This window comes from Ixodes scapularis, unplaced genomic scaffold (assembly GCF_016920785.2).
Source record: "Ixodes scapularis isolate PalLabHiFi unplaced genomic scaffold, ASM1692078v2 PGA_scaffold1__304_contigs__length_218370807, whole genome shotgun sequence".
Lineage (NCBI taxonomy): Eukaryota > Metazoa > Arthropoda > Arachnida > Ixodida > Ixodidae > Ixodes > Ixodes scapularis.
This window is the reverse complement of record NW_024609846.1, coordinates 17,946,844-18,018,932: the sequence shown is the minus strand read 5'-3', so window position 1 is coordinate 18,018,932 and position 72,089 is coordinate 17,946,844. Positions and strand designations below refer to the sequence as shown.

The 72,089-nt window shown below is 44.4% G+C and overlaps 2 protein-coding genes across 2 annotated transcripts; one reads left to right on the top strand and one right to left on the bottom strand.

Moving 5' to 3' along the window:
- Positions 1-3,199: 3,199 nt before the first annotated feature.
- Positions 3,200-4,261, top strand: LOC120849899 (uncharacterized protein K02A2.6-like). The gene has a single exon (XM_040222181.1). It carries the CDS (start codon positions 3,200-3,202, stop codon positions 4,259-4,261), a length of 1,062 nt encoding a protein of 353 aa, XP_040078115.1.
- Positions 4,262-30,458: 26,197 nt separating this feature from the next.
- LOC115329813 (glutathione hydrolase-like YwrD proenzyme) lies at positions 30,459-51,016 on the bottom strand. The gene is made up of 8 exons (XM_040222184.1): positions 50,912-51,016; positions 46,701-46,904; positions 45,604-45,856; positions 42,668-42,833; positions 37,716-37,878; positions 36,050-36,225; positions 35,769-35,861; positions 30,459-30,702 (listed from the first exon to the last, which is right to left on the bottom strand). Exons 1-8 carry the CDS (start codon positions 51,014-51,016, stop codon positions 30,459-30,461), a joined length of 1,404 nt encoding a protein of 467 aa, XP_040078118.1.
- Positions 51,017-72,089: the final 21,073 nt, after the last annotated feature.

Below are 72,089 nucleotides of genomic sequence, written 5' to 3'. Positions count from 1 at the left end.
GACCGCCTCTCAAATAGGGTATTGTTACTTGACCTGTCCTAAGTCGTCCATTATCCTGACTTCTTCTTTGCCCCATCTGTTTGCGCGTGTTATCAATAAAGCGTTTCGGATAATTCCGCTTCATCAACAGGTCAACAATAACAGCATCCTCAGAAGCGCGCAATTGAGGATTAGAAGAAATGCGTTCGGACCGATGTAGTAAGGGTTTTACGACATCCCTTTTATGTTCGACAGAATGGTGCGAGTTGTCGAACATAAAATGTCTGTCGTAGAAACCTTACTACATCGGTCCGAACGCATTTCTTCTAATCCTCAATTGCGCGCTTCTGAGGATGCTGTTATTGTTGACCTGTTGATGAAGCGGAATTATCCGAAACGTTTTATTGATAACACGCGCAAACAGATGGGGCAAAGAAGAAGTCAGTATAATGGACGACTTAGGACAGGGCAAGTAACAATACCCTGTAGCAGCTAGCCAACGATGGCACCACTGGAAGAAGAGAAAGATACGACGGACACGGGGCACGAGAGAATAAAAAGCATTCATTCCGAATCGCCATTCTGGCTGATGCGTGCTGCTTCGTACATGGTGGCAGCGGCTAAACTTATCGTGAGCGAGGCACGTAAGTCACCAGCCTATGCAGGAAGCCAGAACTGACAACAGTGGCAACGCGACCTAGGACCGCGAAGGGCGCCCACGAGAGCAGACAGCGAGCATCATGACCTGTCTGTTGCCCCCGCCGAAGCAGCTAGACCTAACCGGCGAGCCTTGGAATACATGGAAAACGTGGATCACGGAATTTGAACTCTTTGCGGTGGCAACGCACCTGAAGGACCAGCCAAGCAATGTTCAAGCCGCAACGCTCCTCGTCTGCATCGGAGAGGAAGGTAGGCGGATTTACAGCACCTTCACATTCGAAAACGATGCCGACAGACAGAACATACAAGTTCTGAAGGACAAGTTTGAGCAGCACATGAAGCCAGCTATAAACCTAACGTACCACGAATTTGTTTTTGGAAAGAGAGATCAAAAAGACGGAGAGAAATTCGATGAGTGGTTGACCGAGCTAAGGATCCTCGTGCGAAACTGCGAGTACGGTGTTGTCGAACAACGCATGTTGAGAAGCCGAATAATACTCGGGACTAAAGACAAGCAGCTACAGCGAAAGCTTATCAACGACAATCCCACTTTTGCGAAAGTACTCGAAATGTGCCGAACAAAAGAACGAACGCAGGAGCAGTTCAACAAAATCCGCAAAGAGTATGACCAAAATGAGGATGACCGAAGTGAGGACCCACCAGGAATACAGGCGCTGCGAAAAGACCAAGCGACATGCCGCTGTTGTGGTTTCGTACACCGCACGAGCGCATGCCCGGCTACAGGAAAGCAATGCCTTAGCTGTGGCAAAGTTGGACATTTTGCAAAATGCTGCAGCAAAGGCCCACAGTCATCTAACAGCCGACAGCAGCGCCAAGGAAAAAGAGGAAGAGAATACGACCACAAAGTCCGCCAAGTTGAGAGCGACGACATTGACGAAAGCGATGAAGACTATCTGCTCTGTCACCTAACAGTTAACAGAATAGACAAAGAAGACCGCTGGAGTGAGACAATACAGTTCGAAAAAGACCGCCTACGCTGCAAGCTCGACACAGGAGCAAATTGCTCCGTAATCCAAAGGAGATTACTCAGCTTGATCTCAAGTAAAAAAGTCCGCAAGTGTGACACTACACTGTCATCGTTCTTTGGCCACAAAGAAAAAGCGTTTGGAAGAGTTACCCTGAAAGTGTCAACTGGAGCCTCAACGACCCAAGAGGAGTTCTTTGTGGTCAAAGATGATGTACCAGTGACACTGGCGGGAGAGCTGAGTGAGTGGCTCGGATTGATCAGACGCATAGCTACAGTCACAGAAGGACCCAACGAGGCGACAAAGGAAACAGCTACAAGCTTGAGCGATCCTACGGGACCATATGCAGATGTCTTCCTTGGACTTGGAAATGTCAGGGGCTTTACATACAACATGAAAGTAAACCCTGGTAGAAAAGGTATTGTACGCCCAGCAAGAAAGGTACCGGTGGCTCTCCAGGAGAAGGTCAAGCGCGAGCTACATAGAATAGAGAAAGAAGGGGTAATTATGAAAGTCAAGGAGCCGACCGAATGGTCCAGCTTCAGGGTAGTTGTCCCAAAGAAAGACAAAGAGCGCATCTGCATGGATCCAGTAGAATTGAACAAAGCTCTGAGAAGAGAACACTACCCAATGGCTACAATGGATGACATCGCCACCCGAATTGCCGGAGGGAAAGTGTTTTCGGCTCTGGACGCATCTTCTGGGTTTTGGCAAATAGAACACGACGAAGAGAGTTCGAAGTTGTGCACAATGAGTACTCCCTATGGGAGGTACAGGTCCAAAAGGATGCCCTTTGGGATAAGCACAGCTCCTGAAGTTTCTCAGCGCGTCATGAACGAGATTTTGGAAGACCTCCCCGGAACAGCAGTTGTGATGGACGATATACTAGTCTGGGGTAAAACCCAGCAAGAACACGATGAAAACATTAGGCGCCTGCTGCAACGCTGTCGAAATGTGAACCTACGACTGAACCCGAAAAAGTGTCAATTTGGCAAGACAGAAGTTCGTTATCTCGGGCAAGTACTAACCGGAGACGGCATCACCGTGGATCCAGACAGGATCCAAGACATCCTGGAAGTGAAAGAACCTAGAGATCCCAAGGAACTTCGAACATTCCTTGGAATGATCACATACCTCCCTAACTTCATACCACGACTTTCGGAGCGAGCAGCACCGCTGCGGGAACTGCTAAAGAAGGAGAGCGCGTGGGTATGGACAGAACAACAGCAAAGAAGCTTTGAAGACCTGCGGGATGCCTTGACAAAAGCACCAGTGTTGGCATACTACACACCAGGAAAGCCCATAACGCTCTCAGTCGACGCAAGTCAATACGGCGTGGGAGCCGTTATCACCCAGGAAGGAAAGCCACTAGCGTATTCGTCGAGATCCCTGACAGCAGAGACAAAGTATGCGCAAATCGAGAAGGAGTTGCTTGCTATTGTTCACGGATGTACCAAGTTTCACCATTACATATTCGGACAGCCGTGTGTAACAGTAGAATCGATCACAAGCCGTTGCAAGCTATTTTCACCAAACCACTGCATCAGTGTCCGATGAGACCCCAACGAATGAAGATGGCTCTCCAGAAATACTCGTTGCAAGTGAAGCATATACCGGGGAAAGAACTGCTGCTAGCAGACGCACTTTCACGTTTTCCCGCTAAGGAAACACTGGAAGAAGAGGAAAAGTTCCGAGTAAACGCGCTAGAGCACATACCAGTTCCTCAAGACCGCCTTCAAGAAATCCGAGAGGCAACCGCAAGTGACGCACAACTGCAACTGCTGCGTCAGTATGCGCGGACTGCATGGCCGGAAGAGAAAGACCAAGTGCCGCAACTTGGAAGGCCTTTTTGGTCATACCGGAAGGAAATCTATGAAGAAGATGGACTTGTACTCCGATCGAACAAGCTAGTTATACCTACAGCTATTAGGCAAAAGATCATCAACCTGCTGCACGCAGCACACGCAGGCAAGGAGAAGATGAAAAGAAGAGCTCGAGATATCCTGTTTTGGCCAGGAATCAACGCTGACATCGAGGGCAAGTACGACAACTGCAGCATATGTCAAAAGTACAAGCCCAGAAATGTCAAGATGCCACTCTTGAGTCATGGGGTGCCAGCACTGCCTTGGCAGTATGTTAGTGTGGATTTCTTTACTCATCAAGGACGGGATTTCATAATCATGTTGGACTGCAACTCATTTAACTTCGAGGTCGAAGAAATGAAAACCACCACAGCTTCCAAAGTTAAAGAGTTTTGCTTGAAGGCCTTCGCAACACACGGACTCCCTTCAAAACTTTTAAGTGATAATGGCCCGCCGTTTGGGAGCCACGACTTCAAAAAGTTCCTGAAAAACTTGAAGATCGAGCAAGTAGCTTCAAGCCCTTACCATGCCCGATCAAATGGCATGGCCGAACGAGCCGTGAGGCAGGCGAAACAATTGCTGAGAAAAAGTGCAAACACGGAAGAGTTTTACTATGCACTTCTTGAATGGCGCAACACTCCACGAGACGAGGTCCTCCAATCACCAGTACAAAGATTGATGAGCCGGCATACAAGAACGCTGTTGCCCGCCAGGCTTGAACATTACCTACCTGTTACCGTACCGCCCGAAGCCGTCACACAACGCCTCACATAAATAAGGCAACAACAGAAGGCTAGCTATGACAAGTCCTCTCGAGCACTAGCAGATATTGAAACAGGTTCTCAAACTACCGTCTATAACAGCCTCAAGCATACGTGGTCACCTGCAATAGTAGTGGGCCATTCTACATCAAGATCCTACAACATTCAGACCCCGGAAGGACAAGTGCTTCGGAGGACACGCGAACACTTAATCCCAGTGGCACAATCCCACCAAAAGACGACCTCCGAGGTTACAGAGCCAGTAAACGAGGGCCTAGTTAAGTCTGAGCCGCGCCTGCTGATTCGAAGAGGAACAAGGGATAGAAGACCACCACAACGATATGGAAATGACCACGATATTTAGATTTACACAGATCTCTAAACTCGTTTTTTTTTCTGAGAAAGGAGATGTAGCAGCTAGCCAATGATGGCGCCACTGGAAGAAGAGAAAGATACGACGGACACGGGGCACGAGAGAATAAAAAGCATTCGTTCCGAATCGCCATTCTGGCTGATACGTGCTGCTTCGTACATACCCTATTTGAGAGGCGTTCCTGAGTCCATTCGCAGGGCCCTCGCCCCTTTGAATATCCGCACTGCTTTCAAACCCCACCGTAAACTACGCGACCTCATTTCTAAACCTAAAGATTACACCCCCCCTGAGTCCCTGTGCGGTGTTGTGTATAAAGTGAACTGTCTAAACTGTGACACATCCTACATTGGGGAGACAGGCCGGAAGCGCTGCACTCGCTTAAACGAACACAAAAGGGACGTGGCGAAGGCCACGCATGCGACAAGAGCGAAGACGGAACTCGTAGACCATTGTTGGAATACGGGTCACTGTTTCGACTTTGAGAATGCGTCCACTCTGGCGCGCGAACAAGGGTGGGGTCCACGCAGGTTCGTGGAATCATGGTTCACTCGAAGGGACTCATCAGCTTGCAATTCCAACCGCGGCCCCCTCCCCGATGTGTACACGGACTTGCTTAAGTGGGGACACTGGCTAGAGGTCGAACTTTTGAACTACTCAAGTGATCGGAATGAAATTTGCAGGGGAGATTAAACTTCAGACGTAGGTGTACTGTGCATACGTTCAACTCTCTAGGACAAATTTACATACCTATATAAGTTGATGTGTCACTCTTCGTCAAGAAATCTATGATATGCAAATGGAGCTATTAAGCACCGTTTTGACTGCTTGAATATAAAGTGAGGGATATGGGACTTCGGGCTATCTAGTTTTAATAACTTAAATGTAAATATTTCAGGAAGAGTTATTACCTCAAAATATGAGATGCCTATCTGTCCTATGTCAATTTTTGAAAACCTAGTTTTTTTATCACTGAGGACTTCATCTTTAAACAAAATAAAGTAGATAGCCCAATTCCCTCCTAAATTTCAGTGCAGAAACATGTTGACTGTGGTATCAAAATAATTACACCTTCGAACAAAAGATTCCCTCGTATGAAATTTGCAGCAAAAAGTGGAACTGAGAAAAATGCATTCAAATATTGAACTCCTTTACTTCGTTAGTGCTTCACAATGTGTTGAAGATATTTTATATCAACATAACTATTAGGCATATGGTTATCAAATTTAGTGTAGGGGTATATAATTGATTTCTAAAGCCGAAGACCCCGAAATTGGAAAATGAATTTTTTCAAAAAAATTTAGAATTTAGGCTCATTTCCCCCCTTAAATAGGACTGCTGAAGTTTTTTCCCTCATTCCTGCTTGTAGGTTTCACTGACGATGTTTCCCGCATGAGAGACGAAACGTTTGATTAAATTGTTAATCTTGTTGGTTAAAGTCGGAGCAGTTTTTTTATCATTATGATTCCCGGCTTTTGGAATATTTTTGGATATGATGGAGCATCCCGGTTCACTCTGAATCCCTTATGCGTACACGTTGCACATCACTTTCTTGGTTTGTTGTGAGGACTTTAGGTTTTCAAACATTGTGAAAATCCTTTGGGGTGAAGAAAGGGCGAGCTTACAGATGGTACCGGCGATACGCAATACTGACAATACCCGACGCGCACGAAAAAGACACTATGTTTTTTTCTGCACAGAACTAGGAGACCACCGGTGAACTCAAACCAAGAATCTGCGACAGGGCTACAAAACAAATGCCACACGTTTGGGTCATCATGACTAATATTATGGTTATATTTTGGAAGTAGGGCTAAAATTACAATTTTATATATACTTTTTATGGGTTAAGTTACACCGAACGCATTATTTTCGCTGAACTATATTCAGCTGCGTAGTAAAAGGGCGTGATGGTGGTCTGTAGCTTTGGTTTACTGCATATTTTGAGAGGCTATGGATAGAACGCAAAGTAATGGAGGCCCCACTGGATTGCATAGTTATAGCTAGGACGCGACGGCCCGGCTTAACGTGGAGCAACCGAAGATTGCCGGTGACGTCCCACTTCGCCAATTTCGGCGCCACGCAGGGGGGGGGGGGGGGGGGGTGTTTGGCAAGTGTACCCTTGGGGCTCATGTTAACCACCCCCCCCCCCCCTCCCCCCGTGCGCACCGCTTTGCGGTGAGAGTTTGTGGATGGCTCATAAGAACATATTAACCCACCTCTGCCCACCCGTACACGCGACTCGTGGCGCCCCACCGGCGCCCTTAGTACATCCTAGCCCCGCTCTCCTCCACTGATCCTCGGTTGCTAGGTGTTACCTCACGCCGTCACTCTCCGTAACCAGCCAATCCTGTGTGCCCGCCGTTGCAACGCGTTCTGTCGCCTAGTCCCTCGAAATAATTGGCCGGGGTGCAGGTCCGCGCTTTGGACACCCTCAGAAGCTCCTGCCGAAGGTTTTAGAGCCCTATGGACACACACGGGCTGCAGTTTTGTTCTTCAACCTACCACGCCGTTCTTTACGCGCAGTTACCACGTCACCGGGCCGTAAGAGCACGGCGTCGTCGCCCGTGCATGAACAACATGTATGCACGAGAATGAAATGGCTCAGGCTTTTTACGCGCATGGCGCACATGTCCTTCATGCACACACTAAGTGACCTGGTTTGCTTGCACCAGGGAGAGAACGTGTTTTGGGAATGATCACCCAGCAGCAAAGTGCTCATAATATTAACGTAAACGTCCCGCAAAGGATATATTATACGACCAAGTCATTTTGCAGTATATATAAAGAGCGTGTTTGGGCTCTTCGTGGACATAAAAAAATATTAATGTAACCCAACTAGATCGCCAGTAATTAATTGTCAAAATTTGTCAACAATTGACAGAGGGGGCGTCTTTGACATTTTTTTTAAAAAAAAGAAAACGCTTAAAATTATTTTATGGTATTAGAGCCTTTTAAAGTTGTTCACAGAGCGCTTGAAAAAAGTTAGTATCATGTGGACTGAAAATCTACGGCGGGAGATTGAGCGAGACATCCGACCCTCGACGGATGGGAAAACCACTGCTTTCCGCCGCGACCTCGTTTAAAATTCGTAAGTCTTGTACAAAAATCAGACGAACTTCTGATTTGTGGCTATTGCGTTTTTAGAAACGACGCCATAACATATATTTTTTCAGCGAAATTAAAAATTTGAACCTTTTTGCCTGCACGATTTGAGTTGAAATCACCCACATATATTGATAAATGCACTTCGATGACAGTGTGTTCACAGAATTTCCATTTTTGTTTTCTAAATATGCACAATTGGTGAACTTTTACTGCATCGATGAATGTCGCGGTAAACTACTGATGCAATCGAGGCACCAATAAATATGACCTATATGTAGTAAATGCGAAAATTAAGATAGGACACTTGGTATCCCGCGCAGTTACGGGGTAACTCTCAGAAGCGTGCAAAATTAAAATAAAATAGTGAATTGCGAAGCAAACGGGTTTTTATGAATATCAAAACACCGACTGATACCATAACATTCTAGCATAAAAACACAAATTTATTTGAAAAGAACTCAACTCGGCCAACCACGAAACGACTAAATCCAAAATACTTGAATAGACAAATATTTGAGTGCTGAGCTGAAGGCTACACACTGAAATACATGACACCTTTAGGGGTGTAAATCAGTTTCTCCCGGGGCTGACACGCCAAGGGTGTTTCAACAACACCCGTCAGGATGCTGAGGGACACCCTAAAAATAAGATGGTGGTAATGTTAGCAGCACCCTAGGCATAGACCAACTCATGTTTAAAAACTGGAGCGCACCTAGCTGACGCCACCGGCACCGCGCATGCAAAATGGAGTGTAGGCAAGAAGCTCGCCGTCGCCCGTAAACTAACCATTGAAATGCGATGTTGTTGGCGTCGGTGTGAGTCCCCGTGCTCTTTTTTCGCGTTGGAATTGCTGACTCTACGTCTTCCTGGCAATGTCTGACTGTTGAGCGACCTCAGCGAAATTAGCGATGCTCGTTACACTGCAGAAGTTCACGTGCATATTGTGACATGTGGCGAATCATTCCGCGTGTACGCCACAGAATGGACGCTAAAGCCTGATTCGCACAATGAGACTCCACTCGTAATTTTCAGTCGCGACGTCGCTCGGGATGCAAAAGCGTGAACCGTGGCTGGGATGGTCGACGTTAGTACTGAAATTCGCAGGCAGAATCGGACCAAGTGAATCAGGCAGAACAAGTCGGTGATGGCCGCTGTTAGCAATGATCAACACCTCATTGCGTCTACTGTTTACACCGAGCCTGCTTAACCCAACCAACCTTCAAACTTAAAAGTCTTTTTCGGCCTGCACTTACTTCTTATCGCAATTAACGTGCCAACGTTTGGTCTACGGGCCGGTGTCGTCTGAAAGAGTGGACATCAAGCAGACACGTTTGAAAGAGCAGACGGCAGTTCAAGCGATCAGGCGGCCGTTTGAACTTGAAGACGCACAGAACGTAGTCCGCAGGTGGTCCGTACAACTTGACGGTTTTCCCCTGTTCATGCTGGAACAAGACAAATAAATCTGACGACGGCAAGTATCCGTGAATTCAACCCAAAGTGCTTCCCGCCCAAGCAGTCGTGGTCCGACGGCGTCTGTTTTTCCCTCTTCACGGCACATATCCAGGTTCTCGGACAAACCGGGCACATGAAAACTGACCTTCAAACCTTTCTCAAGTCTTCTGGTATGGACTCAGTCAGGGAGTTTTGACCAAAAGCAGGTTTTTGTCTGGTTTCTTTCAAGAGAACGCAGGAATGCACGTCTCGCATGGGGACTTCCGCCCACAATCCCAAGCGCGGTGGTGGCGCTCTTGGCGCCACCACCGCGCCGTGACGTAAGAGAGTTGAGTTCTTGTATGTTTATACGAGCTTCAAGGTTACGAGCAACAAACAGCACACGCAGTTCTCTCCATCACAAAAGGGCAAATTAAGACTAAATGGACCACGGAAGAGACAGGTATTACCTCTCTGGTGGCTGTTCCACACCGTTTTCCACTCGAGGATTCAAAGACATTCATCTGCAGGAAAACCCCTCCGCAATTATGAAAGTTATACGTACCGTAAGAAACCTGGGGGGCACCCACCTCAGTTTCACAGAAAACTGGGTTGTTCTAGACATGGACGATTGTCCGGTCAAATCGGGCCGCCTATGTTATAAGTTGCAAAATTTCCAAGATCGGAGAAGGGTATAGTGAGCGCTTGAACGAAGGGCGCAATTTTACGGTATATTAAGGTACGGCCCATTCTATATCAGACGTCCCAGAGGTAGCCCTCGAAAATTTCCGGTTATTAAAAGAAAATTCATGGCTTTTAGCCCCTAGGTCCTCAACCTTTTTCTGAACTATTTTCGCCAGAAACCTTTTCGCTGGATTAGCTGGGATTGTTAGCTGAGAGCAAACCCAGCCATTCGGAATTACAAACAGTGCGAAAAAACAAGATCCCCCTTTTTTCGCGCTGCTTTTAATTCCGAAGTGTGTACAAACTCGCCTAAGCCTAAACTTCAGAATCCCACCCAATCCACCGTTGTGCACGCGTCACATCACGCGCTCCCCGCGGGTCGCTGCGCCTTTTTCGAAGTTCACGATACACTAACATGATATTAAACTGACTGCAGCGCCGCGTAGCGTCCGCTGCGGTACATCGTAAGGTGGAACGGTTTTCAAAGGAAAGAACCAACTTTCAGAGAGGGCAGAGAAACGTGTGGTATTGTTCCGAATGACCTTACCACTCACTATTGCGGTCGGGAATCTGCCCAAGAAAGAAGTCTGTTTTTCATTAGAGTACGGTGCAATAACAACAAATTAAGCAAGCCATTCGGCACAGGCCGTTCGTGGGGTGCTCATGAGTGTCAGTAGGACATCCTTAGTATTTATTTTTTTAAAACTTGGATTATAGTTGTCTTGTGTTTACTCGTCCTAATGTTTCACCGGTTCTGTTCAGTTGCAACGATGACAGCCTTTCCGCTGAGTGGAAATTAGTTGCTAAATCCCAGGGGACGAGTGCTTGCAACAATGCAGAGAAACAGTGAAGCGTTTGGTAGCAAGGGCCATTCTTTGGAGACCCTCTCAATATCAAATCATGACGTACTATCAGAAGTTCACTTGGGTTGAAAATATATCATTGGAGGTCTCAGAATTCTTTGGTTTCCAAAATGTGTGGGTTCCCTTATGGAGGTCACTCTACTACGAATACTCGCCGCCCGATCGGTATGCGCTCCGCCCGCCACCCACGAAGTGACATAGCACAACGAGGAGACAGCGAATGGGTTTACTGTACCTCTCAGTTCCCCGTCGTCGAGAGCCGGCAGTCCAGGCATGCCGACCCTTGTCGCCCACCGATCAGAGCTCACAGTCGGAGTCCATGTCCTTGCTCTAAGCTGGTTCGTCCGACGCGGACGGACTGCCCCATTCCGCTTAGAGGTCGCAGCGGGCTTAGAACTGCCCGCCGGAACCGTTCGTCAAGCCGAACAACTGTCAGCCACCCTGAGCACTTGGAAAAACGAATGGGCCCGTCTTCCCTCCTGGTGGGTTTCCTGGGTTGCGCCGTCTATGGCCGTGTTTACAAGAAGCTATTCTGAGCAGAACAACGTGTTAAAACAACACAACGAACAAGTACTCTGCCAAAGACTGTGGCAGTGGCCATAAAGCCTCCACCGCCAAATTGCTTGCCGACGCGTTCGTGTACCATGCGGCTAACTCCCCCAGTCTGCATTCTAGTGTTCGCTCCCGGGTCGCCAGGAACAGGGGTGTTGTGTATGTATAAAGCAATGTAACAAGTTCCCCTTCTCACCACCAGGGTGCGCTGGTTTTTGCCCTGTAAATCGTGTCTTTGCCATATTAAATTTGTTCTTTGTGGGCTGTTCCTCTGAGTGGGAGCTTCTGTTCTTTGGCGCTTCGGCAAGACACAACAATGGCGACAAGCTCGGATAGAAGATCGAACGGACCGAGTAACAACGTGGCAAACAGCACAACGCCGAAGTTCACAGAGTTCAAGCCGGAGGAGTACGACGTCGACGAGTATCTCGAGCACTTCGAGATTTTCCTTCGAGTGAACGCTGTCAAGACGGAAGACAAGGCCGTGACGCTGCGGAACTACATCGGGAATGCGTCATACCAGGTTCTGAAAACCTGGTATGACGCCACTACGCGCCCAAGCGCTTAGTGATTGCAGAGCGCGCGAAGTTCCATTGGACAAATCAAGAGGTTGGCGAGAGCCTAGCAGGCTTCTCCTTGGCTATCAGGAAGCTCGCACAGACATGCGCGTTCAAGGACTACCTCGACCAGGCTATTCGGGACCGGCTGGTGGTGGGGTGTCGCAACCCTAAGGTACAGCGGACACTCATCCAGCTCGACGATGATTACTTCGACGAAGTTCTGAAGGTGGGCCTGGCCGAAGAACCGTCTCTGCGCAAAACGGACGAGATACGACAGCCCGGCGTTCCGGACTCAATGGACGTGCACTGCGTTCAAGGTGATGGTGAAGGACACTCCCGGTGTCCATCTTCCGCCACTGCATCGCCACAGGTCCGGTATCAGCGTACGGTAGGCCCTTGTTTCAGATGCGCTAGTACCGTGCACGCTTCGAAGAAGTGTCCGTTTTTGAAAGCAAAGTGTTTCAAATGCGGGAAGCATGGGCACACTAAGGCGGTGTGTAGGGCCAAGACTAAGCCTACTTCGAACACCAAGCGCGGACCTTGGAGCGTAACCTGTATGCGGAAGAATGAAGCGTCTGCGGCATTCTAGAAGGTATCGGAAATCGAAGGAAAACCGGTGACGATGGAAATCAACACTGGTTCAGCAGTTACGAGTGACATGCGTCTCCAAACGTACACCGGGGCTCTAGTGCCAATCAAGGGTGTAGCGAGCGTTAATGTAAAAAACGGGGAGCTACCAAGCGAAAAGTTACCTTTGATTGTGCTAAAATCCGCGAATGCCCAGCCGCCAGCTCTTCTAGGCAAAGACTGGATCGAGCAGTTAGAAATTCACTGGTCGGGCGTGTGTCGTATCGAAAACGAGACGATGACAAACTCACTAAAATGGTGGTTCCCTAGCGTCTTTGAAGGTCCAGTGGGGCCGATAAAGGGTTTTCAGGCAAGGATTGTACTGAAAGAAAACTCTTAATTTGTGTTTTGTAAACACAGAGTGGTGCCATACGCATTCAGAGAGCAAGTAGAGAGTGAGTTTGAAAAAATGGTGGCACAGTGCATTCTGAGGCCTGTAAAAAGTAGTGTATGGGCAACACTCCTTGTTGTGGTTCCCAAGCCAGGGGGTAAAGTTCGCATTTGTGGTGACTACAGTGTGTCCGTGAATGAGTAGTGATTCACAGGTGACGGCGGATCACTACCCATTACCGAGGGTAGATGAGGTGTTCAACAACCTTCGGGGGTGTGGCATCTTTGCTATTTTGGACCAAAAGACTGCATACTTGCAGTTAGCCCTTGACGAAGCGTCGCGGAATCTGCTCACAGTGACCACTCACCTAGAATTGTTTGAGTTTTTACGCATGTCTTACGGAGTTTCGAGCGCACCAGAATTTTCCAGAGTGTAATGGATAAGATTTTGTTGGGCCTAACCAAGTTAGCGTGCTATCTTGATGATGTGCTGGTTGGTGGCGTAGACCAAAATGACTGCAACCAGAGAGTCTTGGAAGTGTTGAAACGTTTTCAGGAACATGGACTTTGTGTGAATCAGGACAAGTGTCAATTTTTTTGTACGGGAAGTGCGTTACTTTGGATACTTGTTGAGTGACCAGGGATTGAAGCCATGCCCTGAGAAAGTAGAGGCTATGAAAAAGGCACCCGCACCGAGTAACGTGACGAAGGTTAAGGCATTTGTGGGGCTGCTAGCTTTTTATGCTCGTTTCCCCCCAGATTTAGCTGCCACAATGGGACCTTTGTATGACCTCTTCAAGAAAGACAAGAAGTGGCATTGGTCGGAAGAATGCCAACTGGCTGTAGACAGGAGCAAGGATCAACTGTGTAGTGCTGGGGTGATTGTCCTCTACGACCCTAGTATACCACTTCGGGTGACGGCCGACGCATCCAGCTACGGCCTCGGAGCAGTCTTAACACAAGACGTGGGAAACGGGGACTACAGACCAGTGGAGTTTGTGTCTAGGACCCTTACTCTGGCTGAAAAGAACTACGCATAAGTGAAAGAGAGGCCTTGCCACTTATATTTGCGGTCAAGAAATTCCACTGTTATCTCTTTGGGCGTTCGTTCACCCTGGTAACTGACCACTATAGCCGCTAGCGTCGATCCTGGGACCTAAGTATTCTACAACAGCCATAGCTGCTGCGAGGATCCAGAGGTGGCGCTTGTTACTTGCAGAGTACAACATCAAGATCCTGTAATGCAAGGGCGGGGAGCTCGGGGATGCTGATGCCCTATCGAGACTTCCTGTGAAGACAACTGTGGGAGGGGAAAGTATGTTGAAATATTTTTCACCCACAGAGCAACCGCTTCCTTCAAGTTCCGATATGGGGAAAGAGACCCTCAGCGACCCCTTGCTGCAACGAGTCCTTGAACACACCAAGAGAGGTTGGCCAACAACCGTGCAAGATCCAGGGTTGCAACCCTTCTGGCAAAGGAGGGAGACGCTGTCAACGGACCAACATTGCCTACTGTGGGGGATTAGAGCCCTGATTCCACAGGCACTGCAGGCTGCCGTCCTCAACAGCCTGCATGAAGAACATCCAGGAATGGTGCGTATGAAACAACTTGCGAGAGGGCATGTGGGGTGGCCCGGAATCGACGCCATGATAGAGAACAAGGTGCAGTCATGCGAGGTCTGCCAAGCGGTCCAAAACGACGTTCTTCCAGTACCATTCCAGCCATGGAAGATGACCTCGCGGGTATTCGAACGTATTCATTTGGACTTTGCAACCGAGTCGGAAACCAACCTGTTTGTTTTGGTTGACAGTTTCTCTAAATGGATTGAGGTCCTGCCCATGTCTTCCAAAACCGCACCCCAGACAGTCGAGAAACTTATGGCTGTCTTCGCACAGTTTGGACTAACCGAAGAAGTGGTGACTGCTGGAGGCCCCCAGTTTCGAAGTGAGGAGTTCAAGAACTTCTTGAAGGATCAAGGAGTTGTGCACACCATGACGCCACCCTACCACCCGGCTTCGAATGGCGCCGCGGAGTAGGCTGTGCAAACAGTCAAGCGAGCGCTGCTCAAGCAAGTACTTGAAGACGACCTCCGAGGGAAGAGACGGAATAACCAGGAGAAGTTGTCGTGTTTCCTGTTTGCCTACCGGACGACACCCCACACAAGTACTGGAGAGCTGTTCCTGGGACGGCTTCCGCGGACCCGACTGTCTCAGCTCAAGCCAGGTGCAACGTCCCTTCAACGACGAGAGAAGAAAAACAAGAAAAAGGAGCTGGCTGACAAGCGCAGAGGTACAACGAAACTCTTTCAAGTGGGCGACAGAGTTTGGGTCAGAAATGTAAGGGGGGAGAAAGTAAACTGGACTAAAGGAGTTTTAAAGGAAGTAATCAGTCCGGTTACATACTTGGTGCGGGTGGCTAACCAGATTCGTTATGTGCATTCTGATCACTTGCGCTTTCGAAGTGAGGGCTCGTCCCGATCAGCCTCTTCGGAGAGTGAATCGAGTGACAGCGAGAGTGTTGATGAACCGGGCGAATGTGAGGTGCCTATGCCACTGAATGCTGATAGTGGCCTAGCTGCTCACGAAGTTCGACGGTCGAGTAGACTGGTGTACTAGTGTCCCTTTATGTAAGTGTGGAGGAGTGTTGTGTATGTATAAAGCAATGTAACAGGTTCCCATTCTCATCACCAGGGTGCGCCGGTCTTTGCCCTGTAAAATGTGTCTTCGCCATATTAAATTTGTTCTTTGTGTTCTGTTCCTCTGAGAGGGAGCTTCTGTTCTTTGGCGCTTCGGCGCGACACAACAAGGGGATTTCTTGTGTCTTACCGCAACCTCATGTTACACGTCTTCCCCATCGGGACGACGGTAGTATACTTTCAAGTCAGCGATGTGAACCGGGCAAGCATCCTCGTTTGTATCTCGCCGAGTAAGCCTAGAACTAAGACACGACGCTCGCATCTTTATACCCCGGGTGCCCTTGTCACCTTAGAGCAAGCGACGGGGCAAAACCACTAGCTGCGTTGCTCAACGCGTGAGTTTCCTTCAGAACACGTAACGATGGTGTAAACCTAGTCCATATTTTGCGAGAGCGAAGGGATCCAGATCCTGTGGCGGGATGGCCATATACCCTACCCGCGTTCCGCAACGAATACGTGTACCATGTGCTACTCGATGTAAGCGTCAGCATCCCGTTCCGTCCACGTGCATACGAGCTCTAGGGACTGATCGGTCCTCGGAGGGACCGGCAGCTTAGCGTGCAAGCCCACTTCAACTGTTCACGCCTCAAAGCAAGCTGCAAAGCTACAAGCCACCTAAATGTCTACGGCCCCATTCCCGGCCCCGGCACACCTCCCATGTGAGCTGAAATTTCTTGTAGAGCGCAGCTCTTATGGTACGTTTACACCTGAGAAGAAATTCGCTGCCGCGGGAGCGGATCCGCTCTCGGCGGTGGCGGCGACAAGCGGGTTGCGTTTACATCTATTTCCTATTCTCGTAACATCCCGTCAAATGTGACGAGAAGGCGCGGGAGTTCCCACCTCGACAGGCTCGACTGTCTCTCCCGGACGTTGCTGCTCCCGGAAGAACGCCTGCTCATGACGTAGGCAGCGTCGCGCAGAGCAAGAATGTCACTTCCGGTCCGCGAAACGCCTCGTTCGGCGGCAGAAATCGGTCCCGGACCTATACAGCTCGCCGCCGCGTTTTTCGCCCAGCGTTTCGCCCCAGCGGCAAAAGTTGGGCGGATTCGCTGGCGGATCCGCAAGTGTAAACGTACCATTAGGCGGCCGTTTCCGGCTTGAGCGGCGTCGGCGTAACCAAGGTCACCCAAGGTCAAGTGACCCCACAAGGTCGCCCCAAGGTCATGTGACTTCCCGTCATGTGACCCCCCAAGGGCACGTGACCCCTCCCAAGGTCACCCCAAGGTCACATGACCCATCCGTAGGTCACGTGACCCCCCAGGGTCACGGGGCCCCCGAGGTCACGTGACCCCTCCCTAGGTCACCTCAAGGTCACGTGACCCCCAAGGTGACCTCCACGTGACCCCCAAGGTCACCCCAAGGTCACGCGACCGCCCAGGTCACGTGACCCCCAAGGTCACGTGACAATCGAGGTCACGTGGCCCCCTACCCGAGGTCAGGTGACCCCACCCCCCCGGTCACGTGACGCTCCCCCGAGGTCACGCGACGCTCCCCCCCCCCCCCGAGGTCAGGTGACCCCTGGAGCATATTAAAGAATGAGAGGAGGAGGAGGAGAAGGAGGAGGAGGAGGAGGGGTCTACCCTCCTTTCAGTAACCCTTCTCTCCTCCTCCTCAAGATTGCGCTCCAATTCGGCGTTACAGGGAGTTGTAAACGGCTTTCACTTTTTTCATGTGTGCTGCAGGAGTTTCCCCCTTTCGATTAATATTTTTTATTTAACAGTACCGTTCCAATAACTGAATCTTACGTGGTACACACAGCTGGTATAATTTTGTTCCAGGACCGAAATAGTTTATGCAAAATTCTCATTTTCAGAACACCGGTGTTTCTAACCTTTACACATTTATAAAGGAGTGCCTTGCCCTTCTCTTATAGACGTCTGTACAATATTTTATTTCTCAAATTGGGGGCCTGCTCGCTTGTTATTCTGAATATATTGAAGATTAAGATTAAGCCCGTTCTAAGGTGAATTGTTTTCATTGAAACTATCAAGCCTCTGCGGCAGGGCCCATTTCACGTCCGTTTGGAAAGAATATTATGTTCGCCGCTACAGAAGATCATCGACCGTTGCCCCACAGATTGCAAGCCAGCGACTTCCAAATTTAGTTCGCAGCTACAAATCTGTTTTCTACTGTAAGCGTGTTTCTTCCAGGCAATATATAGAGACAAATATAAGACAACTTGACTTATATTGACTGTACTAGAATAGCCCACGTGCATACAACCTACCAACGAGCGACGCAATTATGAAAGCGCCTGTCTTGAGAGCGTGCCATTAACGACAAGAGTTAGAGTTGCACAACCCGACACGTACCCAGTCCAGAAGCCGTCGCCAGTTGCTCTTCAGACACAGCAGCGTTGTTGATACCAAGAATCGAAAACACGCAGGACTTCCGTCGGACGAAGTGCCACAACCTGTTCATAATCGGAGGAACTTCCGTTATAAGCTTAGAGCTTAAACTCGTAAAATCGGAGACGGTGCACAGCGTCCATCGGTATCGGAGCTTGACTTCTGGCCTGTAATACTTGCACAATGTGATGCCACAAGCACAGAGCGTAAACACGTTTTTTTTTTTTCGGTCGTGATATATGAATCCTATTTCTAACGTCTGCTGAAAAAAAGAAAAAAAAAAGCTTTTTAACGATGTTTTTAATGTTGTGGGAACTCAAGAAGTTAACAGCTGCAGGATCGCGATTTCAAATGTGGTTTGATATCTCGCGCTGTGGCGCTACATTCTAGCCACCTAAAAGCAATACGTCATTCTTCATTTAAAACAATAATGTAAATACTTTTATTGTAACATTTCACCCTCGAGTACACACTCCGTTTCAGCGTATGATGGACCGTATATGACGCTTCAAGCCATCCAAGTCAATCAAGTACCGTTCGAGTGTCGCGTGACCTTCGGGGGTGGCACTTCGACGCGCGAAGCACGTATCGATGTCGTCACATGATAAGATCACAGCACTGAGTTGGATGGGATGCCATAGAGTAATATAGTAAACGTAAAGAAAGGACACAGAAACGGATTCGCGGCCCAGATAGTGCGTTTAATGCCCTCCGCTACGTGGCGCTTTTCTGTAATTTGGTTAAAATTAGTTACAGCTCTATCTGTAAGAAGTATTTATTTTTTAAATTGTTATGCTTTAGAATTATGTAAAATACTTAAAACGACTAAATGGTTTGAATCTAATACGTCACAAAAACCTCGTGATGAATGGCGCCTGCCATGGCCTGCCGTGGGCCTTCCCGCCTGCTTGCCTGCACGCCGTCACCTCAGCATCATTCTGCATGGCCTCTGCTCGTCCGTGCGTCGTTCGTCCGTGCCGTGCGTGCCGTCCGTTTGTGCTTTCTGCTGCAGCGTGTTCGGTCGGCTTTGTATCAAACAAGGTGACGCATTACCGCCCGCGTGCTCGCATGCTCGGTGTGAGTTTGTGGAGCCGAGCGGCTTAAGCTTATCGCTCTGTTGTTACCGTCGGGCTCTCGGGCTGCAATCGTGTGTGCACCTCGATTTTCGACGAGATCGTTTTGTAAAAGAACTTGACTTCTGACCCTGCGCACGACATTGTCTCTGGATTTACAGATAACGGTGTTGAACGGTGTTGAAGATAGAGCCTTGGTTGTTGTCCTCTTTGGAATCTCCAGGAGGTGGGTTCAGTTTCATGCATACACTGTTGTGCACACTTCAACGCCGTCTTCTGTTATCCGCAGTCTCCTCATTCCTCTCATTGCGGGAGCTTACGACTGTTGGCTTCAGAGTAAAGGTTGTGCTCTGTGATCAGGGGGCTTCAAACTTGGCCAACCAACTTCGCATGGTCATACCAACCCTGGGGGGGGGGGGGGGGGGGGGCAAGGGGGGCACTTGCCCCCGAGTTCTCAGAGTGAGGTGCGGGGGGGGGGGGGGGGCAAGGCATGTGTCTTCCTCCCCTGAAACAGCCGCCGCTAGGCAGGACAAACACTGGCCGGAGGCGCCCAAGGGATACGAAGGGCACCGGCCCCCGGCCCAGGGGGGGGGGGGGGGGGGGTGAATTGCCCCACACTCAATAACAAGTTGGTACGCCAGTGAAACTTCATGTGTCTGTTGATACGCCATTTTCGAAGTTGACACCAAACATGTTTACTTTAAATGTGATTTTCCGCATCTCATCAAAACAACCAGGAACAATTTCCAAGCGCGCAAATTTTGCATCGAAAATGAGGTCGTTGAGCAGTTCCATATTGTTGAAATTCGTCGTTCTACCCATGAGATGAGGTTGCAATTGGCTTCGCAACTTACTGAGAGACACATTTTTCAAAACCCTTTAAGTAACAGGAAAGTAAAGCGTGCCGCACAGGTACTGAGTGCCTCAGTCTGTCTCGCAGTCCTACCCTGTGTTCATGCCAAGGAGCTTCCTGAGGCAGCCATGGCTACAGCTCATTTCTGCGATGGGATGGACAGACTTTTTGATTGTCTAAATAGCTCATAATTGAAGAAGATAGGGCAGAGTTTCGTTATGCCATTCTGAAATGAGGATCTGAGGTGCTCGATTTCCTTCACGAGCAGCTCGGAGGGATTTCAGCATGGAAGTTCCAAAGCAGGAGGTAGCCACAAACCCTCATAGGGTGGTATGTTACTATAAAGAGTGTCCTCATGCTCTGGAAGGAGATTTCAAGCAGCAATGACTTTAAGTTCTCACTTACACGATGCCTGCAGCAAGACCCACCTAAGAACGTCTTTGAAGCCATATGACAAATGCTGGGCTGCAATACAAACCTAAATGTGTATCAGTTCACTTCAGGACTAAAACACACACGGTTAAAGAAACTGTTCAAATTGTCCAACAATGGAAACGCAGAGTATGACAAGGCTGACCTCCTCAAAGAGTTGCCAATATTTTTGTGCCATGAAAGTTCAATTGCAGACAATATGGATTGTCTCCCAATTGATAACGTCCCGCCACTAGAGGATATTTCAGAGCTGACATCAGACATCAGGTCTAACATAATTGATGACGTTGAGGTCTATTTGATCAATCATTTCATTGAACAGACAACTCACAGTTGTGGCTGTTCTCAGCTGCTGAGGGATGAGTCTGACAACTTCACCAGGCCGCACCAGTACTTTCTTGTGTTGAAAGTGGGAAAACTCTCCGGAAACCTAGTACTACTATCACATGTTGCCTTTAATTTCATTCAGCAACTAGAAAATCTCTTTACTGCCGTAATAGAGAGTGTGGCGCATGTTCGCGTAGTGTGTTGTCTGCCTTGTATCACACAATTTCAGGAATGGGTAGTTTAACTTTGTTTAGAGTGCCACAAATGGTTTTAAAAATGTTTTGCAGAATACGCTTGTGTTGGCATGTTCGATTTCTTAATCGGAACTAGGACAAAATGTGGTTGCACTTTCCAGTGGCTGGCAAGCAACTAGAAAGGTTTAAGTGCTAATAGTGTATCAACGGAGGCTGTTGTTAAATCAAAAAAGAACGTGCTTAGAAACTGAGCGGTGCCCCTCGCACTCCAATTATTTATTTCCCTTATTTCCAATAAATGTGTATCACGGACCCCTCGCAAAAGTATTTATCCAGTTTCTGCAGAATTTCTACAACAAATAATGTATAGAGGCAATAGATTCGAAAAAAAATGCATCCACTTTTGTATCTACTGTCTATAGTTTTTAGCAGCTTTTTTTAGGCCATACTTCCTTTCTGATCAAATGTATTTCGGGGAATGTTTAGGGACGTTGAATCTTGTCAGATTTTGAATAGAGTTCTCATTGTTTCGTAATGGCTCTCCCACAGTTTGTTTCAGGCTATGCCAATTCCTGTGTTTTATAATAGCCGGGAATCGGGAATTTGTACTCTCCGCTCTATGTTTTGCTCTCTTATTATACTCCTATAACTTGTGATAATAGCGATGTCTTATTTATTTCTGCACTTACTTGCTGTGCCTGAGTCGTTGTGAAAGCGAAGGGATCACTCAGCATGTTCCCCGTGGAAAGTTTTTGTTAACTTGGTTCCGCTAAAATTCTATTACGAAATGTACGATATGCCTTTCATAGTCAGTTACTTGTTTGTGAACATATTTTCTTATAAGACATCCAGTGCGCCTGAAGTAAATCCTGTATATACGAATATGGTCCAATAAAATGTTTTCGAATCACTTTCTGTTGTTGACCCCAAAATGCTCCGCCAGTCAGGACTCAATGTGGAGATTGTGTAACCTCAATGTTTAGTAGTAGAAAAAGCAAACAAACAAGATATACACCTCTGTTTTGTTAAGTAAAAATTTTGTTTGACACATTATGCACGTATTCTATCGTAAAAATTAAATAAAAACTGCGTCAACATTAGAAGAAAAAAAAGAAGCGGCTGCTGTAGCCGAGTAGCTCCCGAGAGCCTAGCGAGGAGGGAGGCGAGGAGGAAAGAGAGAGAAAGAAAAGAGAAGGAGAAGGGTACCGGAGAACCGGAGCAGAAATGCCCAAACCGAAACCGAAACTAACTTGACCGGAATCGGAAGCTTAATGCCGCCTGCTAGGAGCGTTAGCTGTCACTGGTCTATCTGGGCCGCTGGGGCCTATGGTAGTGTCCGCTCTTTACCTTGTGTATATTACTCAATGGGGATGCCTTGCACCCTAGGTTGCGATCAGTCGTATGACGGTGCATGCGGGGCGTTTTCATCTCAATTCATGCGAGGTGTCTGGGGTCACATTTTTAATTGTGAGGAAAACAAATGTTTCGGGATCATCGTTGAAATGAAAAAGAGCGCAAGCGGCAAGCTTGGTGAATTCCTTTTTTTTTGCGTTTTTAAGTGTGTCATTACTGAAGTGGCCGGTACAACAACTGACGTTTCTCCCAACGGTTCGGTAAATTGAATGTTTGACAGCTCGTTGTTTTCTCATTTAACCAAACAGATCACGAATACTTTTTGACGCGATAGTGTTTAGGAGGTTGTGTCGCAAAAAAATCCGATGTTGGCGTCGGCGTCTGCGAGAAAAAAAATCCTATAATGCATTGCGCGCAGACACGTTTGACATCAAAGGTTGCTGTGACGCCATGAGCCTATTGACTGGCTAAATATTCCCGACAAATTTAGCGGAAAGTTCTGTCGCCAAATTCGGTGGGAAAATTGCAATGAAAACACGTGACATTCTGTGACGTCACGTAAGACGTGACGCTACCAAGTTGACCACGCACACACGCTTGTACGGCTTGGGAACGAGCGCGGGTTTAGTAAAAGGCTTTGCGAACGGGGCCCGGAAACGCCATCGCCATTCCACTATAACAGGCGAATCATTAGTGTCCTCCAAGTTTTCGTGGCACTCTGGAAGTTGATTTTATTAGGTTTAATAAATTTAGTGGTCTATATTTGGAGTTTGTCCCCTTTGTCGTTCTTCATCTCGGATTAAAATCATGCGTAACGTTAACCAAATCGCCTGTTGATTCCCCTGTTCTTTTAAAAAATGAATGTTTTGGAAAAAAGTTTCGTTTGTTACTATACTGTTGAATTTGTCATATTTGTGATTTTGGCGACGCTTGTTATTCCTCACGTGTTATGAGGCCGCTACCCGAAGCAGTATGGATGATAGAACCGTAAAACAAAAATATTATAAAGGCGATAGGCGTAAAAATATAATTATTCGTCACTAAAAATAAGTCGTGCAAGCCATAACAACGACTACAAAAACGCGTAAAATCGACAAAAAATATAATATAAAAATAAAACCACTAATAAAATGATTATCAAATACGAAAATGTTCAAAGCACGGTTGCGCAACCGTTGATGACAGACTCGACTAACAAGACATTTTTTTATTTTTTTTTTTTTTTATTTAGGGGCGGGGGGTCCATGGTCCGAGTGCTTTACCACCAGCGAGTGCAAATTGCTCCTCCAAATCCACATTTAGGGAGGGCGTCGAGGTATCGAATCTACCGATTGGTGAATGTTGATGCAGACGAACAAGGCGCTTCATCATTCATGTTTAATTTTCAAGATGTCATGACTGTTCGAAATTTCCATTCTTTCAAAATACCCGGATGCAATATAAACATTAATGCTGGACTCTATTCCTAAACTAAAAATATATATTAAGTATTCCTCGCAATGTCTCCTAAAAGTGGGAAATGCTTATACTTTTAGTGTATTATTTTTCACCATGGGAGCACACATCGAGGTGCAATTACGTTGACTTCGGTTCACTCCGCCTTTATATTTCGTATGAGCAATTCATGACTCGGAGCTTAGGTTAAAATGCCCGGAGTTACTAGAATCGCAATGTCCATCGTCTTTTCTCTTACCTTGTTCACGCCAGTATAATGCTGGAAATCGTTTGCACCCTGCAAAACCTCTTTTCCGTCCATGTTTCTGCCTAACGCTAATTACATTTTGTTTTATGACCACTTTTACAAGAATCAAGGAGATTAATCTTTAAAGTAGTTTTTTTAACCGTGTATTTCCCACGACACGATATGTAGTTTAAGTATTAGTGTAGTACAAACAGACACACGAAAACAAAATCACACACCGTCACATGGGTGTATGCCGCCTCCAGCCACAGAGCCCGCGAATTATTTTGACCGCAAGCATAAAGATTACACGGAGATAAAACTAATTGTTTCAATACTTGCTCTCATGCCAGAATCTCACTAGAGCGACAAAAATATACAAACGACAGCGACGAGCCTCAAATACATGCAGCATGCTCCCTCCGTGCCTTTGGAAGGCGTTTAGTCGTTCGGTGCTCATGAAGTAGCACGAGTGATTCGAAGCCTGCCAAAAATACCCGTGCGTGCATGATGCTTCGGTTCCAGCAGAGCCTACTTTATTCTACGAAGCCTGCCAATTCACAAAAGACTCCGGTTTGAGGCTTGTCGCTTTTGTTTATTTTTGTTTGTCGCTCTAGTGGGACTCGGGTATTACCATAAAAAGGACACGGTAGGATAAAATAAAAAATAAAATGTACTTTTCCCCTTTTTTTTTTTTGCACTTATAATCTTCATTTCTTTCTGAAAAAAAAAATTCAGTTTTTTACTTGTATTGCCGTGACATCTCAAAGCTTAAAGTTGGTGATTCCCAAAAAAGGGCTGATTACGATGTCTCCCATCATTTCTACTTTTATTTACATCTGCTGTCTTCGTTCATTGCCACACCAAAGCCATATGGTGATTCGATTGACATAATTAGGGAAGAGTGCATTGGACATCTGCTAATTTAATTGGTGCAAAATTCCGCAGATAAAAAAGGACAGCAAGGGGGAAAAGCTGTAAGACGGAGAAAAGCCTCTCAGGCGGACGGCGACTGACGGATGCGATGATAGACAAGCTTCATATGTCCTATGGCTTGGTTATCAGGAGGAATCTTGGAAGCCTGGAGAATATTCGGAAGGCTGTCTGGGCAACTTACTTTCACGTCTCATCCACATACAGCAATCCAAGTAATGGACTTCGTACAAAGCATGCTGCCACCTGGCGCACCTTCAAAAGAAATGAGGTGAATGATGGAGCCTTCGCCTACAAGGAATCTCTCCCAGCGAATGTTTTTGAGGCCGTAAAACAAATTTATCAGCAGATTTCGAAGCCCAAACCGCTCAAAGATGCTTTAATCGGCGAATCCAAAACCCAAACGAATCATTCAGCAATGTTGTCTGGGAGCGTGCACCAGAAAATACGTTTCTGGGATTAAAGACACTTAGGATTCCCACCTCAGATGCCGTCCTTACATTTAATGATGAGGCCACCGCCCGAGTGAATGTGCACCAGTCATTTGGCTTCTCTCCAAAGCGCTACAGTGTGCAATGACTAAGTGAAGTCGGCCGCCGTCGAATTTACTTTGCGGACAGAGCCTCACGGCAGAGGACAAGACAGGCTCGGAAAGCAAAACGGCAATCGGAAACAAAAGTGACGGGTGATGACTACCTGCCATGTGGCTATTGATAGAGTGACTCTATGATCCTCGGTTTCGGAATAAATTTGTAGTAGAAGCATTTTCTAACTTTGAAGCCGACTATCTAAAAACACAATTGTTTGTTAGATTTGCACAGTTGTCTAAAAAAACTACAATTACTATAAACATTATTCCTGCCCCCCCCCCCCCCAGTGTTAAGTTTATACAATGAAAAGTATCGTGTGCTTGAAGTGAAAATAATGATACGTGGATTTTCATTATACATTTAATATAATGCATAAAACAGCTAATATATTATAGCTTAATGAAATCACTAAAATATATAGCTTTAATAAGTACACATCCGCCGTTCATTATGTTACCTTCCTGACAAAGCAAAAAGGCACCACCATTTATGGTTATCAGGCTATGATAAATGTTTACATAATTACACTTTGAGAAGCCTAGGCGTTTTCAAATTGTATGAAAGTTGTACAAAGCTAATTCTTACCTCGCGTAAAGTCTCTAGCGCACTGAAAATAACATTTTTGTCATAAATTGCTGCGTCTACTAAACATCATTAGGGTAGATTGTTGGGCTAGTCGATTTTGGAACTTGGAAAGCATTTTAGCGCTCAAAAACAAGGACAAAAAGACGAGAATCAGACACCACAGAGCACTGTGGTGTCTGATTCAGGTCTTTTTATCCTTGTTTTTGAGCGCTAAAATGTTTTCCAAGTTCCAATAAACACATATGAATCATACAAGATATAAGAACATATAAGGACGATATAAAATTATATAACGACTATGTAAGATATATAACAACATATAAAAAAGTTGTGAGAAGTTTCTTATAAGTTCCTTATGCGGTTCTTATATGTTCTTTTATATAATATATAGCTCTTATATAGTTCTTATATGGTTCTTGTACGGTTCTTACATGTTATTATATATTTTTTATGATTCATATGTGTTTGTTGCATACAGACATTTCTGATACAAATGAGATTTTCAATAGGGTAATGATTAATCCATAGCAAGTGAACCTGCCAAGCGTTCCTTGAAATCAGGTTGCGATGTTTCGAGCTGAATCAGGACAAAATTGTTTCTCACAAAACTCCCAGTGACAATTATCGCGGTCAATTTGATTCCGGAGAAAATAGTCTCGGAAAAAAATGTCAGAATTGAATTTTACGTCGTTTCCTTGTGAACTAAATATTTATTTTGAAAATCAAGTTAACGAGGGAGAATTTTTTAAATAACGGGTTAATGAAAAGTAACCATTTTAAGGTTTATCGGTCAATGTAATATAATGTTTGCCAGTTGATGAACCAAGCAAAATAGTGAAACATTGGCTGTATGTTTGGTCATTGTGCCAAACGCGTTTAAATGTGGACTTTATAGGGTGGGTGGTACAGTTAGTCGGGACGATGCCTAAAGCAGGGTGACGCTTACACCTTCAGTGCTTGGGGTGGGTGCTGTTTTTATTTCAGGCGGTGCGGAGGACAGGGTTGTGTATGGAAACAGATCACGTCACACGATTTCATCTTTTCAAAGTTACTTGATTATCTCAGTTGAGGACTATTGGGGGAAAGGGGTTTCCGCGCTTAATCCCGCCAGTCCGCCTTCCGTCGTTTCAATAGCAATTTAGATTTTCTTTGCAAAACTGTCTTTTATAGACTACGGTGAAACGTCACGTGCATAATGTGCTTTGAAATATATACGTATCCCCTATACTACGCGAAGTTACCATAAGAGCAGTCACTCCAAAACGGTGGGTCATCTGACGACGGGAGGCGAGCCGTAAAAGGAGGGGGGCGGGGGGGGGGGAGGAGGAGAGGGGGGGGGGCACTGCTCGTACAAGTAGTGCGTATGGAGGACAGTTCCTGTACTGATCTAATTTAGTAGCATTGTCTCTTTGCGACGCTGCGCCCGCTTCCCTTCAGCGCCATACGGATACAAAGCATTTGCGCTGAATTTTCTGGGTTACCGAGAACGAGAGAACGCGCTTTCCTGCCCTTTCAACACCTCCTCGTTCCGGACGCACCAAATGTTTCTGCTTCTCTCTTTCTCGCTCTTTCCTCCCCTCTACGCTCCCCGCGCTTTCTCGTACCACCTGAATTTGCTCCTCCCGTTTCTGCATGCTGGGCCCTTAGCTCAGTCAGCAGCGCACTCGGCTTCCATGTCGGTGACCGGGTTTCGAGCCCTGGCGCCGGTTGCCCTTTGTTTTAAGATTGTTAGGCGGTTACGGACTGACCGACCTACACTTTTCAAGCTTACGCGGCTCCTGGTGTTTCTTGACTATCTAAAGCTCCCGCTCTAATCAGTGCACATCTGTCCGCACTTGTAGCGCTATTAGTGTGAAAATATAAAATATTCTGTAGCGTGATTTCACTACACATTATCAGAAACTTGTAGTGCGTGTCTAATTAAGGTGAAAACCCACTTTTGGATTCTTTGATTCTGAACCAACCAATGGCAATGGATTGCCTTCCAGACCTGTGAACGAACGCAATAAATCGTGTATGTTCACGCTTTGAAACAGTGTGGTATTCCTCTTTCTCCTGAAATCGAGACATCCCTGACCGTTCACTTGTTCCTCGATGCGCGAACTTTTTGTGGAACGCGGCCACGCTGCGCTAGTTCACGTGTAAAGGGATCAGTTGTCTACGCTATGAGCTCGTGTTTCCAGCAAATGTGGTCAAAACAAAACGCGAAAATTGTCCTGAGCTAATAGCGAGGCGCATGCATAAAATAAAACCGACGCGTCGGAAAATTGAGATCGGTGGTGTGCATTTATCATCCCGGGGATCTCGAGCTCTATTGCAGTTATTTCAACGTGGTGAGATAAGTATGACGTTTATGATGTTTTGACGTGCACGTGGTTCGCGCTTTACAGTTTTCCACAAAAGCGTGACGATGTAATACACGTGTGTTTCCAGAATTTTAGCTTGAAGAATTGAATACCTCTATAAGTAAAAAAAAAAGGACAATTTTGTTTCGGTCAGGTGTATCATTTTAGGTAACTGCAATTTTCAATTTTGACCGCGAGTCTTGAAAACACAAGAAATGAGCTTCAGCCGTTGTAAGTTATCAGTTTGACAAACACAAAGTATGACTCTAACAAAATTCCTATGCTTAGAGCATGACAAGAGCAATGCCAATGTTAGAGGGTTACTCACATCATCAAATGACCAAACTTCATTTTAGCACTGAGTGCAGGGACAGCTAAAATGACTGCAACCTATCAATTATTTATATTTTATGAATAACTTTCACAAAGTTTAAGCAATGTAGCAATATTAGTTTGGTGATTTGTGCGGACCAATTACTTGTGTGCAAAATATATGAAAAAATATTCAGGGGGTGGAGTGTGACGTTTGGTCAAATATTGTGTACCTACGCATATCACGCGTGCTGATGAAGACTGGTAAATAGCTACAATTTACACCCTTGAGCGCATCGAAAGCTGAAGCTTGCACCTGCGTTGCTCATGCCTTAATGTTTGCATTTTCATAGTATTTTATTACACTCAGATGTAGTGTGAGCTGTTTTCCTGGTTGCTTGAAATAGAACAATTGAAATCATTCAAACTCTGGTTGCTGAAAAAAATCCACGTTCTGACGGTTGGCAATATACTCGGTGAAGGGCTTACGATAAAACGCGCGCAGACAGCGAACGTTCGCCACGTTGCTATAAAGCGTCGCAATCGCTCTTGCAAGACAGCTACGTTCACCCACGCGAGCGGCCACATGTGAACATTCTGTGTTTTTATTGTGGCACACGGGGCCAGTAGCGTAGGATTGTCTCTATTTGAGCTCAATCGCGCTGTAAACTATAAACAAAATCAATATCGATAAACAAGCGTATGAGGACGCTAAGAGTGGTTGGAATTTCGCACGTGCAGATGGCAAGCCAAGTTTCACCGTAATGCAAGACAAGCGGAAACTAAACATGCGAGCATGCTGCCTCCAAACACTCGTTTGTAGCACAAATGCTAGTGTTCGGCAGTTGTCCATATAATGTCGTCAAAACACGTGTCGTGGACAACATTTCATGGACGCACGCTTCATTTAAATATTTCATGCACATATGTTTCGGCCACACTAGGATGTTTCGTGGAGAAATGTTTCGTGAGCACATGCAACAGCAACTTTTTTTGAGCAACGTATTATTTTTCGCTAAGTGTATTTTATTGAAAAACCGGCCTCATTTAGTTTGCCGTAAGGATACGGGAAGAAAAACGAATTCACTCAGGCGGATCATATATGCAAAATCAAATTCGCTAGTACTAATTACTTGTCTTCCAAACACTCAATACTACTAGCGAAAAGCTTTCACACCACTCGCGGAAACCCATTCATCTCAGGTCCGAGTTTGCAGCAGTCTTTATCGAAACCGCCAAGGGTTCGGCAACAAACACCCATCCGGATACCGGCGACGGAGATAATGTGTGCGGACAAACGCTTTCGACGAAACACAGAAAGTTGTGCTCATGAAACACTCGCGGGAACCTTTCAATAAAACGAACATATCAAACTGTCGTGTAATATGAGACCACACTGAATATAAATTTTGTGGCGATTTCTGTGACCCTGCGAAGAATATATCCAAACATACATCACTTATGAAACAAAGCAGTCAAAATGTGCTGAGCGTTTTATCAACGTTGGCCTCCTGTACGGGTTGCTATGTAAGCCGGATCTGCACCTACTTTTAACAAGCAGAGCAGCTGCGCATAGATTTCAACAACAAAGCGTTGCAAGGGCGTCCTATTCCTCTGCGCACAAACTCTTTTTCAAACAAAATAACGGTGTTGATGCTGCGTTCTTTGTCAACAGCTTTGGTGTATACAAACTATACCAAAAACAATATACACGTTTATTGCATAAAATGTATGTTACGATATCTGAAAAAATAAAGGGAACAATGACTCCCTAAAAGAGATGCAAATTTAAGTATAAAAAATTGAGTGTCTTGTGCGTAAGAATTTCCTATTTTCCCAATTGGTAATCATGTCGAATTACGGCCCATTTCAGTGCCATCACACGAACGACATAAAACGAAACAAAAACCAAAAAAACCGCTTGGTATCATGATGCGGCTCGCTCTGCTAGAAGGCAAGTATTCTAGTAGGTCATAGCAGACGCATCGCAGCGAGGGTCGGTTCCACACCATAATACACTGCACGAGGGTCGAGCTCTATGTGGTTCTTTGTTTCTCCCATTCCGACACTCATCTGTAGTTATCACACTAACGTGACCCCAATATGATCCTCCCGCGCCGCCGAGGCCGTCCCGGAAACGATGGCCCCTGCTTTTGAGGGACTCGATCAACATAGGGTCCATTCCTTCTTCAGCAGCAAGTGGGTCGCTGAAACAAAAATATACGCAGGTTTCCTTTAAATGGCGTGACATGAGCAGTCTCTACCTCTAAACAACGTAATCCGCACTAAACCGTTCCTACACTAGGTACACCAGCACCTTTAATCGCACTTAGGTCTAACCTGAGTCATACATAGCTGCGGTTAAGGTGCTCGTTTAACTCGCGTATCAGCGGTCGACAGGCTACGCTCAGTTTAAACAGAACACAGCAGCTTCACACAAATATGGTTTACATTATCCTTTAAAGCGCAGCTCTCAGACACCCTTTCCGGCTTGAGCGGCGTCGGCGTCGGCGTCGGCGTCGCCTTAGGCGTAGGTGCGCACGTTGCATTATGGGACGTTTTCCCGCTAACTTTAGCCGGAATTTTTTCCGCTAAACTTAGCGGGGAAAGTTTTTCACTAAATATAGCGGTAAAAATGTTCTGCTAAACTTAGCGTGGAATTTATTTCGCTAAATTTAGCAAGAAATTTGTTGCGCTAAATTTAGCAGAATAATTTCGCTGGTAAATTTAGAAAGGAAAATTTCCAGCTAAATTTAGCAGGGAAATTTTTGCTAACTTTAGCGAGAAATTTAGTGAAAATTTCCTGCTAAAATGGAGGGGGAGCGGGAGAAGAGGAGGGGAGGGTACGGAAGGGGAGGGGGCATAACCTCCTCCTCCTCAAGAGGTGAGCTCTAATTCGGCATTATGGAGAATCGTAAACGTCTCATTTTTGTCTTGGAAGGGAAATAATATGTGCCAAGTGCACAGGTTAAAAACTGTGTATTATTATGCTTCACTTTATTTTCATTGTGATTGCAATTTGGTAAAAATAGGTATTCATTTTCGCAAGTCATAAGTCCTTATATTTTTATGAAAGACGCCGGAGTGGGGATCCAATGATGTCGCTCGCCAAGCCCGCGTTCTTCGAATCTGGCGCACCCGTCGACCGGACCAGCTGCTGGCCGAACGTCAGTGCCTACAACCTCATAATCATCAAATTAAACCAACTTGACATAGTCTCCATCATCTTACTCCGCACTCCACCCAACTGTAAGATGATGTCAGATGATCGGTGTAATGAGGTGATTTCAAGTATGATGCACTGGTGGTTAGTCAGCAGCCAGTTGAGGCGGCGAGTGCACAAGATTCGAAGAGCGCTGGCTTGACGAGCGAGATGAGCCGAGCCCCACATCGTCTTCCTTACAAACAATATAATATAATTAGCACAGCTCTGGCATCGCAACTCGTTCAGAAATAGGATATATAATTGAGGTATTTTATTCATGTTTCTATAAAAGGGGTTTTTGCGACAAAAGAGAACCTTTTAAAAATTGAAACTTGAAATAAACGTATAACTATTTGGGGGTTGCGTTGCCGAGATGGCCAGACATCAAGGTACGAATAAGAAGGATATTTAGCAATGTAACTGTGTAATATTCACGGATAAGCTTTTTTGAATATTCGCTTGTTATGGTGCATTTAAAATTAAAAATATCTAAGCTCAAACTCCTGCTCTGTTGTTTGCGCTGTTAAAAGAGAGGACAGTAAATTTGTTTCTTATTTGGCGAAGTTAGTTTGACTAGATTGCACTAATCGTTAAACTAAGGAGTAAAGGCGCCGAACGCTGATCGCCCGAAAAACGACCGCAGTGTAGAGCGTCTTGACAATGATCACATAACTTTTAGATAATGCAGCGCTGTCAAATCGGATTTCAACAACTCTATTACCACGCCCACTGCGGAGCCATGCGTCATTTCCGGGCAAGACTCCCGCCGCCCTCTCTTTAATTACTACAACTACTAGTACTAATAATATCTTTGTTAGGTAAATTTTTGCTATATATTGTATGGGCCCCTCAAAGCCACGGGTCTTCCGAGTCGAAGCCCAGCAGTCGGTGTCTTTATATTATATTGTTTTCCTCTTTTTTTATTTATTACTTATACCTGGTCATGCGGCAAAACACAAAATAACATTGCGAACCAAAGACGAAAGATGCATATGTTCAAAGCCACTTAGGAATCATTAATGATAATAATCTCTGGAGAAGAATAACAAGGGGGACAGAAGACAAACATTCATTTCCAAACACAGCTAGGTGACTGTTTCGCGACTGAAAAGATCCGCCTAGTCCTGGTATCGAACCAGGGACTCCTCCATTTCCAGCGGAGCGCTCTACCAACTCAATTAACCGGGAGTTAGACGCCAGTAGAGCAAACGTGTTCTAACAGCGACCACTAGACTAGCACCAACAAGGGTGAACGGCCTGCATATTAAGGTTATGATGATAGTGCAATCAATGCAAAGCTGCAAGCTAACTGAACAAACTGTAAGGGCGGAAACGAGCTGGCGTACATTGCACATGGTTGAAAAAACCCCGAGACGGCATGTAAATGACACGACACTAAAAATCTCTAACACAGCTGAATTTTTTTATTTTCCGAAACCCGGTTATATAGGCACTTCGAAAAAAAAAGGAGAGGGTAAGAACACCAAAGAATGCTACTTTCCACCAACGTAACCTCAGACTAAACAACAGAGACAACCGACTCTGCGTCATTTACTTCTGTTATCTTTGACCCCTCGCTTCCCGACCGCCAAACACACTGGTAACCCCAAGCCCAGTAACACACATACAAAAAGAAAAGAACGACCCATCATTCTCTCTACCCGAAAACCTACAGACAGAAACTTTGAAGGTCAGAACTTTTCACAGCTTAAGTAAACGGCGAAGTTCGTTGTCCAACCCAAACGACGGCTTATTAACTGCGTTCCCGTGACATAATATTGTTACTGATTGTTTTATCAACCGCTTAAAGTCATCTTTTTCCCGCAACTCTACTGAAGTTAAATGCCACAACGGTACACAGTTCCTACATTCGATCAGATGTTTTGACACTTCGGAGTACGGGTCTTTTTTTTTTATACAAAGTTTGTGTGTAAAAAGACTTTTAGTGTTGGGTCGTTTACCCACAGTCTGTGGGTTTTTTTCAAACAAAAGCTAACTGGTTCGATGCCAGGAGCAGTCGGATTTTTTGCGGACGCGTACCAATCACCTAGCTGAGTCTGGAGATGCATGTAGAATATTTCAAATGCTCATAAAAGACGAAATACTTGAAAGTGGACATTCGAGAGAAGTTAGACCATGAACAAAGCACCGTAGTTGAGCACTGCCACGTCAAGGACAACAGGGTTGGCTTTGCCAACACCAGCATCCTGGCCGTTGAGACCAATCTCAGACATAGACTTTTTATTGAATCCTGGCACTTAAAAACGACGCCAGAAAATATAAATAGATCCCTCTGCACTCTGCCGATTGTCTACGTGAACGGACTTCGCCACCTCACCGAGGCAAAACAATAGGCACTGCCGTAAAAGAAGAAGAAAACGGAATACTGCTACTCAAGGGCCATAGTTGCAGTCAAATCCTGAAGAAGAGACCGAGCAGGTCTCGAAACGTACGGTTCCGCCTTTAAACGAGGATTTGATTGGTGTATATTTTATTGATTATTAAAACAAAATAAGCATCGCGCTTTCCAATTTTGGGTGCCTTCTCCTTATCTGTATCCTCTCAACTTTTTACACTGCCCCAACTTCGTTCCCCTCGCAGCTTACGAGAGGGGAGCGCTAAGAGGATTATCTTCAAGGCAGAAAACGTATGTGGTACGCCGGCCTTTAAGTAGACCGTACTTAATTAATTTTCTGTTGTCGCTCTATATACGTACTCTTACGTCCGCTGACATGGAGTAGGTTATACCGAAGGATTCGTTTGTGTATTTTAAAAATTTCCATTTAAAAAAAGGAATCACTTATTTGTGAAGCACCTTGTATCAGCCTATAAGGACAGAGATAAGGCGACACTATATCGCCACGTGAGAAGGCCAATAATTATATATATAGGTGTATCACGCGCTATACTACGACAAAATGAGGGTATATTGCCAAACCACGACCATAGACGGGCCGTTATAGAGTCTTACATGAAGAGATCAGGCCGTGTAATCAAATAGTGCCGTATTTGACCCTTCTGAGAACGACCTCATTTGATAGGTATGCCTGGATTGTTTTACAGTTTTCGACGCTGCTGCGACGGTTATTCGAACGTTCGTGTCACGTGGGATTTGGTTTACCAGCCAATAGCTCGTGGGCAGCATCTTTTCGTTCTTGTTTAATTTTCCGCCACGGACATTGCCAAAAGCTGGTGACAACTCTAGTAACATTGATTCCACGCAATAGAATGGTTCAAGTTGTAATTTTGAAGCTTGCTGGTTTAGAGTGTAATCCCGGTATGCTCGAAATAACTTTTATTTTTCTGTACTTTTTGAAGGGCGGGTGCTTACTTACATTCCTCAAGGTCTTTTTGGAATTCAGAAAATCACTCAACGAAAAAAGTATTTACTAACGTGCGCCATCCACTTTACTTCAAACGTTCAATGAGTATAACACAGGCAACTAATTTTAATTTATTATAATTTTTTTTCCAACCGCACCTTACCTAGTCAAATTAATTTGTAATATCTTACTCTAAAGGAATGTAGAAACCAATACAGCGATATACTTTGAGAATAAACTTTTTGTTTGAAAATACATATGTCTTCGAAAATCTAATTCAATCATATTGCCAAAAAGGTATTTTCACGGAGCCAACAGTAAAAACAATAATTATCGGCATGCTTAAGTGAATACCGAGGCAGGAAACGTGTAGAATATGAGACGTCTAAGAACAACTGGACACGGATCATTTTCTCTTCATTTGGATTAGCGATTGGTTCATACATAAAATATCATCGCCATATATCTAGATGAACTAAATTTATATGAATAACAAGAACATAAAATCAAAAAGATATCGCAATTGTAACCTTGCGATACCCGTGGAAGTAATAACTTACATCTTTTTTTTTAAACTGCCATACACAGGGAGGATGTACGGAATGCGATATTTAAGAAAACATCTGATTATTTAACATTTGACTTTTATTTTTAAACTTCACACATCTAGAAAACATTCAAACACCGAAGAAAATAAAAAAGTGGAGAGCAATAAAAAGTAATATATTTTAAGTAATTCACTTACTCAGGGTGCGTGGCAAGTTTCAAGGATCCAATTTTTATTCGTAGCTTGGAAACAGCTTCTTGAGGGTCAAGGCCAAGATCGACAATGCTCAAGCTTACCTTCGAAGAAAACGAAAAATGACAAATATCGTGACTTGTGCTCTACTGCCAATTGAGAAGTTCCATGCATGTATTTTACTGTATTAATTTATATGCCATATCAAAATATTTAATTTAGTGTACATAACGTTAAAACCATTTTGGAACTAAAAAAAATATTAATCGTAGCATGCAACCTTTCACATTACCTGCAGCAGAGCTTGCGGGGACATGCTTCCCCCTTGTGATCCCATAACGGCCAGCAGTCTTCCCGAACTGGAATCCGTGACGACAACAGGCATCAGGGTGTGGTACGGCTTCTTGCGTGGACCTACGCAGTTGGGGTGTCCCGGCAAGGTGTTGAATGCCGCACCTCGTGCCTGGAATAAACTTCTATGTAACTTGTAGACAAACACAATGACAAACTGAAAGAAATATTAACAGGTAACAAATCTGCCTCTTTGGGTCAGAAGATTACATCCTATTATTGGTTCGAAGGAGACTGGAACCCTTCCGTCGTCTAATTGGAGACATCAGCCTATATCCAGCGCGCTTCGCTGGAATCAAATGGCCGATGGAAGTGTTTTACATTAAACCACCTTTATTTTAGTGATCCGAGTTTTGGGCCCGTATGCTTTCTTTTGAACCGGGGAGAAGTTTTCAAAAGTTGTTTTCACTAACACACCATACAATTTTCGAATTTTGTATTCCTGCTCAAGGGGACCCTTTGTGTATTTTGTGTTCCAACAAAGTAATGTGTGTCGTTGAAAAAATAACTAACGAAATTAAATGATTTGACAATTTACATGATCCACTGGACAGCCAGAATTTGTTCACAAAAAAACGCATACAAGTCTAGAATGCAACATATCTCTCATCCGCAGGATCTACTACGGCGTGTTGTAATAAAAGAGTGCATAGCTTTTTTATAAATGTTACGTAATACATCCGCGAATTGTCACTCACTCTCGTGCCCTCACATCCGCCACGATTAATAATGCTGATAAGAACGCGTCCATTCTTACTGTCAAGCTACATTAAAAAAATAAGAAAAGGCTCACGTTCAGCTTAAGAGAAACAGCACGCATTTGTGTTACGAAACAACTCTGTAATATTAACAGGTGAGATGAAAGAAACTGATCTAAGAAAGTGAGAAAGTTTAACCACGTAACAGATACCTACATATACTGGCTCACGACTCGACTCGGGGGTTGAATAATTCGGTTAGGTCGTCTCTATGATGACATGGTCAGCAAATGCACTGAAATTGACCATGGGTAACTGCAAGCTAATAAATACCTAAAAGAAAATCGCTCTTTTACACGACGGCGGTCGTCAGCGGACATTATGTGACCATGTCAGGAGGAGAAGCCTTACTTTCCATGCGATGAGGGCGTTTAAATTGTTGGGGCTCTTTATTGTTCAGTTCACTTTATGATTCCTCAAGGGCATTTCTAATGATTTAAAATTCACAACGAAGGATACAGTAAACATGATTAAGCAGTAAGAGTTGCCAAATAGCAGTTTTGTTAATTATGAACAAGTACACATCACGCACAAATAAGGAAACCCATGTAAACATTGAATAAACCGCAAACGGATGCCCTTGAACATTGTGATTAGGAAAAGTAATCATTGATCTGGGCTTTCTAAACAATTCTTGTTCTGTGGATTTCTTTTTACACATTTCTCATATAATCTGCTACCTCAATGTCACTTGTCCATTTGAACTATACTTAACGCTCACTTTGTACATGCGAGAAGCGTTCGATTGTTTAATAATATAGCACGTTATTATTACACAAGTGCGATACAGAAGAATCATTTTGTATTCAAAGGCCTCGTGCTGAATGTGTTGCCACTGACTTACGTGTACTGGAAACCCGTACTCGCTGACAACAGTGCAACCAAACGGTACGCTCGTGCTGCCTATGAGGCAGCAGGCGTTTCCTTGCGTGTCGACCGCTGTCGCTGCAACGGTGCCTGTCTGATACAAGGAAGGAAGTCCCTCCGGAGCAGATGATGTCATTGCCCTGCCAAAAGAACAACTAGAGGTAAGTTCAGTATCCTATGTCGGATAATTTGAAAGATTCGGAATGCAACTAACACGCTACAATGGTGGTCTACAAGGAGTAGAGCAATCGAGACTACAATGCTTTCCTATTTAGAGGCAGCCCCAGACTTATTTTTTTTTTATCTCTTATGTTTATTTATAATGGACGGTTTGGTACGGTTAAAACTAACAATTGAATATGGCTACCTGATAACCTTTCTGCACAAATTAGATGTCCGTCATTCAGTATTGCGCACAGTCGGCAATGTCCATGGGCAAGAAATAACGTGTGCAACAATAGTCTACATAACGAAGAGGGCAAACGGGAAACTTTTTAAAAAATCTAAATAAAATATAAATTAGATGTGTGTCTGCATTTTTAGTTTGTTAAACAAAAAATTGAATAAATAAGACCTAATAAGTTTTTTACAATTCCCTGTAATTCCGGATTAGAGCGCAGCTCTTGAGGAGGAGGATGGAAGGGTACCGAATGATAGGTGATTCCTTGAGTTCACGTGACCTCAGGAAGGGGGGGGGGGTCACGTGACCTCAGGGTGGGGTCACGTGACGTCAGGGTGGGCTCACGTGACATCAGGTGGTCACGTGACCTCGGGGGGGGGGGGGGGGGGGTCACGGGACCTCAGGGTTACGCCGACGGTGAAGGCGACACCGACACCGACGCCGCTCAAGCCGGAAACGGGCGCCTAAGAGCTGCGCTCTAAAAACTTCAAGTTCTATTGCAGCAGCGTTTTTCCAGGATAATGTCATGATATTTCTGACAAGCCTATTAACAGGCCCCTTTTTGCTTCGTTTGTTTTTAATCCGTAAACGTTTTATCATACCTTCAACATAACTTCTTTTTCAAAGCGATCGTTTGACAACTCAATAATTTAAACCTTCATGGAAGGCTCATGGGAGATAAAACGCGCTTGTAACACTGGTATCGCCGTTCATTCAGCCTTTCCCCAAATGCAGCGCTAGCTATCCTGACCAGGTGTCAACGTTTCAGGACTAAAGGCTTGGTTATACTCCGACGTTTAGAGCCGCGAACGTAGCGTCGCGCAGAACCTGGGTCTCTGATTGGTTGGCGAGCAGTAACTCAACATCTGCGGCCAATCAATATTGGCGTCTGCTGCTCTACGTCATGTTTACTAGGTTCGACGTCGGGGTAGAGTCCTTTGCAAAAGTCGCCTTCTGCACGCTGTCATATTTGTTTGCTGGGCTGTGGAACACCTTCTGAGCGTGCGCTGTTCCTCTGGTGTGCGGTATATCAGACCCTGTGCATGCACCCGCAGCTCAGTGACTCAGAACTTTTCGCCCTGGTGATTAGTGATGCAAATGCCTATAAGAGATTCTTAGCTCTTATTTGATTAAAATGAACATATACCGGGTTGTTTTACGAAAGGTGGACAAATTCGATATTCCAAAAACTACGCGTTGCAATCAAAAAGGATTGTGTCCTTTTGGTCCTAGGCCAATGTAGGAAAATCATTGAAGTTTGGGATAATTAAGTTGTTAATTATTTTTGCGCAATTAACTTTTTGATATTGTGTTTAAGGACATTGTTTCAATTATAAAATTGCTGAGCATCATCGAAAAACACGAAATCTATAAATTGCAAAGCAATAAAAGGCACGCACGGCATTTGACGACTTTCTGAAAAACCGCACTACTGCCACGGGTTTTTAAGTTTAAGTTTGCAATCGGAGCACTTCTCGGCACCGACGGCACCGTGCACCGTGGAGAAATCATGCAACCAACCTCTACGGGGCGCGGTGCGTCGGGGCCGAGCAGCGCTCCGATTGGAAACCGAAACTTAAAAACCGGTCGAAGTTCTGTGGGCCCGCGTGCCTTCTATCATTCTGCAATTTAATGGTTTACTGTTTTTCGGTGATGCTCAGCAAGTTTCTAATAGACCTATTGCAATATTACCCAAGCAGCAAGGAGAATGCAGGGATTGGTGTTCCACGCGCCGCAGGTGCTGGCGTCAGCCAGTAGTAGCTTTTCTAAAGCAAATACCTAAAATAAATGGCATCTTGCACGCGCGCGTGTGCACAAAAATGATAATATAAACTAACCTCACTATGTAAGTTCAAATTTATTAGATGATAATCGTAAAATACCTGTAATAAATAATTTAACTTTTGGACGCATATCATTTTTTTTCGAGGCTTCACTTTTGTACGTCGACGCTTCATTTTGGTTATTTACTTCGAATCTGTTATACAAGGAAGGCGTGCGCGTGTGGTGCGTGGAACACCAATCCCTGCATTCTGCTTGATGCTTGGATAATATAGCAATAGTCCTATTGAAACAAAGCCATTAAACTCACTAATAAAAAGTAAATTACGCGAAAACAATTAACAATCTAGTTATCCCGGACTTTAATCATTTTCCTAAATAGGTGCCTAGCCAAACCAACACAAGGTTGTTGTTTGTTTGTTTTTTGTTGCGACGCGTAGTTTTTGCAATATCGAATTTGCCCACCTTTCGTGAAACACCCTGTAAATATATATATATATATATATATTGGAAATGCCTACCATTCGATGAAGATTATCCAGCAGCGCCCAAAGTGCATAGTCAGGGCCCAAGTTTTTTTGTTTTTTTTATTTTATTTTATTTTATTTACATATACTGCAGGCAGCGGCGCTGCCCAAGCAGGGGAGGGTTACAAAAGGAGTTTAGTTAATAGATGTTCGAATTGGTTGACATAGTTCATTCCACAAGCAATGACGGCAAACAGTTCCATTGTTCAATTGTGTTAGGGAAAAATGACTCCTGAAAAAGGTTAGTTCTGGCATAGTATGGGCATATGACCTTGGAGTGATTTAGTCGAGCTGACCTTTGTGGCACAGGGCGAAGATAAGTGTGACTTGATAGACCCGATGAATTGTTATAAAGTAAGTAAAGAAACTTCAGCCTAGAGATTTGTCGGCGAAGGTGGAGCGGTTCGAGGTCAAGCTGCTTTAACAAGTTAGTTACTGATGATGAAGTGCCGTAGTCAGATAGGATGAATCTTGCAGCAAGGCGTTGGATCCGCTCCACTTCCGCAAAGTCTTTCACAATATACGGGTCCCACAAAATAGAGGCGTACTCTAGAACTGGGCGAACCAGAGAACAATAAGCTACAAGTTTCACAGCCGAGTGACACCCTTTGAGTTTTCTTCGAAGAAAGCACAGCTTTCTGTGTTTTGTGGGTTCGCTCTCCTTTTCCTAAAACAATCACGAACGGAAACAAAAGCGCAGGATTGTGGTGCATGCACTGCACGTGATCGGTATAATCAGTGATATCGAACGCACAAAGGCGACGAGGGCTGTGAGCACTGTTTGACTGGCTCCATCAGATACTAGCCTTGGCTGCGCTCGAACTTATGAGGGTGCCTTTCTGGTAGCCTTCGGTGTTCATCTGCATGTACGCACGGGCTTCAATGGCCACATTTTATTCACAGACAGTTTCTGAAGCTTACTTGTAACTTGTGACCTAGATAGCGGTTGACCCTGAAACATTCGCATCCTGTTTCAACTGCTCTCGCTGCGTTTGGGTGAAGAGGAAAGGTACGGCGATGCGTATTTCTTTTTTGCGATGAGATAAATGCGGCATTCGTTCCTCCGAAACAGGCTGCAGTCTACGTATATATATTATATATGTACACTGCAAAAGGAAAACCGAATATATATATATTCGGTTTTCCTTTTTGTAAGGTTCGATGCACCAAGACCATAATGACAAGTATCTGAAAGTTCAGTCCATATTAAATATCTAAAAGTATACAACGTAAACATTTGGTAGTCATTTGTTTTCGTTTTGAATCGATTCAAACAACATCACAACATAATCAGTGGTTAGAAAAACAATACCCTGTCATCTTGTAAACAAATTATCTAGAAAAAAATTAAGATGTCGATGAGATGATATGAGATCTGAACCTTGGTGGGTATATTTTGTGATCCTTAGTGCTGGACAGCATCTCCAAATAAAGTAATAAATAAGTGAAAGTGTTCAGGTTGGTTTGTGGTCTCCAAATTATACTTGCGGTGATGACCTGAACAATTAGCGTAGTATGAAGTACGAAGTGTCCTTTCAGTGTAAGAGCTCTCTCTATTCAAGCGAGAAACAGCAATGAATATTATAAACCGGAAAACGAAACATATCGGCGAAAATTGCGTTTATTTGAAGAAATTTTTGTCTATAACCCCTAGACTTTTTGTCTTTATTTTTAATCAAACTCCCGCTAACCTTCTACATACTCTGCACTGGAGGTGCATGTGTTCAATGAACTTCTTCTTGTAACCAATTCATTTGCTAAGGCGAGGCTTTACTAAGAAGATTGAAAAATAAAAATGCCTCAATCGGTACCGCCTCGAGGGCACACCCGATTTAAAGCCAATTCAAAAAAAAATGAATTGGATCGTTTGATCAAGTGGGAATTTTCAGGAAAAGCCAATTGGAGTTAAGTGGGGATAAATGAAACCAACTATTGTAACAGCCAGTGGAACGGCCCGGGAAAACCAACAGGTACTAAAAGTACCCACGTGCTCGACTCACTGTCCGGCCCTGCTACTAAGACACGAGTGCGTCTCACAGCGGGTCAAACGGTCACTGAATGGCAACCATGAACCACCCAGCCCCCGTCGCAGTGATCACTTTCATATCCCTCGCCTTCCCTGGACACCACCCCCGCAGTCCTGCGGGGTGACCAAGAGGGAGTAAATAAAACAAAGTTTTCGAATTATCTTCAGCGGGTACATTAGAGAACATTATTCACCTTTGGAGGTCGATGAGAGCTCGCCTTTGTCGCGCATGGTCCTTGCTGATCATAATGTCTGTTGACCCATATTCTGGGTCCGCAATGTATGACAGTCCGTCGACAATGGCCAATCTTAGTGCTTCAATCATCATATGATAAATCTCGACTGGCTTTGACTTGTAACCTGCGTCAAGACACCTCAGCACATTTTTCAACGGGAACAGGACAAGCACGTCGATTATAACTTTGATTCTACCGAATATGATACGTCTACATTCACTCAAATCATTTGTAAGAGCCACTCGATTCAATATACAGAGGGAGCATGGCGAAGCGAGAGGCTGAAAGTATGTTTATACCTAAAACACAACTTACGCTGCAGCACCGAGCATGACGTAAGAACCTGAAGCATTACAGCCAAACTCAATACTATCGCAGTATGTCTTGTTTCTTAGGTCTAAATATATTTTCAGCCTTGCTATTTGTTAGGCTATCAGTAGATTCTAGGGACTCGGCGCTGGCGGGAAAACACGCAATGGAATGTTTAGAGTACAGTTTATAGTGGAATAAAATATTCATGTTTCAGGTGTTGTTTTTTTCTTGCCAATAAACCCACCGTTTCCTTCAAATCGTTCCATATCCGTTAATCACACCCCGAAAATACATATAATTTCTCTTGAGTATCTTTACATCTTATTTTAAATTATAAGGTAAAATAAATTCGACGCTCAGCACTCCGTATAGTGTTTGTGTTGGGTGGGGGACAAAGCTTTTTTTTTTTATTGTCTTTGGAAATCATTTTCGCACTTGGAAATAGCGGCACCTGTGTCCACAACCGCATGCGTCGGTTTACTGTCAATATTAACGGGCACTCGGTTGCGGGTGGTACCAAAAGTGAAATGAAGAGAATCTTGGGGCAATCCGTGGGACCCAGCCTCATCCCCTGAGGCTGCATGGTTTAGTTTACCGAGCGCATTGGAGTGAAAGACGTCGTCGAAGAGCGACGAGGAACGGGCGAAAGGGATTGGTGGCGGTGTTGGAGATGCGAGCGATGATTATGCGACGGTTCATGGAATGTTTCGTCTTGAAGATTGCGGCGATTTGAAAAAGAAGGTTACTGACCATCGTATGGGCGACGGTCGGTAGCTGTAAATGAAAGTGGTTGCGCGCTCCAGTTATTGCAGCAGTAGCGAGCGACATAGCCTGCTCTGCTGCAGTTGAAGCAGATAGGACTGTTGTCAAGGGTGCGCAACTCACTAGGGTATCGTCAACGGCGTGGCATAAACACCGGTGCACCAGCTGGTGGACCAAAGCTGTAGCAGGCGGCCGCATGGGAATGTGGCTCAGACGGGTGCGACACCGTTGGCTCCGGACAGAGGCACAAAACCTGTCGAACTCTTTCCTGACGACGCTTTGCACGGCAGAGATACACACAGCGGTCGTCGCCAAGTCCGAAGAAGTCCCAACGGTGTTCGACGGTATCATAACTTCAGGTTCGCGGCGAAGCATATATTTCTATATTTTAGTTGACCTCCTGTCAGTATCCGTGCATGATGATTTCGAAGGGGTGTTAGGCAATCTCTCCAACATGTGCCATTCCACAACATTTTGCCGCCTCGAACCGGCGGCATTCCTTGAGCACATTCTGAACAGTCCCAAAGTCCTTGATGATCAGAAGCTGAAAAGCACCATCCGCTATTCCCTTGAGGATATTTTCAGTCCGGTCAAGCTGGTGCATTTCAAGATTATCTTAGAGGGGGAGGACGTCCTGTATGTAGGTGACATAGTATTCCGTGGGTGTGTGTACTCTTGATGCCAGTTTTTGCTTTTCAGTGAGCTTGCATCCAGTTAGATGACCAAAGAGGTCTTCGCTTGAAGACATTCCACAATTTAAGCACTTTTTTGAGGGCCTGGGACCACGTGAGAGCCGTATATTTCAAATAGAATTGTATGCTTCCTAGCATGATTGTGTTGCCGTAACACTAGCGGGCGCTCTTTCTCGTAGAGATCTTTACATTCTTCTACTTTTCTACCTCTTGCTCACCGGTGCAGGTGAAAGGCCCAGGGTCGCGAGACTTGGCGAGGACCAAAGGTTGCGTCTGCTCTGGGTGTGGGATTGACCCAGAAGATACGTTTTCATGTGGGGTGCCGGACGTATTGGTCATGAAGGGCGCAGACAAGAGTCGTTACTTTCGCAGATCCAGGTCGGCAATCACTATACGCCGCACCTCCACCAAAGAACGTTATGCTGAAAGTGGGGCTTATTTGCAGGTGATTGAGATGGTAGAAAGTCGAGATGACGTTTTCCGTTGCAAGCAAAGAACCAACTAATCCTCTTCTTTTTCTCTCAACCATTGGGTTCTCTCTGCCAGACCACCTCTTCTTTATCCTCGTAATAATATATTCATTAGAGGTTTCCATATCCTGATTACTAAAATAAACTATTTTAGCAGCTTGAACACCTGTACATTCATGTGGGAAAGGCTGAGATGGACTCGTGAGTAGAGTATGCATTTCATTTTTTTTCTCGTATATCTTCAAATCGGCCTCATAAATGCCACAATGTACCAAACATCTCTACATCAGGTAATTCTATCACTGTTGTTGACTGATGACACAGATTGCCATAATAATGAACCATTACAAGAATTTAATTAGGGCGAAAACCGATCTTGCGATTGATTTCGTGGATTCATTGACTTGTCTTTTACAAACTATTTAGTTCAGTGCGATAATGACAAGAGCAAAACTCAAAGACAGGCATGGTGAAAAAAACAAAGCCTATAAAATGCCTAAAGCAGATTGTACAAAAGATCAGTTATTTTTTTCATTTATTTCCGTGTCCAAGGACAGTAGAAGACAGGCACCTCGCCTACAGACGTTTCCTGCCTTGAACCCCCTTCCGAAAACAGATGTCAATTTCATTCCGTGTCCAACACTAAATGAATACGTACTTGAGATGTCGTAGCCTTCCAGAATGTTAAGCGCTTCGAGTAGTATGGCTCCTTGGCTCGGTAGGGGCGTCGTGTGAACTGTAGTTTTACGGTACGCAGTTGACACGGGAGGTAACATTCCTGGCTCCACAGAATTCATGTGAGATTGGAGGTCAGCCAGTGACATTATGCCACCGGCAGTCGTCACGGCGTTTACAATGCCAGAAGCCACGGGGCCCTCATAAAATGCACCGATTCCTTCTGCTGCAATTTTCTGAAATGAAGAAGCATCCGTTACATAGGGGAAATATTCTGATGTCATGTACATGAACAATTTACGTAACAAAATGTTTTCTTCTAGTTATCAACAAAATATATTCGCCAAATTTTAACTTTCTAACTGCGATTATGTATATGCCATGCTAAAGGAGAGTTGTAATTGTGACGACTCGACAATAATATATATATATATATTGCTTTCATTTCGCTGCAGTTTTAGACTTATTCAGACACATGAAATTTAGTCAAACATACTGAAGTTGCTGACCTTAACATCAAGGTTCATATAGCACACTTTTCATTTCATAAAAGCCCGCCAACTTTTGAAAGCCAAGGTACAGTAGAGACAAAAATATCAAAACAATCAAGAACCAAATAAACGCATACATTCATAAAAGAACAAGTAACTTATTCATTCACATAGAAAGTGTCACCAATTGCACTGGCAAATGAAGCGACAGGAGCTGCGATTGTAACATTCTAAGAGCGCAGTAGTTACCTCCAAATATCGGGAACGAACTAAACGGTACGGCGCAATCGGTACTTCCGGAAGATTTCAGCTCGAGTCCCCCCATTCTTAAGCGCTAAACTCAGAATCCTGTTATCCATAGATAAGCAATTTAAGAAAAAACACTAAAGTTAACCACGTGAAGAGAAGGGCGTGTACCCGAATTAGGTTCCCCGAAAACAAATTGTTAGTTAGGAGTGACCTATCCATGAAATGTGCATATTATTTCCATATACGCAAATTAATCACGTTCCACAAAAATTTTTTTAGTTATCAGGCAGTCCTTGACTTGGTAACTTGTAGTACACGACTTGCAGCTATCGGTGCTCACCCTAAGTAAACCCGCCAGTGGAACATTTCTCCACACAGCTCCGTGAGCGGGAACTAATCCGTTTCTATCGAGAAATGTACTTCCTCCGTGCATGTTCTGCAGCTTGGATTGACGAAGCGCCCATTCATTAGCGCTCCATTTACCAACCGGAAAACCCTTCTCGCCGTAGAGAATTGCAGCTTCAAACAAGTTGGTCATATCAAGCTGAAAAAGAAAACAGATATTAAAGAAACACCATCAAACATTGGATGAATATCGTGACATCGACTTCACGAGAACAATAAGCATTAAAAAAGTATTGTTTCTAATTTTTAGCAGCAATAAAAACTTTGTATATTCAACGCCATAGGGTTATAACTAAATATTTCACACTTTCGTAAAATAGAACTCGCGTATATCAGCTCGAAGTAGGTAGAATATTAATAAAAAACGACACTCATCGCCCTTCTTTTCTGCATAAGAACGTTCGATAGAAAATGCAGTCAAATATAACTCATCTATTCAGAACCATGGATAATACATGTGTATGGTATACACGCTTTTAGTTCGAAATATATATATTTTTAGGTAATTCTTAGACACGCGCGTTGTTGTAGCGCCCCGAACACATCCGGTCACCGCTTGTATGGAACGATATAATCGTAGACGATATTGACAGACTAGAAAACAGACTGTGCCTATTCTCGGTAAATATGGAACTACAATTGCTCTATGTCTGTTTATAACATTACATTCAGCGGTCCTTTATTTCTTTGTTGCGTTTCAAACTATTCCGAAGATTAGCACGAAGATTGTAGCAAACGTTAGCATTACAATATTACCGGCATTACGGTATAGTATTTGTTTGTACTGAGCCTAATTAGTGCAGAGACTAAACACCTCTCTTGAAAAAAAAAAAACATATAATAGGTACCACCGTTTTTTACGGGATCAGCGTCTTGAAAAAGAAGAGTTCAAGTTAAGTTTCTTTTGATCTGTTTTGTGGAGAGTAGTCGCATACATTAAGCTGATGGTGACAGGAGTCCCAAAAGACTCTCGACTCGGACAGATCTCAATAGCTGTGAGCGTGGTATTTTGCTTGTCTAATTTAAATGGGCACAAAAAATGTCTGTGACCTGACGGAATTTCCAACGTATATTTGAAACGCTATGAAGAGTGGTTTTCAATTACTTTTGCTATTCATATCCCAAGTTTTGAAAGGCTTTAGGTACCTTTTAACTGGCTTTCAGCGAAGTAGCAGCATTCTATATATATATATATATATATATATATATATATATATATATATATATATATATATATATATATATATATGTTTGTAATCATTGATTTAGACATTATAGGCCAATATCGCTTACTGCTCCATCAAATAAGTTGCTGCAGAATATATTGTATCAAAAACGTTATACAGTTGTCTTAATGATTCAAGAGCGTTTTGCCAACTATGAGGACTAGAGAATCACTATCGATTGTATCATCTTTTTAATGTTTCATGAGTAGAGGGGAAATTACTGCGATCTGTTTAGATCTCGTAAAGGCTTTCGGCTCCGTGCCTCCTGCTCAGCATGCCCAAATATTACCACCATTGAGGGTATTTCAGTGGAATAATATAAATCGATTTCAAGAAGTGTAAGCGTATGTTTGACAGTTCGCCAGAATTCTGTCTTGGGGTTCCTTTTATTATGTTATATGAACTATATATAAGAAATAAGGTCAAGTACTCTTGTTCGCTCTTCCACACATGACCGCTTGCGGTACTCAAATATATCTTGCCATGAAGACCAGGTGCCGTCATTCTCTTCCTTCTAGTTAGTGCAGCAGCGGTGAAGGTAGTTATTAAAATAAAATTAGCGCCGACTTGATAGTGTTGTTTCTAAACACCCACGGAAAAAAACAAGTTACCCTATTAGTGTACGCCTCTGGTAAAAGGCGAGACAGCACAGCGCTCTGTACTGCCTCGCCTTTACTTAATCCATGTGGCGTTCCGCTGTTTTACCCCTAATCATTTACGAACCTTCTAGCCGCAACAAAGCTTGCAGCTATTCAATTTAAAGTATTCAACAAGTTCGTTAATATAAATACCTCGACTTCCCAATATACTCTTGGTTAAACTGGAGCACATATATCAACAACCTTTGCTCCATTGCCAAGACGAAGTTGTTTTTTAACATAACCGTAAATACGCTACCCTCCCTCCCCCTCCCCCCCCCCCTTAAAAAAAAGTATTTGATGACAATAGGTTAGAACGAAAAAACCTGAGGGTATGCCGCCGTCCTATCGAATCGTTTGAGTGTGTGCTGGATAAAGAAACTTCTAAAACTATCGCCGAATTAAACCAGTACGGAATATGCTTACACCGCAGAATATCCTGCTTTTTCTTAATCGCCGAAAAACGCCATGTTTAAGATTCCTCCTTATGCTAAAAAAATGTATGTTTAATATTAAACCATACAGCTATACACGGCTCGCTTACCAAGGCTTCTTAGAAATCCCGTTAAAGCCAGAATCTAATAGATCAGTAAAAAATGATAGTTACAGATAATTATTCTTCCTCAGAACAAGTCCAGATTTAACGCTCTGACAACATAAATAATAGACAACGACGACATTAATGTTTTGAAAAGCGTTCTTAGCAGGTGTACAGTAAACGTTATCTAACCCTCCGATTATGATTAATTTTGCTTACTTATACTTCCGTTCGTCTTGTGAAACACCCAATTTTACACCTGCATTTTCAGGCAAGCAAGGGATTTGTATATTCAGTGTGTTACCCTGACGACGTGTGCTGACCTTGGTCTTCCGTTACCACAGTTGCTTGTTATTTGTTGCTTGTGAGGTGCGCTTGAATGTTACAGATTTTTGTTTTCTATCTATGCGCACATCAATTCAGTCCTGTTACTCCCGCAAAGAGACCAACAGCATAAACAAATTAATAAAAAGATAGGTTTCGTGCCCACTGATCTCTCACTTTACCATCAGATGAACGCTCACATCTTTGATGAAAACAACCCTACCGAAAATACCAGTATAAACTGGAATATGGAACGGAAAGTATGACTGGATTTCTTGCGGAAAACCTGAAATCTATTTTGCAGACAATTTAGGGAAGCAATAGAGTGACCACTACTCGGCGATGGCAGATGTGATTAAGGCTGTAAGGTCAGGTAAATAGACAAATATACACAAACAAGCTGCAACGAATAACCACTTGAAGTGTGAACATGTTAAACGAGTGACCCTACAACGTCTTAAGATATCAGCCTGAAGCAGAAAGGATCATGCGATTTCCAGCCTCAGATACATTTTTGTTCAATCTTTCCTTCAAGGTAAAATAATAAGGAATAATAAGCTGACTATATCTTCATGTGTTCAAACGGAAATCCGGATCAGAGAGCCAATTTAATAACTGTGTTAATCAACAATCAGCATCGTTTGATAAAATTATGAAGAATTTGATTGATTTTAAGATAAAACTTGAAAACATTGAATAGAAAAGCTTCCGCTTTTCTATTCAATGTTTGTTTTGTCTACAGGTCGGAAGCGGATCCTGAATTTCGCCTTCGAGTCAACCTGTCCCAATACTAAATTAGTATTCGAGTGTTCTCCCTCACACCGGAAAGAGTTCAGTGAATTGTGCAGCCCCAAAAAATTGAGTGCAGTGGCAAATAAAACTTACAGGACAACACTTAAGGCCGCTTACGTGTAGGAATACGAAATCATTCGTACGCGTAGCGTATTCGTACAAGCTGCGCGTCCCGCTATCATCCGCAGAGGCCGGCCGGGCTGCCTCTGTGGAGGTCCGCCGGCCTGGCTCTGAGAGCGGAGGGGTGCCGCGGCGCGCGGGCCGAGCGCTAAGAGTGGCCTCCTCTTTGGGGTGGCGTTCCTCGGAACTATCCGGTGCGTCGTAGCCATTCCGGCCCGTCACAGCCATTTTAAGAGCCGTAGCGCGGAGGGAATTTCCCCGCCATTTTCTCGCGGTCACAAACAACAGCGGCTCCGCTCCATGCGGCAGTAAACGCTATCGCATTAAAATGACGGAGACAAACAAATCTGATCTCGCGAGTGTGATGCAGCGACAGGTATTGAAAGTAATAGTAGCAGACCGTGTTTGTGCCCACAAAACAATGCTTTCGAGATGGTATTCTTTACATTATCAAAGCCAGAAACACTCTGCAAAAAAAAATATGTGCAAGCTCTTTAACTTTGCTTACCTTGCCGCTTCCAAAATGTTTGATGATTTCGAACCAGGCCTTTACAGCTCCTGGAACAGTGGCTTGAAGGCCTTTCCACTCTGGCTTCTGTTTTCCATCTTTCATCCCCGACAGAAAACGATCCCGGGTCAACAGAGACGGACTTCTTCCACTTAACAAACGAACAGAAAGAATACAATACATGTCTAAAAATTTATGCATTCTCTAGGGCTGGGCGTCGATTAAATATTTTTACCCCAATAGTCGTCACCTTTTAATCCAGTTATTTGTATCGTTCATATTTATGCATAATAGTTCAAAAAAGTGGAAACAAAATGTTTTGTTTTTGCTGAGTATGTGCTAAACGGCGCAGTGTAACAATATCATATTTTAAATCAAACTTCAAGCGTAGTTGAGGGCAGTCAAAAGACACCCACACACATAAATGTTACTTCAGCCGTAGAAGCAGAGGAACGTTGATGGTTCTCCGGCAATGGCGAATTCTCTTGATTGTTCACAACGGTCCTCCTGCTCTAAACGGGTACTCGCGCGCCTTTGAAGTGGCTAGCACACGTATAACCTTATACACTTGTCTGGAGTTACAAACCTCACATTTCCTCTTTTCTTTAGGCAAAAAGTTCTCCTAAAAACTTGCCTTCATACAGGTGCTTTCGCCCAGGTCTGCTGGGTGAATGCATTCCATTTTCAAATTTGTTCTGTTAGTCAAAGTTTAACCTATTAACCAGTCAAACAATGACTCGCGAATAAATAATTAATTGATTAATCGAGTCGCTCATCGATTACATGCCCAAACCTAACCTTTATATAGCTAAATACCCAGAAATATTCTGCGCTAAAGCATAAATCTGGGAAGATTTGTAATTGTTATTTTTTCAAACAGATACACTCAAATTATGGCGTTTTCGCGTTCTGGATACCAGCCAGTAAGCTGTCGTTCTTAATCTTCAATATTGGCCAATCTCGCGAAAGCTTGGTTAATGAACAAAAGCAAAGTCTTGTAACACGTTTTAAACAAAGCATGCGGTGAAACGCTTGATTATCATTCGTCCTTAGCACAAACTACAAGACGTAGCGCAATAAGTGTAATGAAAACAAGAGCGTTATCCCAAATGTTAAGAGTGGTTTCTTATGGCTTACCACATATATGAACTACGTGGCTAAAGATATTAATTCCTCCATATTCCTCACCTTGCACGCTACCGGTAAATGTGCATTTAGGAATTGCTTAGCGCATTAGCAGTACGAACTTTGCAACTCACTTCGATTAAATTTCAGTCACTTCGTTGGCTGGCACCACGTGACAGGAAAAGTAAAACATCACTCTTCAGACGGGTGTATAGCCTGATGTTGCATTACTACTAATTCAAAAATGCAAACATTTTCTAAGCACTTTTTTTTGGAATGGTAAGGATTGTTTTTGTTTCTGCTTGTGAAAGCCGTTCAGTTCTCATTTTCCTTAAAAATAGACGGCCACGGTTGAGCTTCCAGGGTGCGACTCAGTGTGCTGAAAATTATGTTTCAGATCTTAGACCAATCAAATGGCGCTCAGAATGGTTCTGCTCTGATTCGTTTGTTTATTTTGTTAAGCTTAAGCGCAGCGAAATAAGCGTTTGGATATTATGCACAACATTTCATCGCTCTTAAGAAACCGTAATATCTTAGAAACCACCCACCACCAGCTAAAACTAATTGAATATGAAATTTGACAGCAGCTTGCGTTGCGTTTAGATACCAGAATAAGTCCTGTGTAGATAACGAAACGTAGTGTTTGGAGTATCTGAGCAGGTACCGTCTGTAGAAAATGCATGTTGCTCTAAATTGTTAGTCTGGTTCGGTCCAACGTTTTCTGGGATTTGTTTGAGGTAAAGAGTAGTCGGGGTTTGAACATATCATTCGCAATGTTTCTGTTTTTTTTTGCTTTTTTTTTTGTGGGACGAATAATATTTTTTATTGCTGTTAAATTATTTAAATCACTTCATTTCTACATCCGCTTTCTTTTATATACATGTTTTCTATTTGCATTGACTTTTTCTTCGTGTAATTCAAGCTTTCCCTTTTTTTGTTCTGATCGATGGTTGCACTGACTGTAAGTATCAAGTTATGCCCTAAATTAGGCATTTGAGGTACCGTGGATAAATAAAGAAATAAATTAACTTTATGAACAGGTTTTTTTGTTTTTTGTTGTTTGTGCTGGTGGGGTTGTTTTATGTTGGGTTTTTTTCGGCTGTATTCATACGAGCTAAGTATGTTTTTGTTTTTGATTCCTTGGGTGTTGCAGGCCGTTCGCCGTCTGCCGAATTGGAAGGCTGCAGAGGCCTCGTCCAGTCAGACGTTTTTCCCCTACAGCCTGCTTCAGTGTCTGATCTAAACGAAATGATTCATTTATTGTATGATTTATTAGGTGATGGCTTTAAAATTTAAATAACCATTCTTGCCAGTGCCGTGCACAGATGGCACATGTAGTAAAACACAACCGAACACATTTATGTCTCCTCAGCCCAGCTTATTTTTATCACCTTTAAAAGAAACCTTTGACTGAACCTGCTTGGGAATATCATCATTGACTATGCCTTAGGACGGGCTAAGTGGGAAAGAACGAAGGTAAAAGGAACAAAAATATGTTAAAAGGCGAGATTAAAGGGACGCCTTCAGTGTGATGTTGTCAGTGTCACGTGACCTGATCACGTGGACCGCGTAACGTGAAGCAACGTTTGTCTACAAGTATTGCATACCCACGTGTGATTTTTCATGAACGTTAGACAACCATTTCTGTCTCTGATTTTACTCGAAAAAAAGCAAATAATGTTAGCAAATACATTACAAACATGTGCTATGCAGACCGGTAAAAAGCATCACTTCCCCAACCTCCTTGCGATCGTTTCATGTGTTTCCACAAGTCACATATTGCCTGCACCTGTGAGCTGCCGCTTATTGTAAAATCTTGAAGACAGTTAAAGCACCTTCAGAACGCTTAAATACGCCAGACCTTTACAACTTATAGTCTATAGATTGGGTAGACAATGGCCCAAATAGCACGTATTGGCACCTTAATTCGAAGCGTTCCCGACGCCATATGAGGTCATGCATTCAGAAAGGAATAAAGAAAATTATGCTTCCTGAATTCAGCTAGCATAATTTACGAACCTTACAATATCGAAACCTCGCAGTTTATGTATTTTTCCTCTTCTTCCGGTTCAGAGCCTCACTGTACAGTAAGTAGCCTTTTCTCATATGACCAATCTACCAGGACAAGTAGTACACCATTTGGGATCAGTTAATCCTGGACCCTCAGTTTAATTGCAGAAGTGCAGGACATTACCCATGGCAACAATTGTGAGTATCCTGTATGTTTGGAAAATCATTGATGTTATACTAGCTGACCGGCTAAGAATCGCAGAGCGTGACGTTTTACGAGTATTTTATTGTTGCAGGCAGTGAGATGGCCGCCTTAGCCAATGGGAATGCCGAAAAACAAATTTCGGAGCAAGACGCGTGAGCATAAAAACAACGGCCTGGGTTTGTTAATCTGTCAGTAACGACAAATATTGGGAAGAAAAATTGTTGCATTCAGAATGATACCGGCTGCTCTATTGAAACACGCTTGAGGGAACTGGCCGGGTGTGGAAGCGCCCCTCCGCTCGGAGCACGTGGGCGAAAGCTGGCGCCGCAGAGCCCATGAATATTGGGCTCAATCTCCACCCCTGCCAGTTTCGGTCTGGGTGAGGGTCAAACCGGCATAAGGCCATGCATCAGTATTGCGTGGTGCAAGGCAAGGTAAAGATTCTAGGCTAGCAGTTGTACTGTACTCCATAAAGTTCTCATCTGCGTAAACCAGTGTCGCCATACATCAAAGAGAGACCGATCTTAGTCTCTCGATGTAAAAACGTCTGCACTATGAAAAAGCTCGTGCGTCTACCTTCCCGCACAACACACGGAGAGCCAATCACTGCGACTTACGGAGGCAGCCCAGCAAATGACGATGCCGAAACGTATGTTTAGACCAAAGAACGCAACCTGGTTTGTGAAATTAAGCAATGCGGGAATGACGTTTTGCACTTCTTAACGTCAAAGATTTCTGTTTGTTTTTACAGCGAAGCTGTTATGTGCTTGTGTCTGGAAAAAATATTCATCCATGCATGGATGCTAACAAAAAAACTTCCGTCTAAACGACGCTGCTTCGTTTCGATTGGTCGTGGCAAGTATAAATAAAAAGAGGAGGCAACCTGCGTGAGCCCGCCTTCCCTGGCATTATTAGATAGTGAGGTCCTGTCCCTTGTTATTATCTACGGCCACCGACTTATCTCAGCTAAAAGTGTGCTGTGACGGGACTCAGGGCAGAACGCACCGGTCTAACTTTTTTTCTTTCGCTTCCGCGATGTTGTTAAAGAGACTTGGGCTCAAAAAAATGTCCTAGAGGTGTTCCTTAAAAGATCGAGTTGAGAACTTGCCCATAAGTGACCATAAGGCAATGATCACTTTAATCACTAGTAAAAAAATAACGACAAACAACGCAGTCGCGTACGTGCCTTTATTTATTTATTTGCAGAAACAACCTGCAGCGCCGAAGCATTATAGCATGGAAACACAAAATAAAACACATACTCACGAACATAAATACAATGGAAAAAATACAATAAATGCTGTTAAATGAAGGAGCACACACAAACTCTGGAATAACAAAAATTTTAGGATATTAAAAGAAATATTATATCATCTCTAGTAAATTTTGATGCAGGCAATGGAATTCCAATCCGTTATTGTACGAGGGAAGAATGAGTATTTTTTTATAATCAGCTCGGTAGAATATTTTCCTAATCTTGCTACAATTATATATTCTGGTTGAAATATAGTTTGGTAATTCAAGATATTTATACTTATCAATTCTAGTTAAGTTTCTAAATATTGAAAATAAAAACTTTAGTCAAAATGTCTTTCTCTTTCAATGCCATAGTTCCCAACCGATCTCACGTTTAATTTCCGTCACACTGGACGTTCATTACAATCATATGTAAATCTTATAGATATCGTATACTGTCGTAAAACCAGAACCAGTTACTGTACACAGTCATTAACCTGTCGAATTCCGAACCTCCTGAACCTTTACCTTGCCTTAGTCTAAACGATTGACAAGAGCTTCTCGTTCTTCAGAAAAGCAGCAAAAATCTATTTCCTTCACCCGCTGTAGTTTGTTGTTCTTCTGCCCTTATCATACATATAGATGTATATTGTAATTATGTTGCTGTTATATATATTTTTTGGTAATTCTATGACCTCATTGGTAGTGTATATATCTTTTTTTACTTTTTTTTTCTTTCCGTTGTTTTTAGTGTACGTTTGCCTGCTGCCTGTGTTGTGAGTGTTGCCTGGTACTAGGGCCTAGTCAGGTGGCTTTATTGTCGCCTTTTTGAACCAGCCCCATGGCAGTCTTTGTGTAGTCAAAAAGTTCATATAAATAAAGAAAATAAAAGTTGTCGTTAAGTTTTTGTAAATATAACAGCTTCCCTTGTGCTCCATCTCCACGTGAAGTGGATGGGCTGTACAATTTTTTTTAGTAAAAGTATTTTTCGGGGATTATTATATAAGGCAGGCGAGCTGGTTATATTTAACCATGTCTAAGCCCATATGTTTTATATGTTTCGGCATCGTCATTCGCTGAGCTGCCTCCGTACGTTGCGGCGATTGGCTCTCCGGGTGTTGTGCTGAAAAGCAGACACGCTGGCTTTGTTTGAGTGTAATTTGCTTTTTGGCGAACAAGTACACGGCCTGTTCATTCTCCAAGTTTCTTACCACGGTATATTTTAACGCAGTTTATACCATGGGGTTACGCATACCACGGTTCATACTACAAGGATCGGCTTGAAAGGGGTACTTTCCCGATTTTTTTAGCTACCTCAACTAACTATATTTTCTGACTGCCCGGCCTTTACTCTCTCCGGTATGCTATTTAGAATCGCGAAATTCATAATAGGTGTTGTGAAATCGGCTAATGAAAATGATGCAAAAACCAACATTCAAATATACCCTCACTTTTCAGTGCCGTGACGTCAGTGGCAGGCAGGCTTGCCAGTCGAGCAAGCAGTCAAAAATTCGAATATGCCAATCATTTCTTCCAGCTGGCGCGCGGGTACTTCAGCGAGCTTCCCAAGCATTCATTTGACACCATGAAACTGCTTAGAATAAGTTTAAAACAAAATCTACAACCCAAAGAGTGAACCCCTGCCTTCCACTGACGTCACTTTTTCATTCTTGCCAGTACAGACTTCCAGCTTGAAAAACACGATGAGGACCAAAACTGTAAATTCAATACCTTCGCGAAAAAAACAATATTTTGACCTAATAATTAGGATACTATTTTCGCGATGTTTGTTGGTTAGTTTAGCAAAAATTCAAGCAAATCGGAGACAATGAAAAAACCTGTGGAGTACCCCTTTAAAGAGCGAGAAGATTCTTCCTGTAAATACGGCAAAGACCCACGAAGCCGCAATAAATCGGCTCTCGTACTTGAGCAGTTCAAAGTTACCTGCCGTCCATGCAGCGTACCTCCCGCTTAGTCGCGTCATAAAAAGTGGCGAAGCAGTCTCCCCCGGCTCCACATGACATCGGCTGAACCATCTGGAGGGTCACTGCCATGGTGACCGCAGCATCTGCGGCGTTACCTCCTCGTCTCAGCGCGTCTGAATAACAAAGGGCGATCTATCAGGAATAAGTTCAACTCTCAGTAGTTAGCGATAGTTTGAGACTAAGGTCATCTTCTGATTCATCTTCTAGGCATAAGCAAGAAGAGCAATAAAATGCATTTCTGAAATCAGTATCTTGTGTCTGGAACGAATAGTCATACCTTGTAGAAAAGACGTACAAAACAACCTTCCGGGAACATCACTGTTGCCACCAACATTTTTCTAAGAAACTTACCTTCTTATCAGCCAAGACTTTGAAGAGGGCCCTCAGAGCTAAGTCACTGAAGGACGTTTACAGACTTGCGCTCACTTATATAGGACCGAGATCTTGCAATATATTACGACTAAATAACACACTGGCACGCTTGCATCACGTACCTATGCTGTTACAACGAAACGGCATTTCCCTAAAACTAAGATTTTGCGACATTTTCAAGTTCAAATGCATGCACTATTTATGAAAAAGATCCATTGAAAAATAAAAAAATAAAAAAATATATTTTTAGCAAAATAAAAATGACCGCAAAACAAAGAAAGGAAAAAGAAAAATACGAAAACTGCAAGTGTTCCATGGCTTCCCGATATCCAGAGTCTGTCGAAGAAGTATCGGGACTACATTATTAAAAGCAAAGTATTGCGGATATTCCTCAAATTAACATCCTTCTGCGTCAACACGACATTTCCAGGGCTTCTTCCATAAAGTTGTCCTTCTGGGCGTTGTTTAATCCGAGGGAAGAGAAAGAAGTCGGGTGGGGTGCATATTGTTAGGGTGCAGGCGATAGACCCCCTAGCAACAGGGCTCCCGCCGGATTGGCTGGCTCGTGGAGATACACGCTGCCGCCGTCAACATAGGCGACGGTTACAACGAGATCACCACCGCGTACCTTAGTGGTGATCTGTCTGCCTCATACGTAGAGGACTCCAGTTCAATCCACAGTGTTGGCTAACTTCTTTGTTTATCTCGAACATATTTGTTTGTCGCAGCATTTGGTGATATTTGCGACATCTCTTTTTTTCTGATTAATACTGAAAAAAAAAATGCGGTCGACGAAACTTTGTTGAATTAAAAGGTATGGGACTCCATTTCTGGAGGTGCAATGGAGGAGAGCGAGGCTTGGGTTCCCCGTGTGCGGGGGGCCAAGTGGGTTCATAGTTTTGTAATGAGCAGTCGCAGACTGCCGCCGTGAAGTGACGTGAAGATAGGCGGGGGCTGGCTTAACACGCTCCCCAGTGATACATACGCCGTCCGAGTCCGAAATTCAACTTCCCGCGCGCTGCTATGAGTGACGACGACAGCGTTTATCTCCACGAGCAGCCAATCCGGCGTGAGCGCCGTTGCTAGAAAGTCTAACGCCTGCGCCGTAAAAATATCCGCTGCCACTTTGTGCTTTGCCAGTAACTCCCTTACGCATTGCAATGGGATTGTCGGCTCATTTGCCCAATTCGGCCCACACTTTCCTGGGCTGCAAATCATCTGAAAATAATCGAATGGACGTTGGTTTTGTGTATATTTTTCCCGTAGTGATTCTTACATTCAAAGTTCAATCAAAATCCAAACGTTTTCTTTCAGTTTTGCGTCATTTTTTTTTTAATTCGACTTGACAACCAAGGCCCTGCGTTTTTTCCCACCTCGACGTCCTACCTTCTTTCTTTAAACGTCTTGTGCCACTCGAAAACTCGTATTTTTGACATGGAATCCTTTTTGCGGGTTTCATGGATTGTGGCATGAGTCTCAGCAACGCAATTATTAATTTTCACGCAAAATCTTGATCGCATACTGCCGTTCTTTCATACACCGCGTCGTTAATTTCCGGCGACACAACAAAACAGCTGCTCACTCAGGACGCAGTACACACTCTGCAAGGGCTGAGACGTAACTCAGCCGGATCACGTCGTATGCCTAGAATCCACCACCAATGACCCTGCATACTAAGTCCACCATGCCCTTAGCACCCTTTGCTAGCGAAAATCAGTCCCGATACTTTTTAGGAAAACCCTGAATAACACCACATCGGTGCATTCTCACGTTTGTCGTAAGAGGGAAGGAACACGGTCTGAAGCGGTGGCAAGAGTGTAAAACCGCCTCCCCCCCCCCCCCCCCCCCCGCTCTTTAGTCTCCTACTATCCTTCTATACGATAACTGACACAAACTTCCAGGTGGTTCATATTTAATATCAGCATGGACTTTCCTGCACGGCTGATCCTTTAAACACTGACGATCCTGTGGCGGCAGGTAAGCCTGCGCAATGCAAATCACTAAGAGTCTCTACACAGGCACTGGTGAGATCTAATCAGTGTTATGGCGTGGACCCTAAGGTAGCGCTGCACTGAAGGAGACCGTGAAGTTTACAAAAGAGCTAAACGTTTAAAAAAGAAATGAGAGACGAACACAGACGGGAATCATAATTTAAATTACATTTGGCGGCAGCAATGTGAGCTTCAGGGAACAGCTCTGTCTTGCGAACACTTTGTTTCTGTTCGCTGCTCTTGTCTCAGTCCCAGGTCTTCTTCGAATGGGAAACGATAGGCCAATCAATTAGATAGTAAAAAAACAGTCGCGCCTCTCGAAACTAAATTTTGACCCTATATATTCACCAAGACTAAGAACTGCGCAGCAACCTATTACTTTCGTTGCACAGAACATTCATATATTTGAAACCTCCAAACAAGTTTGTTTTCTGCATTATGAGTAAGCAACCCATAGTACTTGAGGCGGACATAGAGGCATTATTTCACCCTGCACCTTGAGCGGAGAATTTTTTATGTATGTGTTCTTCATGAGCTTAATTTCTTTTTTCAAATTATACGCATCGTTTTTATAACTTATAAAGCCATTAAAGTTTTGTCTTAAAAACAAAATATGTTACGCAATTCTTTTTATTATCAGAAGACCGGTTTTATAAAATTTGCGCATTTATAAATGGTTCCCTATCCTTCTCATAATAAACTGGACATCTGTAAAATATTTTATTTTTCAACTTGCCTGTAAATAATATCGTTCTAAATATAATGAAGGTAATGATGAAGCACCGTCTTAGGTGGCATATTGATCTCTTGGATCTAACAAGCCTCTGTGGCAGGGTACGTCTCCTTGGAAAGAATATTTTGTTCGCCGCTGCAAAAGATTGACGACATTTGCCCCACAGATTTGCATGCCAGCGCCTTACAAATAATGTTCGAAGCTACGAAAGCTTTGTTGTTGTTTTTCTGACAGAGTTCAGGCATTATTTAAAAATAAATATTAAGGTAACCTGATCTTCAAAATAGTTCACGTGCATACAACCTACCAATGAGCCACGCAATTATGAAAGCAACTGTCTTGAGAGCGTGCCATTGACGAAAGTAGTTAAGAGTTGCACAATCCGACACGTACCCAGTCCAGAAGCCGTCGCCAGTTGTTCTTCAGATACAGCAGCGCCGTTGATACCAAGAATCGGAAACGCGCAGGGCTTCCGTCGAACGAAGTTAGCGTCCCATAGCTTGTTCACGATCGGAGAACGTTGTGTTATAAGCGTAGCGCCTAAACTCGTAAAATTGGAGACGGTGCTCAGCGTCCATCGATATCGGAGCATGACTTCTCTCCTGTAAAACTTGCGCGATGTGATGAGAGTGATCCATGCGCAGAACCCACGGAGCACCTGTGCAAAGCACTCTCAAACACAGAGCGTGTACAGGTGTTGTTGTTGTTTTTTTTCGGTCGCAATATATATATAAACATTTAAGATCCAAGTTCTGACGTCCAAAAAAGAAACTTTTGAACGAAGTTGTTATTTTTGTGCGAACTCGGCGGCTCAACAGCTGCAGCATCATGACTCGAAACGTGGTTAGATATCTCGCCCCGTCCCTCTACACTTTGGCCACCTGAAATCAATACATCGTTCTTCATGTAATACAAAATATGCAAATAAAAGTTTTATTGAAATATTTTATCCTCTAATACTAGGCTCCGTTTCAGCTTCTGATGGACCGTATATGACGCTTAAAGACGTCCAAGTCAATCTAAGACCGTTCGAGTGTCGCGTGACCATCGGCGCGGCGCTTCGACGCGCGCAGTACGTGTCGAGGAGGTCAGGTGCGAAGATTACAGCACTGTGTAGGATGGGATGCCTTGTACCGTTCGCTACGGTCAATGTATAACGGTGCGTGCGATAACCCTGTTTTTATCTGAATGCACGCCCGGATTTCGTGTCACAATTTGATTTTGAAGAAAAATGTTTTGAGGGAGCATCGTTGAAATGAAAAAGAGCGCACACGGCAAGCTTGGCGGATATGATTTTCTTTTTTCGAGCGTTTGACTGTTGAAATGGCCGGGTCAAAATTTGACGTTTCTCCCACCCGTCCGTGGATCGAATGTTTGACAACTAGGCTATTTTCTCACCTTACAAAATAAAGCACCGATACTTTTTAACGCAATGGCATTGAGGAGCTCGTGTCGCAAAAAATCCGGTGTTGGAATCGGGAGAACCAAAAATCCCGTAATGCAACGCGCGCAGCCGCACGTGACGTCTCATGCCTGATTCACATGGTGCGAATTTGCCTGCGATTTCGCAATTGCGACGCCGTTCTTGCGGCACAACGCAGTTGCGGTGCGAATTCGACTGATTCGCAAGTCCGTATTTTGCCAAACTTTCCTTGCGAACGGCCGCTCTTGCGAAGGGGACGGACAGCCAATCAAACGCGGCTCGTGAAAGACGTCACGGTGGTCATGGCAACGTGGGAATCAAAAATACGAAAAATGCGTCACCTACGTCGTCGTCTTCGAAATTCGCTGGGGGGGTGAGGCGGTGGATATGCTTCTCCCAAGTGAATATTTTTCGTCGGGGGATGTAAGCTTCAGTTCGGCATTAAAACGAACTGGCGTTTGCGTACCACGCGAGGGTTGTGATTGCTTCCTTTGTAAAATTGCAGGCGATAACAATTGACGCTTCTGTTCGATCACTTTGCGTAAGGGACTCGTGGCATAGTTGAAAGATCCTTTCTTCAAATCTGTTTGCAGATGACGCGAGGGTCTGTCTAGCAACCGAGAAACGCTGAACAGCACCTTGTTATTAAAGCCATTTGATAAAAATCGAGCTTCACATTTTTACGTATAGAGACAACAACTATTGATATGTAAACGCGTGCTACGCGAGCGACACGCGTGTAAAATGGCTTTAATTACAAGGTGCCGATCAGCGATTCTCGGTTTCTTGACAGACCTTCGTGTCAGATCCCCAAACAGATTTTAAGAAAGGGTCTTTCTACTATTCAATGAGTCCCCTACGCAAATGTCACACGTGCCACGCGTGACATTTGTCATAGAAATCCTGCGACAATTTGGTTTTGTGCATAGTTTGCGATTATTTCACCAACATGATTGTTTTGGCTTTTTTTTGCATCTGAAAACCTGATTTTTTTTTATTTATGCCGTTTCCTTTATCTTCAGTGTTTTTGTCATGTTCGCAATCGCTAATATTGTTTTGAATTAAAAAAAAAAGCTAAACATTTACGTTAGCTTGTTCATGCTGACCTACACTGAGGAAGTACAGAATGTGTTTTGCACGTCCAGCGTGTCGTTCATTTCATGAAAGTCGGCCAATAAAACGCATTCTGTGTTAAGTAAAGACCCGATTGGGCAGCGTAGGTCCAACGAAAACAGTAAAATAGCACCTCACCCTGTGGGGAATCAGCCGGTACTCTGTCGACCTACTTTGGGCTATACCTGCCTCAAAAAGTTTCCGCCAGTTTATCCGTAAAAGAGGTAAAGACCACAACCCATTTTCTACAAAAAAATTGACTGATTTGCAGGCAACAGGTCCGGGGTGGAAATGAACTAGAGAGATGACATGAGGCAGGCGGGTGATCCAGGAATAAATTTTTTATTGCTGGCTTTAAATGTTGAAAGATAAAAACTAACAAAAGACAAAAAAGATGCAATTACAAAAGAAGAAGAAAATCAAGTACAGGCTCACCTTTTTGGCAGACATCAAATATGAATAAAGAGGAACATAACACGTTGCTGGAGTCATGGGGTGCACCGGCGCCAAAAGGCAAATATTTGAATTGTGCGCCGGTGTTGCAAGGCCGCCCGCTCATCTACGCACGCCGCCGACGATCCGAGTACCCCTTGTCAATGGCCAGACGAAATTGACCCCTATGTGACCCGGAAGCTACAACGCAAGGCACGACGAGAAGAAAACTCATTGTGCCTTCTGTTATAGTTTCGTCATAACCACATAACCCCCTACAGCCCACCCCACACTGCAAAGAGGGCAGATTCTACGCTTCTTCGGCGTGTACAAACACACTCCCTCTCAACACTACACTACCTCCAGCACGTTGCAGATCTACCTGAACCACCTAAATGCACATACTTCGGAGACCACTCAAAGAACTCTCACACACATAGTTTAAGGAAAGCTGAAGCGGTTTTGTATTTGAGGAAACACACCTAGATCGTCTTCATTTCACCTCCAGGATCTTGAATATAGAAATTATTTATTTTATATTTTGGTGCATGGAGGTTGCAGAAATCATTTTCAAAGTACCGCCGAAGGCCCTCCTTCCAGGAGCGTGTCGCCACAAAAGGAGTTTTCGGAATCTTCCTTTTAGCAGCGTCCACCAAAGCTATGCACGCGTACTCTTGCTATTTTTTTTAAGAAGGGCAGAAAAAGATGTTAACACTTGTGCCAGTACGGGGGAATACACCTGGCAAGCTAGGGATTGCATGCGCGGCCCTCGAGCGACACGAGCTTTGCGGCCGAAAGGCCCTTTTATGAAGCCACGACGGGTCGGGTGTTTTTCGTGTTTTCTCGAGTTTAGTTACATCTTCGGAAAAAACGAACGCGATATTCATATCCACGGGATAAAACTACGCTAGAATCAAGCTCTATCTCATCTTTTTTAAAGAAGTGTTCCGGCTTCCCTTTAAGGACTGCGCCTCAGTTCAGGATCTTGCAGAACGTGCACTGAAAACACTCGTCCCACTTATCCAACCAAGGATCTGAGAGGACTGTGTCACTCCTCCACGGGCGGTAGAGTATAAATTACGTCCGCTCCTAGTTAAGCACATTAAGAGCGTACATGAACAGGGAGAGTCCCTAATTTCATCCCCCTCCAGTAGCGCCGGTCTGGGTACAATACAGATGTTTCACTTTCTCTGTTCAAAGTCCTAGTGGGCCTCACACGGAAGCCGTCTCTCACCAGAGCGCCCTTTCAAAAGTAGCTAACTAGCAGCGGCAGAATATTGTTTTAATGGTGGCCCCTGCTCCCTGTTCCACCGGAAATAGGTCAGACGATCCTCACACACAAAAACTTGAAAACTTCGTGATTTGTCACCATACCGCTGACACTACTTAGGATTTCAATCCAGCGCGGTTCCTTTGCCATGACATTGCAGCTTCCTTTACAAAGTACCTGCAGTACAGGTCTCTCACTGCGGTGGCCACTGTGTTTCATTTTCGGGCAGATTGGTCGACGTGCCGCGATCTCAGCCTCGGTAGGTAGAGGAACGCGTTTGTCTGTTGAGAGACCTCCTTGCGCCACTGGCCATCAACGATGTTGCTGAAGTGGTCGACTTCAATCAGCATTGGCATTTAGCATGGGCAACTTGTCGTCTTGTAGGTAGTTGTGCAGTACACAAGCTGCGCGGACGACTCCAGTGGCGTGGTCTGGGAGGAGGTCGATTGGCCTGCGGAAGATGCAAAATCTAGTATCCAAAATTTCGAATGCGTTCTGGACGCCCCTTCTTGAAATGGAACAAAGACAACACTGTGATTTTTGTTATTATAATGCAAGTGCAACAATTCTAAAGGTTACCTCGCCCTACAAAGTCGATAGTTGAATATTTTTAGATAATCGCTGAGGTATCAACCAGAACAGGGCCTCAGAAAGTCCGACCTCAGTTGAAATGCCTCGTCTCCAACGAAGACGGACGCGGCGATAACATGGGAAGATGGCAGCAGATTTGGTGGTGGACAATTCAAGGCAGCTTGACTGAGGCACTGTCCTATCCTTGACGCCTTGAAGACGCCACCATCACTTTGGTGGCCATACGCTCCAGCGTCTGTGGCCATAAACCTCAACTTGCTGTCCACGACGGCCATCAGCACTATAGAGTAGGTTACCCTGAAAAGCCGAATGTTACTTCACTTCATGCGCTCTTGCAAAACATGATATGTGTTAAAGTAAATTTGTAGACCCATATACAGCACCTCGTAGTTATAGTACAGGCTTCCAGAATCGGCAAGGGCTTCGATATGTCCGTGTTTTCCGTCAACGCTCCCCACACAATGAGGAAAATTCCGCCCTGTCTCAAAGCCCTTGGCAATTTCCCTTAGTCTGTCATTCTTGATGGGAGCTAGAAGTACAGCACAACGTTCACACATGGTTTTACGTTGTTATTTAAAAGCCGTTTATGTAATCTTACTTTACCTATAGTAATACTGGTAATAAATGCAAGCTCAAATATGAGAAATACTTGTTGACGCTTAACAATTGCGAATACTTTTGTAACTGAATCTGAAAAGCTGTGTGTCTGTTTTTTTTTCTCCCTCGCACCGTTTTTTCTACGTTCAGCTTAAACTTTCAGAAGCATGTTTAGCCAACTAGCCCAGCTCCAGGCACTCGCCACTTACTTTTGTAAGCTATCATATTATGCCCAAGTCAGGCCAGTGTCAGACTGCTTATACAAAAGACAAAAAAAAAACAGTCTGCAGACATCGATCGAACACGACTCACTGACGCATCCGTGTTTCATAAGCCGCGTGCCAGGCTGCTCCTTTCATTGGTTGCCGTGCGACATACAAAGCAGGGATGCTGTGGTGCCTCGAATTACTATTTGTCTGCAAACTGTATTCGTAGGATGCGTAATGTGTGACCCCGTCTTTCGAAGGTGGCGCAGTAATAGCATTGGGGCCCTCAACATCCTCAGGTCTGCAGCGCTCTCTTCCCCAAGTTCGTCCCTATAATCATAGATCAATGGCTCTCTGTTGTGTAAACTTTTTAAGAAACCATTTTTGACAGTACAGCTTTCAACATGATTCATTTAGATATTTCGGCTGCGAATAGTTAGGAGCAGCTACAAAGGACGAGTTTGCTGCAGTGATTTGTACACCCGACTCCCACAATTATCTCCAAATGGGGTGTGTCGCCCCCCCCCCCCCCCCAGAATGTCTTAAGCAATGTACATAAACTTAAAGCCAGCCCCTTCCAACACCCCCCTATTTATCTCCAGGTTGGGGGCGACACCCCCCAGAATTTCCTGACCAATGCATCTAGACCTAAGGCCACCCCCTCCCAACAGCACCCCCCCCCCCCTCGAATAATTGCAACACCGGGATGATGATTCCGTGGTTTGGTAGTGTGTAGAAAGAGTACACCGGGGCATGGGGGGGGGGGGGGGGGGAACTTGAATTCATCAATTTCCCAACACCACCACAGCGAGTCTTGTTGTACATCTTTAAAGGCGGTATTTAGTGAACGCCGTATTGGCGCGCATTGTTCGCAGCTAGAGCTCAAAAAGAACTGCTACGTACTGCTGGCAAAGATAAACAATCTTGACGGTGTGAAATATACGCTGCAGAAGCGTTGTGCAAATTCACTAAGAGCACGTGCTCTCACCAGCAACCGGCGCAAGCTATGGCCCCCAGTGAATACCACACGACTGGGATACCACCTCCATTTTCAAGTGTTTTTTCATTACGAGACGCCAGCGACTCTTTCACAGCATGCATGCGACAATAAGAATATGGTTGGTTTTGGATGAGGCGCGTTTTTATTGGCTGTCTTTTCGTGCCGTCGCAGCGGCGCTGGTGACGTCTCGAAAGATGTTTGGCAATTGACGCAGCTCCGATTATTTCATAATCGCATTGAACCTGCCTGTTTGCCGCAACAGCGCCGTCGCAACTGCGAAATCGCAACTAAAATCGCTCCATGTGAAACCGTCCTCTTTTCCACAAGTTACCAAAAACGAAATCAGATCTTTTTGCTTACCTTCATGTGTTTTGGGCGAAGCACCTTTCATATATGCGGACATCTCTCATGCACTATGGATGCCCCTGTTGACACTCCAACCTTGAATTGCAGTGCGAGATCCTGCATTGACGTTGCCGATGACAGGTACCTGAGTAAAAACAAAACATTGCTGTGTACATTAATGTCTGGAAGCCGAGAAACTAGTAATGAATTCGCCATATAAACCAGTTTAATTGCACCTCGTATTCACTCCAAACAGTGCAGTTTAAAGAGAATACCATTTTACCTCAAAGTGATAGCAAGCCGCACCCGCGACGAAATGGGCTCTCTGACGACATATTGCTTCGTAAGCTTTGTTTCCAGGCAAGCGTGTAGTCTTTCAAAGGCGTTCGGCATTATCCGGTAATATCTTCGAAACTGCTCCGGGTTCCTGTGCAGCATAAAGAGGGTCTGCAGAGAAAAAGTATTCCAGAAACCTGCTCGCAGAAAAGCACAAGTCGACTTACCAATGAGTAAAACTCCGATTCTTTGGCTCTGTTTTGCCAGCACGGCCTGACCCACCATCACCGCGGGCTTCCGTCTAGGAGCAGCAGTTTTTTTTCCGCAGAAGTAGGTATTCCTTTTTACAGAGCAGTCTGAACTCGTCGTCATCTAGAGTAGCGGCCATCATGCTCTATGAAAGTCAAGACGCGCTGCTACTTCCCTTTTTTCAATATGGAACATCGTCCACGTGACGAAGCCACCGGGACAACTGTTCGCCTTGCGCGACATGCCAAGCAACGCAACAACTAGCTTGCTCAAGCAGTTACGAGCTGTGGCTCTCCCGGTGTCCTTGTCGCATTCGTCGTACTCGTTGTTTTTTGTCGTTTTCGTTGATGCGAATGCAGTCGATGCAAACGTCTGAATCGGCCCTAAATACAAGTATACCGCGTACTTTTTACCAGAAGCTAATAAATAAATCTGAAAATTTTATAATTTTGTTAAATATCGAAATTAGTATCCTCAAACGAATTCAAGGGTTCCAACCATGTGCTTCGCAAGTGCGGAAAATCGCATATGTTATCAATCAATGTGAAAGGAAACGCGAAATTTCGCATGTGCGGTTCATCGCTTCACCGATTTCGCAGAAGAAAATCGCACCATGTGAATCAGGCTTCAGGCGGATGTGACGTCATGACCCTATCGGCCCGCTAAATGTTTCCGCTATATTTAGCGACAACTTGCCTGACAAATTTGGCCGAAAAATTCCGATAAAAACACGCGATGTCACGAGACGTCGCATGACAGGTGACGCTACGGACTTGACCACGCACACACGCTTTTACGGCTCGTGAACGAACGTGGGTTTAAAGGACAGCTTTAGTATAGCGTTTTTGGTTCTTAGGTGCGCAATACGGAGTAGTATAGTGTATGCTAAAAACGACCTGCCAGGACCGATTTTAGTTATTCGTTACGTTGCCGAGCCAACATCTCGCATGATATTTTTTATCGAATTTACCAGAGCTGTAGAATTCCACGTGCCTATAGCGCCACAATGTTCCTGAAAAGAAACACTGAAAATGATAACTTTTCTAATAATCTGATTTCAAATTTTACCAAGCCGCAGCTGCCTGGTCAAGGGCGCTTTTCTGAGGGGTACTGAGTTTACAAGTTCGTTAATCGTCCCGTGGAAACGGCACCATTTATCAATGCTCCCGCGGGAAGAAATTCATGACTTACTTATGTCCAGTGCATAGCGACAACTTCGGCCATTTCTTGAAAAGTCGTTCGTCCATTGGCGATGAACTGCGCGAAGAGGCTTAACTTTGAGCACATCGCAGCTTTCACGCACATTGCGGGCGGCGAACATTTTCACTCCTTCAGCTGCACGGTGTGTTTTATCTAGTTAGAGGAACGATGTCCACGGTGTAAAAATATGGAAAATCGCGTTAACTTAGCAGATGTGTACAGCCCCCACCGCTGCCTCGATCGTCTCGAAGTTCTCTGTCCTCGCGCCTTTTTTCGGCCTTCCTCGTCTTCAGTCCTTTGTCGCGTGCACATTCCTCCTCTTCGTCTGCAATATTTAACACGGTGATCTGATTCGAGCGTGGTAGGTCGCGGAAAGAAATGCCGAGATGAAGAACACGCAATTTCAAGTACAACTCAACATCGCGAGCACCACGTAACCCTTGATACGCCAGTTGAGGTAACCGCCATCTTGAAACTAGTGCTCTCGCTGGGCCCGAGATCTCTCGAGAGTTTGCCGCAAAAAACGGTAGCCCGCAACGCCAAACCTCCCGCGCTGAGTGCGTACGCAATAAGCTAGCGCTTCTATTGCGTTTGTCGCTTGCTCACTCTCGGTGCGCTATTTCTTTGCGTGCGCAAAGCTTTAGCGAACGGTCCACTGAAACAGACTGAGCAGAAAGCATTGTTGACGGGGCCCGATAACGCAAATTCGCTCCATTCTTTAGCGTCCCCCAAGTTTTTGTGCCACTCTCCAAGTAGATTTCTGAAGCCTAAGGAATTGAGACGTGTGCCTTTGCCGCTTGTCCCCTTTGTCGTCCGTCGTTTCCGGTTAGAATCATGCGTAAGGTTAACCAACTCGCCTTTTTAGAGCGCAGCTCTTAAGGCCTGTTCACACATGCAGTGGAGCGCTGCAAGCACAGCGCTGACCTTGCGCTAAGCGCGTGCTGACGGAAGCGTTCACCAGCTTTGTATCGCACCGTAAAAACTGTTGCTCATGGCAGACATTAAATATCTCACGACACGTGAGCAGCGCTACATCCGCGCTTCGCTGCATGTGAGAACCGGCCTTTAGGCGCCCGTTTCCGGCTTGAGCGGAGTCGGCATAACAGCGAGGACCTCGGAACGACCTCGGGTTGCTTCGGGAGGACCTCGGGTACCTTTGGTGACCTCAAGGAAGAGAGGTCACGTGACCCCTCCCCGAGGTCACGTGACCCCCCCCCCCTGAGGTCACGGGACCCCCCGAGGTCACGTGGCCCCCTCCCCGAAATCATGTGTTTCCCCCACGTCACGTGACCCTCCTGCCCGAGGTCACGTAACCCCCCTCCCTTAGTTCACATGACCCCCCTCCCCGAGGTCACGTGACCCCCCACCCCCTCAGTACCCTTCCCTCCTCCTCCTCAAAAGCTGCGCTCTAATTCGGCGTTACTAGGAGTTGTAAACGTCTCACTTTTTTTCTTTTTTTCTAAGAAAGTAATGTTTGGAAAAAAATGTTTTTCTATTGTTGAATGTGTTATACTTGTGATAATGGCAAAGCTTGATATTTCTCACGTGTTATGAGGTCGTGACCTGGACAGCACGGATGAGGGAACAGTAAACAATACACATACTACATAAAAGAAAACTGCAAGAGCGCGACGCGTAAAAAAACAAAATATTCATCACTTAACAGAAGGCAAACAACAACATAGAAACCCGTAAAATTGGACAAAAAAATAACATAAAAAACAGCAAATTGAATAATAATCAAAGTTAATATATTCAAAGCACGGTTGCTCTGCCGCTGTCGACAGCAGATTTGTACACGTTGTTAAAAAAAAAGTAAGGAATTATATTTACGATTACTGAAGGCTGAATTTGTAACTAATTACAGTTACAATTACCCTTTCATAAAAGTATTTGACAGTTACCTCGAAACGTAATCCGCTACTTTCCCGGCTTTACTTTCTACTTACTGTCTTAGGGTAGGACACAAAACACCAGAGTGTTATGGAAGTGTTTATTGTCGGCACCAGTCACACTTTTGTGACCTTGAACAACAGGGCTCTTGAAAGTCTCGTCGGACGTCTTGCTTCGTTCCTAAGTGAAGATGCCTGCCGCCGCGCTGAACACCCTTCCAAATGAGGCACTCACAAATACCTGATGCTCTGCATTGCGTGCTTCTTCAGAAAAATGGAACAGTTCTCCGCCCTGGTGAAAGCGCAAAGCTTCGTTGTAATACAGGTAATTAAATATAGAATAAAATCAAGGAATCTGAATATATTATATAAATATATTTTAGCCGACAAAAGTGCCAATGGCTTTACTGTAAAATTGCAAGACACGGTATTTACACATAAAAATTAAATATGTAGAAGTATTAAGTGGAAATTTGTATTCGTACTTGTAACTGGTGATTTCTGCTTGATTTGTATGAACATGGTCTTTTCACTATCATTCCGTTATTTTTGTCCTATAACTCCAATGTATCCGAAATTATACAGAACATAAAAATGGTCGGCGTAAAATCCTTAACCGCGATTTGCTCGATATTTACCTATGGTATGACGGCCATTTCTAAAATATTTGTACGTCAAATTATATCCTTTTTGGTTCAAAGCTTAAGTTAAACTCTGTTATACTGTTAGCCTTCCTTTGTTTTCCATTCAAAGCGGATGTTCAATTAAAATATACTGCGTACTGAGCCGCTGACTGCGAAACGTAAATCTCATTAAACGGGAGAGGAAGCTGGTAGTAATATATATTCAACAACGTTTCAAAACGTAGTTAGCACCCCTTAACACAGAGAGTTGTAATTACAATGAGACACAAGATTCAATCGGTTC

What these genes read in the sequence shown, in the direction of transcription:
- LOC120849899 (XM_040222181.1), top strand. Translation starts at nt 3,200, where the DNA reads ATGGCTCTCCAGAAATACTCGTTGCAAGTGAAGCATATACCGGGGAAA.
- LOC115329813 (XM_040222184.1), bottom strand. Translation starts at nt 51,016, where the DNA reads ATGAAAGATGGAAAACAGAAGCCAGAGTGGAAAGGCCTTCAAGCCACT. An exon ending in GCTCTCATCGACCTCCAAAG is followed by an intron (nt 37,879 to 42,667) that starts GTGAATAATGTT and finishes TTCTTTTGGCAG; the next exon opens with GGCAATGACATCATCTGCTC. An exon ending in AGTACGGGTTTCCAGTACAC is followed by an intron (nt 36,226 to 37,715) that starts GTAAGTCAGTGG and finishes AGTTTATTCCAG; the next exon opens with GCACGAGGTGCGGCATTCAA.